Below are 53290 nucleotides of genomic sequence, written 5' to 3'. Positions count from 1 at the left end.
CACCAAACTTCACTTACGTCTCTATCCAGAATGCCGGTTGTGCCAAGCACTTAAACAATTATATGTATTTAAATGTCTGAAACCTAAAATAAACATGTGGTTAAAACACTGAACAGTTGTGATAGAGCCTATGACAAGCGCTGAGCGCGTCCGTCTTTGGCTCAGCGCCAGCCACAGCGCGAAAGCACAGGTTGAATATGGCAGTTATGTCACGTCACTGTACATTCGCTCCTTAGTGGTCAGCTGCTGACTGTTAAAAGCAGATGATTGGCTTTCCAGCGGGAGGGGCGGGACATGTGCATACAACCGCCATCTTTGCCGTTACGGGTTTTCCTTATATAGTTGTATCAGAGAACGGGCTCTGGTTGTATTGAGGATTGAGGAAGTGGCATGTCTCATATAAATTGTCTCTGGTTCAAGTCATCTCGTATTGAGAATGAGGACATGCGTCACGGTAGCTTGCTGTCACGTGACGAATTGAGCCCGCCCACCATTTTGGGAGGATACGCTATCGGTTGCTAGGGGCAACAGTGTAAGAGCTATACAGAGACGGATACAAATTGTAACGGATATACGGATAGAAATTACGAGAAAATTAAGAAGAAATGGATAAGAATGTGGCAAAAGAAAAGGGTCCTTACAGGGAGAAACTTACTACCAATGTCAAACAGAGGTATTTAGAGAAGCTGGCTGATATTAAAAACGTCGACTCATACGAGCTGCCTGCAGCTGAATGGAACAGAGACCTAGACTCTTTACCACCTTGCACTTATATGGAAATAGCTAATTACTTGGTTTTTGGCATCAGCTATAACGAAAAAACTGTAACAAATGGTTCCTACGGTTTCCACGACAATCGTGTGAGACACTGGAGCAGTTTTTTTACACAGCAGTGTTTTCCAGGCATTCTAAAATAGTGCGACAACTCTACTACCAATACAAACAATGAACGGTGCTGCCGCGGGTATCCTCCCAAAATGGCGGAAAGGGGAGGAGACGCGGTCTCTGGGGGCGGGGCGCTGTGTCGTGACGACATCTCCTCATTCTCAATAGATCGTATTTACGAGTTGAACGCACTTGAACGCCACCACAACGTCGTAAATACCAGTGGGGAGCTCGGGATTTTCTGTAAGCTCCGATCTTTACGAGTTGGGGGCGTGTCAGTGTTTAACATGGCGGAATACACAATACGTAAAGGTATTTAGCTGTGATATTGTCAGGCTTTTCTATTTACAGCGCAGTTAGATATTCGCCAACACAGAATATGATTGTATTATAATATAACAATGCAACATGTAACGATGAGCTGGCAGTGGCTTCATAAATTAATAAAAAACATAAAAATACAAAGTACACCTGATGCACATTTCTTTGTTATTCATTTTCTAGAACAAGAGTTTAAAAACCTTACTGTATTTTTGTGTAATTAATTAAGAGAAAGTACTCCGCCATCTTGCTCCGATGAAAGTGACTTGAACGCACATGCCGTTATAAGCACGACTTCCCACCTCGTACGTACGAACTTCCCAGGAGGACTTGAACGTTAGTTTAGCAAAATCATCTGCTGAGGTCAGATATAGATATATACATACATGCGTCTAACTACGGTTGCAGATGCAGACGCACATTCTTGAGTGTTCACGGACCCGCTTTGACCGTTCCAATATGGCGGATGAATTATGTAGCCTATCGATAGATAAGGCAACTATGTAGCACAACACGCCTATGATTCCAACGATATCTTTTCTCTGTGCCGGTATAGTTATATTTGTGGTGTGAGGACTCTGCTATTCTATTATATTTAAAACGATTTTTAGAACTATGTCATTATTGTTTATAATTATCGTCCTTGATGTGAAAAGGCCTTATGCTTGTCCTAGTTAGGCCTACATGACTGATGGTTGAAGGTCAAGAGGAAATGAGCATGAAACAAGTGATATTAGATATTTTGAGCGAATTAAGATGTTTCATATGGACTGTAAAAGTGATAACTTTAGGCGCTGGAGCTCTATTCTACTCCATCCAAACTCTCAGACTCAAGTTCAGGGAACTCAGTGCACTCACCTAACTGCCATGCTTCCCCAAAAACTATGAGTCTTCAAATACTCTCCCTCAAAAGAACTGTAATCAGAAAGGCTGAAAGCTTCTTTTGTGCTTCATCTCTTTGTCGACTGGGAAGAGAGAGAGAACGGGAGGGTGATGGGGATCGGAGAGGGGGGTTACTGGAAGTGTTTGGTCCAAATTACACATTCAAGGCGAGCACTGTTTATGATTACTCTCACAAAGGCCAGACAAAAGCAGAGACATTCCAAGAGCCCAGTGAAGAGGACAAACTCATTCTGAGAAAGACAGAGACCTACATCATAACATCATTCATATGCACTCCTCTGAACTCAGGCATAAAGAGACCGTATCTGTGAAGAAACATGTAAAACCTTCATATGCCTCTGTATCATTGAGCAGTCACATAAAAATGCCATTATAAAATGGATAGGATAGTTGCTCTCCTGGATTCTGCTGGTCAATACAACATTACAGATCTGCTCAAATACTTAACACTGCAACCGCTATGAAAGCTGTAGTTTGGGAACATTAAGATTTTTTTAAAGAAATTTATATTTTTATTCAGCAAGGATGCATTAAATCAATGTAACATTTATAATGCAACAAAAAAGTATAGTTAAAAAAAAAATGCTGTTCTTATGGACTATCTATTAATCAAAAAATCCTGAAGAAAATGTTTCAGGTTTCCAAAATAATATTAAGCGCCACAACTGTTTTCAACATTGAAAACAATAAGAAATGTTTCTTAAGCATCAAATTAGCATATTAGAATGATTTCTGAGTGACTGGAGTAATGGCTGCTGAAATTGCCACCACAATTGTATGTTTAAATATATTAAAAATAGAATAGTTACTAATAAAAAAAGCAAGTCCATTGTCACCCTATTTTATATTTTCTGCAATATGAGATCCAATAAAATAAAATAAAATGTCCAAAATAATTTGTCGCCTGTTGTAATTTTTGTATGCATGGCGCATAAAACCTTTAATTGGGTTAAATCACTGAATATGTAAATCACACAGGGTGACGTCACCCAACGGGACGGGAACGGTTCACAAATTGAATGGAGGAAGTTCTGTTTGTCAGGCCTGTGGGAGAGGTGAGTGTGTGAAACAACTCTCACCCCTCAGGAAGTCCCATCACGAGTGTCATCTGAATAGCTCAAAGACCTGCCGAGAGTCAAGTGTTTATTCTTCCCCTTCTAACTGATTTAACGTGTTCGTTCTCAGCCATTGAAATCGTCTCTCAGGATGAAATGTGAAACACGATGTGAGTTTTGATCTCTTATAGTTGAAACAGAACTAAGGTTCACCTCATGTGTCTTCTCAAGGAAAGCTTGGAAAGCAGACAGCATCTGCTTTTGAAGATGAACATATTTCTTTTTGGTTTCATGTGAGAAACAAGCTAGGACCCCTCCTGCCATTCCATCATGTACCACAACTGGGCCCCCCTTTAAATTGTCTTGAGCATCTCCTATTTGAAGTTTGCAAGCTCCTCCCCCTTTGAGATCCTGAGTATCAGGAGCTTCTTACTGGTGGAAGGTTATTAAATTCCCAGCACAGACTGGCTCACTCAGGGCATCTCTCAGCACAAGAGCTCACTGGAAGCAGGTAAGCAGCTCTTGTTCTCTCAGCTACTTGTAGCTAGCTATGGAGGATTTTTTATGGCCTGAGGAGCATTTGCCTGGAAAATAATTAGACAATAAGTTATCTGTGGCTAAAATATTTAATGCAAATTGACATATATATATATATATATATATATCCTGTTCCATTTAAATGCACAGTGATATTCATGTGGTTCACTGTGAATTGATGAACCTCAGCTGCAAGCTACAAGATCAAATAACTATGATGGAGGAAATTTACTTTGAACTTGAAATGTAATATTGCAAATACATTGCATTTGTATTTAATAGTGTATATTTAATGCATTAGAAAAATATAGGCACGTTATGTTTATTTATTTCTTTTGTTTTATTTTATTGCATTGATAAAAAGCTTTCATTTACAAGAAATTGAATTGCATATCATATATTTAAATATATCCTTTCCCATTTTAACTTTAGGATTTGGGATTTAGAGCAGTGGGTGTGCTAGAGTTTGTCTCATTCTCTCTTCTATTAGTGTAGGGTCTCTTTTGGGTCACCGGTTCAGCCCAGCTAGCTTGATCTCAGTGTGTTGAGTGACACCGCCAGCATGACCAAAACCACTGGGGAGAAGCCGCGGTCGCGCAGTCGCGTGCAGCAGTTCCGTGAGAGAATGCAACTGCGTTCCCTAAAGGCGAGGAAGAAAGTCGAAGACATCAGTAAAGATGACGTGAAGTCCTTTCTGAGAAGAAATGCTTTTGTGCTGTTCACCGTTGGAGCTGTGGTCTTTGGTCAGTGCACCTGGTTAACTGTACATGCATTCATTTATAGTGTAAAAGTTTGTTCTAACCATCTAAAGAAGCCATCTAAACTGAAGTTAGTTTCTTGCTCAAGGGACACACTCCCATCGGTTACCACTCCAGATCTTTAACCACCATATCACACCACCAGTTTGCAGTGAAGTTTAGATGCCTTTTGACAATGGATGACTTTTGATACATGACAGAAAAGGGGTTTTGACAGATCTGTGCATCTGAATTGTTGTTTTATGCTTTATTCAGGTATCGCGCTGGGATTTGCCCTGAGGCCATATAAGATGTCATACAGGGAAGTGAAGTATTTCTCCTTTCCTGGTGAACTATTGATGCGTATGCTGCAGATGCTAGTGCTTCCCCTTCTAATCTCAAGTTTGGTTACAGGTATGATGTATTATTCTTTTGAATAATTTTTATTTTATTTTATTTTTTTACCAGATGCAACAGTTCGACCTCAGGTTTTGAATCAAATGTTACAGCGATGATATAAATTAAAAATGCTTCATACAAAAACAGGACATTTAAGTTTAAGTTCGAACTCTTAGGCCTGGTTTCACAGACAGGGCTTAGACTTAGTTTGATTAGACTTTCAATTAGGGTATTTAAGTAGCTTTTATAAATGTGCATCTTGAGACCAAACAATGGCACTGACATATTTTAGGATAAGTCAGTGCATGTTGCTTTTAGTTAAAACTCAGCTCAAACATGCATTTTAGTCTGGGACTAGCTTAAGCCTTGTCTGTGAAACGTATGAAATGAAAAGTATACAAGTGAAAATGGGGTGGTAGGAAGATCCTCAGTATCTTCTCATTGGGTCTGAGCTGATGGGACCTACCCATAAAAACGTTGTCCCAGGCCTTGTGAATTTTACTGAAAAGGGCAAATCAGTGAAGTAAGGACATAGTAAAGCAAGGACATTGATAGAATGAGAACGATGTGAATTTGGAATTGTGGGAGTGGCTGGACTTTTGAAGTATTCCTATAGGATGTGAAAGAGAAAAGGGATTAAAAGAGGCATGGAAAGGAAGGAAAATTACTGGCCAATTAATGCCAACACAGAGAAAAAACAGCTCAGTAATTGAAGGGCCATGGAATTCAAGTCACTGTATATGTTAGAGAAAAAACTTAAAGGCCTGGTTTCACAAAAAGGGCTTAGGTTAAGCCAGGATTAGGCCTTAGTTCAATTAGGATATTTAAGTAGCTTTTATAAACATGCCTGGTGTGCATCTTGAGACAAAACAATGGCATTGACATATTTTAAGATATGCCTGTTGCTTTCAGTTAAAACAGCTCAAACATGTATTTTAGTCTGAGACTAAACTTAAACATTGTCTGTGAAACCGGGGGAAGTTCATAGAACAACAATAAAGAAAACATGACATTATGCTGGACTCTATTTTCTGGTTTGTAGACAGTGACCTCTTTGTGCTTCTATTAAAAGTGGCAGTGAGAATGAGGCAGAGGTTGTAATGACAAGTTCAGCCCCATCCACCCCTGCTGCTTCACATACACATACACAATGTCTACCCTTTAAAATATTTTGAGCTTGGCATAACTAGAAATATTTGTTTCATATATATATATATTTAGAAAAAAAAAAACAATACTAAGAAATATCTAGATTTTTAGTTGTTTTGGCCTATTTTAATGCTAAGACTAAGACTGATTCCTATGCAAACTCTAATTGGTTAATAATAATTTGAATAATAATTATTTAAATTAAGTTATTACATTATTATGAATATTATTATTATTATTTGTATTTTTATTAAATTATTTGTTAGGCATTTTAGTTGGTTATTGTGCCACACCTGAGTGTAAGAGGGTGCCGTTTTATTTATTCACTTCTTTTTAGCTGCACAATATGAGTCATATCTTTTGTTTGATACAAGTGCATTGGGAGACTGTTTGCTGTTGCCCTGGAGACATAGAGAGGGTGGCATGACCGCTGAAACACAGGCCAGTGGAGGAATTTCCCAGGCCTGTCCAGGACAGAGAGAGATGAGCGAATGCCATTTAAGAGAGAGAGAAGCATGGTCGAGAGACACAGAGTGTGAACAGATGAAATTGTGAACTGAGAGGCTAAACTTAAAAGGCTGTGGAGTTTAAAAGATTCTGGAGTTTGGGCCCCCAGGAGGACGAGAGGACTAAACAATGGCTGCTTTCTCTTTCTGGTCTGTGGATCAGGACAGCAGAAAGGACTCATTCAAAATTTTAACCTTAAATTTTTTTGGCAAGTCAAAGTCATCTTGCCTAAGCAAATTGACTTCTGCTGAGATTTCTATTAATCCCAAGACTTTTAAAAGTCAAACGATATAGTCCTTTTCAGCTAAATTAAGGTTATAACATGAATTTTTCATTTTTCATGTCTGTACAAATTCTGTTTGGGTTTTTGTATCAAAATCTTAGAACATTTTTTTTTTTCAGCAGGGATGGTACATGGAACCATTTATTTATTGAAAAGTGATTCTGATTCATTCTCATAGAAGAAAATGCTAAAATCGTATTCATTCTGTCTAGGCATGGCAGCGCTGGACAGTCGTGCCTCTGGAAAGATGGGCATGCGTGCAGTGATATACTATATGACCACCACTTTCATCGCAGTGTTTATTGGCATCATTATGGTTCTGATTATCCACCCTGGCAAAGGCTCAAAAGATGAATTCGCCAAACAGCAGAAGATCGAGAAGATCAGCCCAGCTGATGCCTTCCTGGACCTCATCAGGTAACGGGACAGGTGTAGCCCATCATTTACTCCAAAATACTGATATTAACCAATTACTTTATTCAACACATATGCTGAATTACTTTTGCAGAAACATGTTTCCACCTAATCTGGTTCAAGCCTGCACTCAACAGGTATGAATGTTTGCCCTTCATCCTATCACTCAAAATTTCTCAGTTCTGTTTTATCATAAACAATAATCATAAACAATGATAATATATTAGCTGTTTGCATGCATTATGAAATTAGCAATGGTACATTTTCTTGCCTAAAATGATCTTTATCATTGAATTGAATTTAACTTAAAATGTAATTTAAGTGAATACTAAAGAGGTAAATCATTAATGTACAACAACTTTTAAACAAATAATGAATGATACAATAACATCTAAATAAAAGCATAAAATATAACTGCAATATAAATTAATATAAATATTTGGCTCCATATCGATTACACTTGTCAATGTTGTTTCTAGGGGAATTTTATATTTATAAAGGAATTTTATATAAATAATATTTATAAATAATTATATAAATTATATAGATAGAAATAATAAATGTTCATGTAACTAAATTTAGAAATCTAGGGGAATTTTTTTTTAAATAAATGAATAATTACTTAAAATATAAATATTTTTGATGGGTGAAATTAAATTTTTTTATTGTGTGGTGCACCTTGCCAGAAAATGAGAAAATATCAAATTGCTGACAGAACCAAAAAATAAATAATTTTTATTCGGTTATTATAATTTGTTTCTTAATTATTAACCACTTTATTGCCAATTAGGTATTTCCAGAAATGAAAATATTGATTAAAGACTCATATAGACAGATAGACTCTAAGTTCTAATATGTTTCCCTGTCATCATCAAATGAGGCTTGATGACATCTCAAAGGACAGAAACTTGTAATTTATCACTCTTGGAGCGAAAAGTTTGAGGCCTTGAATTTATAATTGTACCAATACAGCTTACAAGTGTGACAATGTTTCATTTTTCCTACTGCTGGCCCAGGCTAGTTAAATTAGCATGTAAGGAATAGACTTTTTCCATTTAGGATTTTGAGAGTCTGGCTTGATTTCGACCCACAGCTGTGCTTGGCCCGGCTGAGAGCTTTGGCAGAGCTGTGATGGTGCCACAGTCGGATGTAATGGGACAGAAATGGTCAGACAATAACACTGAAGAGCCTGACAGTGGCTCACAGTCTGTCCGGACACACTCCACAGGGACACCCTGTAGTCAACCAGATCTAAAAAAAATATAATAATAATAATTAAATTAAATTAAAATAATATGAACAGGATCTTGTCATGTAAAATTTAAATCAGATTCATTCTTGCTGATTTTTTCTTCCTTCTCTTTTTCCTCCTGTAGTTCAAGACCCAATATGGCAAGAGGATCATTAAGGTGAAGATGATCGTGAACGATTCAATATTCAACCTAACTAACGCCACCCAGGAGATTTCCCAGGAGGAAGTGATCCCTCTCCCAGGCTCCACCAACGGGGTTAATGCCCTCGGGCTGGTGGTGTTTTCAATGTGCTTCGGCTTGATCATTGGGAGTATGAAGGAACAGGGACAGGCTCTCAGAGACTTCTTCGACTCCCTCAACGAGGCCATCATGCGACTTGTTGCTATTATTATGTGGTGAGTGATCCAAGACACACAAACTTTTGAGAGAGAAAAAAACATGCTTAAAAAGTAAACTCATTTAAAAACTGTTAATGTAGCCTAGGATGGGTTTTCCAATATTTGCTCCTAATTTGAAACATATTAATTTACAATAAACCTCAACAGGGAGCATAACATTTTATCAAGTGTTTCTTAACCAGTAGCATTATATTTAACTTATAATCCTGCCATGCACATTTTTTATCACATTTTTATCTCTTAAATCCAAAATTAAAAATATTATATTATATTATTCAAAAGTTTGGGATCAGTCATTTTATTATAAAAAAATTAACACTTTTATTCAGTAAAAACGCATTAAATTGATCAAAAGTGATTGTAAAGACTTTTATAATGTTAAAAAAGATTTTTATTTTAAATAAATGCTGTTCTGTTGAACTTTATATTCATCAAAGAAAATAAATATATTACTGTTTCCACAAAAATATTAAGCAGCACAACAATGTTTTCAACATTAATGAGAAATATTTATTGAGCAGCAAATTAGCATAAAGAATGATTTCTGAAGGATCATGTGACATGATGTAATGATGCTGAATATTCAGATTTGGGGTCAATGGAATAAATGACATTTTACTGTTTTTACTGTATAATTGATCAAATGGGTGAACATAAGCCATATTAACCATTATAATTTCAAATAGGTAATAAATATTTATTCAAATTTATTGTTATTTATTTGTTTATTGGAGTAGTAATGTATTGGAAAGAGTAGCTTAGTAGGAGGCTTAACAAAAATCTACCTCAAGATTAACTTTGTGGCTTGTAATGTAAGTAATTTACAATAAGACATTGATCATAATTCATAACAGAAATGCCTCATAATAACCTTCACCTTACTGTAGAATTAGATTAATTTCCTCTTTGTCTGGACAGAAATGTGCCCTGTGCTCTCATTTTTCGTGACCCTGTTTCATGACCTCCTTTTCATCTGCATGTTTAACTCATTGACATTTTAGGAAACCTTATTAACAAGTGATGCTTCTGGATGCAGATCAATCCCTGATCCTTAATCTGTTTTCTTTCCACCGTTATAATTTGGTAGTTTACTTTTGTGACTGAGAATGAATGGAGGTAAATGAGTGCACCGTGTCTTTAAACTCCTGTTCCCAGGTATGCACCTGTTGGTATCCTCTTTCTGATTGCTGGAAAAATCGTGGAGATGGATGACATCACTCAGATGGGCGGTCAACTCGGCATGTATACGATAACAGTGATAATCGGCCTCATGATACACGGCATGATCATTCTACCGACTTTGTACTTCGTCATCACCCGGAAAAACCCCTTCATCTTCATCACGGGTTTGCTGCAGGCCCTCATCACGGCTCTCGGCACCTCTTCCAGGTAGGACCGACAAAGTCAAGCTGCCGAAATCATGAATATTGTGCTATCGTTTCACTTTTACATTTTCCATCCCCCAGCTCTGCCACTCTCCCGGTTACCTTCAGATGCCTGGAGGAGAACAATAAAGTCGACAAACGCGTGACTCGATTCGTGCTGCCCGTTGGAGCCACGATCAACATGGATGGAACAGCACTGTATGAAGCCCTGGCAGCCATCTTTATCGCCCAGGTTAACAACATGGAAATGAACTTTGGGCAGATCATTACCATTAGGTGGGATTTTAAAATATAAGTAATTAATTAAGAAAACAGAATGATATATACTGTACATCACAATTTTCTACATATAATTGATATTTTTTTTAATGATGCAGCATCACAGCCACTGCTGCAAGTATCGGGGCGGCCGGAATCCCCCAGGCTGGGCTGGTCACAATGGTGATTGTGCTGACCTCTGTCGGACTCCCAACCGATGACATCACCCTCATCATTGCAGTTGATTGGTTCCTGTGAGTGACCTCTTATAGAATCGTGATTTGATATGGTTTAAAAAGGGAATAACAATGCAAAAAATATATTAATTTGAAGTATTTTGCAAAACAAGGCAAAATCTTCTGCTAAAATGACTGTGTTTGGCACATATTTGGGACTCCCGTCTTTTTTTTTTTTCATTATCAACCCAGGTGACACACTTTGATATGTTCCCATTAGACTTGCTCCATTTTTTCAATGCATTTCATGTAATTCAATAGGTTTTAACATAGAAACGTAATTAGGTTGGCCAAATTAATCATTCCAGATAGATCCCCTTTCCCACAAGTTACACAGCTAAAAGTGCTATTTAAACTAGGATAAAAACTGAGCTGAAAGTAGAAAACTTTTTGACAACCAGTCAAGTATCGCTGATATTTTACTGTCTCAGGGTGAAATATACAGGTAAATAAATGGATTGTTCATCCATTCACTTTCTGTTGCACTTACAGGGATCGACTGCGCACAACGACTAACGTCCTGGGAGATTCTATAGGAGCTGGAATTATAGAGTTCCTGTCCAAAGATGAGCTCCAGGGCGGTGATGTGGAGTTGGGGAGCTCTGTGCTGGAAGAGAATGAAGTGAAGAAACCTTATCAGAAGATCCCTCAGGAGAACGACTATGAGAATGAGAAACCACCAGACAGCGAGACTAAGATGTAGAGCCTGCATATTCAACGCCCAACCAAGGATTTTGTGTGTGTTTGTGTCTGTATATGTACAGTGGCCCCAGAAAATATATTAACACTTAAGATACACTAAAAAGTGTAAGAATTTAATTGCATTTTATAAGGAAAAATCAAACTAAATGCATTTATTTTAAAGAAATATTGTATAAGCATGCTATTCAAGCAAAACAAAAAGTATTTGGACACTTTCTGATTGTGGAAATTTTGGAAATGAACTACACTTGACTTTATAACATACATATACACATACGTGTTTGTATATATTTATATATATATGCAAATTCATACATTTGTGAAGTGTTGCTTACGTGTCAAAAGTGTCCAAATATTTGTTAGGGCCTGTGTACATATATATATATATATATTTGTTTTGTTTTTAAATCTTTTGTTTTTAGCCTTCTTTTTCCTTTTACTGTTGTTGTGCTTTGGTTTGGTTCTCCAGGTCATACCGATTGTTATTTTGATTTGGCAGGAGAGTTTTACCTTTACAAAAATATATAATAACCATTCCTCTTTTGAATTGCTTTTTCATTATTTTAATAATTAGCTGAAATGTGAATCTATGTAGGATATGGTGGGCATTGGTGTGTTGGTGACCAACGTTTGACACACGAGCTACAAGAGTGTTAAAACGAACAGGGTCATGGATGTACACAAGACTGATTTTAAGCAGAAATGAATGTCAGTGCTTCATCTGATGAACAGACAGAAGTTCATCACACTTTGCTTATGCCAAGTTCTGCACTAGGTGTTCAACATGAGCAGGAGACCAAGATTAAAAGCTTTTGGGCTCCGTTTGTAATGTGATCATCTATAAGTGGAGTATAAAATATGTATTACTGTAAATATCAAGAGAAAATTATGTTTAGCTTTGAAAGCTGCTTTACACATCTTTATGTATGAGAAGACTCATCGATATTCCTCAGTGTTTCAGCAGCTATTTGACTATTCTCTGCAGCTCGCACAACTAATCCTAACTGAACAAACAAATACTTATGCGTTTATGAGATTTTTTTTTTATTATTGTTTTTTATTTTCCTATAGTTCATCCACTGACCCTTTTATTGCCACATTAATGATACATAGAAATAATAAGTGCTACTGAATATTAATAGTAGGAAAAAAAGGACTGAATGTTTACAGTCTTGTGATTGCAGTGACACTGAAGTCATTTTGAAAATGTAAATCTTTTGAAAACATGCTATAGACACAGGTTGGACTCACATGTACTCGGCTGGAAACTGTGATCTTATATTTGCCTTTTTTAAATTCTTAGTTTTTTCATGTTGCTGTATATTTCCTGTCTCTAAAGCAAAATGGGTGATTAGAACTATAGAGAAAGAGCATACGCATGTTGTGTGTTAAATATAGTTTTGAATAAAATGGAGAGTGGTGATGCATTGTGTTGGAATTTTGATTAATGATAGATGAGTAGCTGTGGTTTGTTATATTTTTCACACAGCCCAACTTTTTCAACAAACTCTTTTGATATTGGAGAATTAATCTTAATTAAACATGGCCAAAAAATGTTGATTAATAGTTTCTGCAAATAAAGGAAAGATTAAAACGATCAATAGACAAGAAACACAAACTTCTAACCTAGTGGATAATTCTAAATGGACTCACGCTGCCATCTAGTGGGCAATAATTTTCTTCAGGCAAAAAAAAAAAAAATCATTAGTATTCTAGTAGTTGTTAACTGTATTTTAATGCATTATGCGCCGCATTGTTATTAAAAAGCTCTAATGAAGGTGCATTTCTGCTATAGTTAAGGAAAGGGTGTGCTTGTCTCTGTTATGATGTCTTAACAGAACATCTATGTGCCTTCATTGAAGTCAAACTACACTTCACACTTCAATGAAGGCACAAAGTTAAGACGTTATGACACAGAGGCAAGCAAACTTTTTCCTTAAAGGGATAGTTCACCAAAAAAAGGAAAATTCTGTCATAATTTACTCACCCTCCTCAAGTTGTTCCAAACCTGTGTAAGTTTTTGTTGAACACAAAAGAACATATTTTGAAGAGTACAGTTGACAGTAGCCATTGACTGCCCTAGTGGAATTTTCCCTTTTTCCATACTGCGGAAGTCGATGGCTATCGTCAACTATTTTGTTTCCAACATTCTTCAAAAAAATCTTCTTTTGTTTTCAACTTAAGAAAGAAAACCATACAGGTTTTGAACAAATTGAGGGTGAGTAAGTAATGACAGAGTTTTCATTTTTGGGTGAAATATCCCTGCTTTAACTATAGCACAAATGTTCCTTCATTAGAGCTTTTTAATCACAGACAGTGCGGTGCATAATGCATTTAGCCAATTTAAATTTTAGTCAGTTGGACATAGTCACACATGACCATTTTTTACTGTTCAAATTAGGCTAAAAAAAATGTTAACCGTTATTTATTTGCAGGTTTCATAGTGACAATTAGCCCCATATATAGTGTGACAATATGTCTTGTCATTGGGGCATGTTGTCACAGAAGGCCAACGGGTGGTCAATGAACTGCATCTTTTTGTCCCTGGTGGAAATGTTTAAAAGCCTTTTTGTAGCCAAGACATTAAGGTATGTGCCTATACTGAAGCTAACTGAGAAATATTCAGGGTGATGTAAAAACTATTATGCCTGAAATATTAGTTTGGTACCGTGAGGTGGCGATATTGAACTCATATCCAGATGTCTGTAGCCTGTTGGTTCAGTCAAATCTTTGTGTAATATCTACATTCACACACATTTTCATTCATAAAAATTAACGTTTAATTAGCTTTATCAGTTGAAAAAGTTAAAAAGTTAAAGGCAAGACACCACTGGTGAATATTTTTAACTGATACTATACTTCCACAGTTAATTAGCCTAATTGCAGGAAATGAATTCATTAAATTTTATATTACACGTTTTCTGAAATGTTATGTTAAACGGGCTAATGGGGCGTTATTTAATAAAAAAAACAGTAATTTGCATATTTACAGACCATAAATCTGATTAAAGCCAGGTTCAAAATTAATTTAGGTGACATACTAGAGTTCAAGGTTTTACATAGGGGATTTTAGATAATGCTTTAAACAATAATAATAAAACAACATGTTATTGGGAGTAAAATGTTATAGAAATCAGGATAATGTCATGAACAAACCCCTCTAAAAACCTTTAAAATAAAACTGGAAAGTCTGGTGCATGAAAGTGCAATTGAAGTTTAAATTTCTGGATCACTGCATGAGAAAAACATAATTTTGAGAAAAAATAAGTATTGTAATTGAAATGTAGGCTACAGACACAAAGAGATCAAGTGTGATAGGCTACTGTAATAAACACCTAAATGTGTATTTTGGATGTTTCTTTTCCACTAGTCTGAAAGAATGTTTATGGAAGCAAACATGTTATGGAAGCAAAATAGCCCAAAATTGTGCATGAAAAAACAATGGTTTGCCTGTAGTCTTAATTACCTTAATTAAAAAGGTGTATTTTGCTTATAAAGCTCCACGTTAATTGTATACACGGGATACAAATGTATACACGTTTAATGAACACACACCTCAGATATTTGAATTACAGTGAGAAGAAGAGAGGAGGGAGATGAAAGCAGAGTGGAGGATGATAGAGGAGAGGATGGGAAGCAGCGGATGGGAGAAGGAGGGAAGGGGAGGAGAGCAGGCAGCGGAAGTCGGCGGGTCGCTGCTGGTTGGTTCGGCGCCGGTGGAGGGAGTCATTCCTGCAGCAGTGCTTCCGGTCGGCATTTTGTTCTGCGAGAGAGAGAGTGACTCTGTGTGGATTCTTTTATGAGCACCCAGGAGCCTTTAGGAACCGAATCCTTTCTGCCATCGTCCGGAGTAAAGTGCGAGCTTCCGCGGGCGCCTACGAGAGGAATGACCGCCGCCCGTCCGTCTTCATGTTCGCAGTGAGAGGAAGCGGTGCGACCCGGATTATTGTTGTGAGAGGGACACAGCGAGCCCGAACCCCTCCACCTTCAGCTTTCAACAACAGAGCCTCAGGTAAACGCGCCGGACCCGTTTCGCTTGTTCCGAGTGGGGGAGCACAGTAGCCAAGCGTCGGGGTGAGACGTGCTTCGGACTTTTCGAAAGGTTATCAGTGTTGTGCAGCCCTCGCTCAGTGTTAGCATACGCGTTAGCTCGGTGCGGGCCCGCAGGCGAATCCGCGGTTCGGATGGTTCGCGAGCGAAAGGCCAAAACGGGCCGTTTAAACGGACCCAACCGGTCCAGGGGGCTCGTCTGGAGATGCAAGTGTGGAGCTGAACCCGAAGCCCGGAGATAAGAGTCGTACAGGCCTGCAGCTCCGCAGACCAGAGTAAACAATACTGTCCTCTCAGAGTAAACCTCATTCACCTTCTATCAGAGTAAACAATACTGTGCTTTTAGAGTAAAACCGCTTTCAGCGTCTGTCAGAGGAGGCAAAACCATACCAGAACCATCCTTAATAACTTGAATTCAGAATAAACAATACTCTCATATTAGAGCAAACTTGCTAGCCATCAGAGTAAACAATAGTCATACTACAGCAACCCTCATTAACTGTCTGACAGAAAAAATGCAACACGCTCAACTTATTTACCTTCTAGCGAAGTAAACAATAACATAAACATCTAGATTAGATAGCAAACCTGATTAGCTAACGTTATCCATCCGAATAAACTAAACACACTTCTTAGAGCTGCACTTATTGGACATCAGAATAGTTTCATTAATGGGTATCAAAACCTCGGATTATAGCAAACCTTTGAGCATCTGTCAAAGTAAAGAGCAAACAATACAGTTCTGTAATACTGGCCTTTAATTAATCAGAGACAATTTATAATCAGAAAAGAACCGTTATCAAAATATTCATAACTAGCTGGTCGCATGAAGGGAATATAAATGAATTATTGAATTGTAAAGGCCTTTACCTGCAGCTCAATATTCTTTTCATTTACAAAGGCGAAGAATTTCTATGCTCGTTTACTGTTAATTAACTCTGACATGAAGAGAATGTAAAGGATATTCAAATTAAGGTGTATTCAAATTAAATATTGTGCACATTTATAATGCTCAATCTTTGAATATAGATATAGCTAGTAATATTCATATATATATATATATATATAGTAATATTGCTTTATAAATAACAGAATGAAATAACCTCTTTTATAAACAAAAAAACTGTCAGTAACTCATATCTTAAAAGGTATTTTAATAGAAAAAATATATATATATATTTTTAAATATTTAAATATTTTGTGTTTTAAACAGAACTTTGGAGATTTGTTCATTTAAAAACATTATGGGTTTGAAAAATAAGATTATTTATTTTGACAGCTAGGAATGAATGAATGAATGAAGGAAGGAAATGCTGCTTGGGTTTAGTTAGCTTTAGCGGTTCGTGTCGCATATATGTGCACAAATTGAAAACTAAAAGTAAATTCAAAGTTTTGTGTCTGTTGACAAGATTCTGGATTCACTGCAGTAGATTCTGAGGAAGGAATACAGTTGAAATCGCTCACATTTATGACAAGACTGTCAGATTTGGTTGTTTAAATTGCTGTGGTGTTTTATTGGAGCAGCTAGTGCTGGAGAAACATTGAGCTGTGGCTGTAATCTATGAATGAGCTTTCACATAGCAGACCAATATTAATGTATTAGCCTAACCTTTAATAAGAATAAAATAAAAAACAGGTGATAGAGATTGTCCTGAGCTGAACTTTAGTGTTTTTTAATAACTTACCAGTTCACCATCATTTGATGCTTTTGCTGTTCAGTTCACTTTATTTCATTTGTACTTGGATCAGTGTTTGTGTAATAACAAGTATAGGCACTCAAGAAAATATTTTTTTGTTTTATTGAATCTTCTCCTGTACTGTACATAACTTCACAGTCGCACTTTTCCCGAGTTTTGTTGCACTGTTGTCTAGTCTATAAGGCACCATGATATGTCATGTGTATTTATATATTTATTTATATAGCCAGTGCTGGGTAGTAGCCTAACTGATTATATGTAAATCTGAATTATGTAATCAGATTCCAAAAAATAACTATTTTTTAAAATACTCATAATCAGAATGCAGATACTTTTTTATTGATTACATGGTTAAAGGTGCTGTATGTAGTTTTTAGCGGCCTCTAGCGGTGATGTTTCAGATTGCAACCAATAAGTTTACAAGCGCGTGCTCTTGCGCGTGCTCGAATTTATGAGCGAGCACTGTGGGTACCGGCCAGACTGAGACGCAACCGGACGTAACACACAAAGCATCCCACAACATGCTGGAAACTCAGGTAAACTCCCACTGCAACGTTACAATAATAGGCTACTTTAATCAGCTTGACGTTGAACTAATGCTCCATGCTCGTACCATGATAAGTATGGAACCCTAGCAACCGTGCCGAATTCTGTCACTGCAAGCACCACTTCACATTTTCTTCAGGAAATGTACATTCTAGGTTTGTAGATAAGGTTTCTCCATTATTCAAATGCCCTGCCGATGTTGATCCGTGTTTTTTACCCGAAGTTCATCCGATTCACGTCTGGCCTTACGAGCTTCAGCAGAAAAAACTTTTCTTTTTTGTTTTTTATCAATATGTGGAGTTTGTGTTGGAGTCTGTGTTTTGCTGGGCGCAGGTCGTTTCTTAGTGTTATCAGACATGTCATAAGTTGCATAAGTCATAAGTCCATGTCATAAGTTGCAGTGTCGTCGCTGTTGAGTGCAAAGTCAGTAGGCTAGACGAGGCGAGAGGCTCGGGAGCTTTCCGAGGTAATAGCAAAACCTGCAAAGTGGATCATTTTAATGTGAGATTACAACCCCTTCACACACAGGCAATAAAAAAAGGATTCGTTTTGGTAGAAAAGCTACATACAGCACCTTTAACTAATATTCACAAAATGGCAGTAAATTATTCAAAATTAATTGATTCTCCCTAATTCTTCATTTTTATTTTTTCAATTTTCCTTTCTCAAAAGTTGTATGAAATTACTCACACGGACTCACTAATCAGGCGACTATAATTAAATGGAAAAGAAGAGGCTGCACAGCATAAACAAATAACATATTTCATCTTTTTTTTTTAAATAATGTTTTTATTTTCAAATTATTTTTTTCTTATAAACGGAAAACTTTTTATGTGCTTTGGCCGTTCATTCTCACGACAACGTAGTTTTCAGGGCCTGAAAACTCAAACTTTTGAAAATGTTTCAAAGTGCAAGTTTTTGAAAACGATACCGTTATACTCTCTGTGTAAACTACAAAAACACAAATTTGTGAAAACTGTGACGGCATGCTCATGCGTATTACGCGTTCAATCTATAGGAGCGTACTTGTGTTTCTTTACAAAGTGACATCGCCAACTACTGGCTTGGCATGATTAATACAGCGTTTTTAATCGTTTTTGCAGATCAGTGTGAACGAGGACTGTTTTGACTACGTTGTTGCCTGTACATGAAAAACAACAAGAAAAAACTTTTCTGTTTTTAGTCCATCATTGTCGTGTAAGCGTACCCTTAGAGGATTACTCTGTAAGTTTTTTGTCCTGCTATTTATATAAAAATTGTACCTGATGTTATCGAATGCTGAAGGTTCATCATAATAAATAACCTAAAAGTGCAGATTCTTCAAATTTATCTCTAAATGCAAATAATAATCATCCATTCTCTTCAGATTACAAAAATGTGTGCATATTATGATAATAATAATAATTATTATTATTACATAATATATAATATGCAATAATAAAAGCATTGTGCATTGTAAATATTTTATTATTATTAATAAGTATTATTATCAATAGTAATAATTATATTTATTTTATATTTATATTTAGAATATACTATTTTTATTATTGTAATTAAAAAGCAGAAATAAGACATGAAAAATTATCCTGATCCCTAAATATCAGTTATTGAACATTTAAACATAAAAATAATCAATATTGTATTTAAAAAAAAAAAGAAAAAAAGAAAAGGTCAATCTCTGTTCTTGTTTACATAGGCCATTATCATCAGAAAAAAATAGTTTTTGCAATTACTCGCAAGTAATTTCTTCCTTCTTTGGTTGTATTTTATGAATGTTTTCTCCATTCTACTGCTTCCAGTTGCTCTTATAGCAGTAAACGCAGGGCATCCACAGGCAGCTGCATGCCTTTTATGTTTTGGAATTGATGTTGGAGTCTCACTGAGACTCTGGTGGTTTACAGTAGAGGAAGCGATTGGCTCTTGAGCAGCTGAATGCAGCTGAAGCCAAACTCCAGCTTCTTCCAAATTTGTTGCAGCCGTCTGGGGAAGACCTTCCTGTTTCAACAGGACAGTGTCTCCTGCAGCCTGTCCCAGTGCCTGATGGGAAACCCTCCTAGAGTAGTGGAGGCAGTTCTAGCAGCATAGGGGGAGGGGCAACTACAAAATAAAGCCCATTTGATGAGCAGATGCGCATGTAGTTTTGGCCATGCCTGGTACCTCTTTAGTTCTGAGCATAATGCATATGGTAAGTTCAAAATTACGTTTTTTGTTTTTATGTATATGGCTATGGTAACATTGTGTTCACAAAAGTAATGTATACCTGACAATGATCAGAGTTTTACTGAACACAAGACCTGATACTGTTTTTGGTGGATAGTTATGTAGGTGATAAGTAGGTGATACTTTTAGAAATTGCACATCTTAATTTCCAGATGTCAATGCTAGCAAACATCAAAACATTGAGTTATTTTGAGCTAGTAGTCATGCTATGAGAAAAACGAGGGGTTTGCAAAGTTATTGCTATTAAACTATTATGAATGCAAGTAGTGGCAGTGAAAATGATATACGCTATCGCATCGACTAGAGTCTTGGTGTTGGCAAAGCTGAGATTACTCAAGTTGTTAGTGTCACATGATCTGTCAGAAATCATTCTAATAAGCTGATTTGGTGTTCAAGAAACATTTCTTATCAGTGTTGAAAAAATGTTTTGCTTAATGTTTCTGTGGAAACCACGCTACATTTGTTCAGGATTCTTTGATGAATAGAATAGATGGTTCAAAAAGAACAGCATTTATTTGAAATAGAAATGTTTTGTAAATTATTATAAAGGTCTTCACTGTCACTTTTGATCAATTCAGTTAATCCTTGCTGAACTAATGTATTGATTTCTAATAAAAATCTTACTGAACCCGTACTTTTGAACGGTAATGTAGAAAATTAGATTAAAAAGGTAATTTTTCAAGGATTTAAACAATAAATACATTTATGAACAATTAACTAAACCTGTTTGTGGAGCCTTGCTGTCCTCATCTTAAGCATTTTAGTATCATAAGATTTAAATAAAATATTTTAACGTGTTTTAATTACTATCACTGTATTATTGTTTCCATATCTCAGAAAGGGAAGCGCTGTTATTATTACAATGTTCGTGGATGCTGAAAATGATGATGATGATGATGTCATCTTTTTCCTCTTGCAGCAAAAGATGTAAAGGTGGATCAGTGAGCAGCGACACTGAGCGACCTGTGCATCCACGTGAGCTCCCTGCCCTTCTTCAGCATGAATGGGGATATGCCTCATGTTCCTATCACCACTCTCGCTGGGATCGCAAGCCTCACCGACCGTAAGTCATGCAAACTTTTTGTTAACTGAACTTGTATGACAAATCCGAAGCTTGAAAAATCAAAATTTGAAAATTACTTCAAAAGTCAGTTGAAAAAGTATATACTAATGAATGTCCTCTTTTGTTTGGGTTTTTGAAGATTTGGATTAAATGTCTGTTCGTACCTTTCAAATCAATTGGACTTGATTTGTAAAGGCAATACATTTCTTTGTGCCTGAATCGAAATGGAGAGTCCCGAAGAATGATTTAAATATTTCATGTCTCCTGTTGTGATAAGGAATAACTCATCTTTTTGTGTTTATTTCTTAGTGTTAAATCAGCTGCCTCTCCCCTCCCCTTTACCTGCCACCACCACTAAGAGCCTGCTTTATAATGGGAGGATCGCCGAGGAGGTCAGCTGTCTGCTTTCCCGGCGGGACGACACTCTCGTGTCCCAGCTGGCTCACAGCCTCAACCAGGTGTCCACTGAGCACATGTGGGTACCTCACCAAATGAGTTTATCTTGCATGATATGTTAAATATCTGTGTGTCTCATTCCGTCTTTGTAATTCTGCATGCAGAGAGCTGAAGGACAACTTGGGCAGTGATGACCCGGAAGGAGATGTGCCTCTACTGCTACAGACGGTGCTGTCCAGGAACCCCAATATCTTCAGGGAGAAAAGTACGCCCACCCGATATGGGGTTCAGGGCGGTAAGGAGAAACTGCAGAAATAAAGCTGTTTAGTCTGGGCATGCTTTTACTCTGTGGCCTCTGTTTGAGCTCCCTGGATTAGAAATCCCATTTTCCTAGTTTCCAGACTGTAGTTAGTGTTATTTAGTGGTAACATCAATTATAATTTGACAAATTAAATCAAATGCCTTTGAAACTGCCATTATGTAATCTTTTTACATTTTGGCTCTATGTATGCACTACCGTTTAAAAGTTTAGGGTCGGTAAGATTTTTACTCTCATGCTTAACTAAGGCTGCATTTATTTAAAGCCGCAGTCCGTAACTTTTGGCGCTCTAGCGGTTAATAAACCGAACTGCATGCTCTTTGCGGAAGAACTTTGTAGCCAGAGCTACTTCTCTCTGTTTATGTCTATGACGATTCACGCAGTTACTGGGCTACTCCGCAGTGGTACGACCTGAACCTGTCTAATATAGTCTGAATATAAACACTTATTAAAGGTGTATCGTAGTAATTCCGGATAAGACAAAAGCACAGTTTGGAAAATGGATTCATGATGTACTCGCTTATTATATAAATTGTCAATTTTGAACAGGAAAAAAGTTACGGACAACAGCTTTAATAAAAAAAGCAATAAAAACAGTAATAATGTATTATTATTATCAATGTTGAACAATTCTGCTGCCTTATATTTTTGTGAAAAACATGATAATTTTTTTTTTAGGATTCTTTGAATACTAAAGTTTACAAAAATCTTACTGACCCAAAACTTCTGAACTGTACTGTATATTGTTTATTTAGTTTACATTTGGATCACAAAATGTAATTTTATTTTATTGCTGACCAAGATAAAACAAATTTTACTTGTTAGAGTTCTAGTCAGACAGCTTGCCACATGAAGTCAACATTTTAAACCATGGTTTGTTGACTCTTTATTTTATGTTTCGAAGGTTTAATGCAACAGCCAATGATACCACCGTACAAGATGCCTCCAAATTCCATGCATGGAAGTCCGGCGCCAAACTACCAGCAAACCACTATCACTCCAAGCCCTCCCAGGTACTGTTCCAGTTTCCTTTTTATTTGGGTTAAATAGGTAAATGGCCAACAGCATACCATTTTAACTGCAATCATTGTGAATAAAGAAATTAAAATATGCAGAAAAAGAAACTGGTTCCATTTCCACCCAAAATACTGACCAGTTCCACTCTCACTCGACAGCCGATATGTTCAACCTCAGGCGGGTTCTGGTACCAGGTACATTCCCCAGCAGAACAGCCCAGTGCCCAGCCCATATGCACCACAGAGCCCTGCAGGCTACATGCAGTACAGCCACCCACCCAGCTACCCTCAGCACCAACAGATCCAGCAAGGTAAGTCCACGCTCTCCTCTCTGATGAGAACCTCAAGAGGATTGTCACCATTTTCAGTGTCTGTAGTCTTAAAACACCTCAAGGCTTAAGGAAAAGTGGTTTTAATAAGATTTGCTAGTAGTGAATCTTCTTTTATCCTATCCCTTTCTGAATGATATGACTGGAAACCATCCCTGGCTGTTAAAATCGACGAAAAATGAATGCATGTTCCTGGTCTTATTGTTAACGATTAATCAGTGGAGATTTTTTCACATAAAAATCAGTGAATGAGTTTTTTTTTTTTTTTGTGTGTGTTGCAGTGTCCGTATCCAGTCCAATAGTTCCTAGTGGCATGAGAAACATCCATGACAACAAGGTCTCTGGTCAAGTGTCGGGCAACTCCAACCACAATGCGAGGCATTGCTCTAACGACGAGTACATCAGCATCGTCCAGAGACTCGGAAATGAAGTGAGTGCTTGCCAACAAAAGGTTTTATAACCCTAAAAATATTTCAGTCTCCAAATTAATTTTTCTTAATTCAATTGGGCCCGGATTGGCACATTTTTCATGTTGACAACTCATGTTGTCTGTGTTTTCACAGGAGAGTGACCCCGCTTTGAGAAATGCCTCCTTTTCTGTACGCTCCGTCTGCTCTCCTGCTGGAAGTGAAGGGACTCCGAAAGGTGGATTGCACCTCCATTTTTGTACATATACCATTTTTTAACTCTTAAGCTTCTCCTTCCTCCCCATTGGTCTCTTTTCACATTGTACTTTGGGTACATTTGCGTCATCGTGTTTACTAGCGGCAGCTGTGTTCTACAGTAAGTAGGTAACAACTCCGGGTGAGATAATGCAATAATTTATTCATGCTATTTTCATTTTGAATGTACACACGTTATACGTACACTTGTGCTTGTCTGTTGTGGATGTATAGCATAAGTATGCTTGCTGTTCCCAAAGACAATATATTCAGAGACAAGAAGCTGTGAGAAATGATACCATTGACTTAAGTAGTGATGTAAGGAATACTGTGTCTGGTCAAAGCCTCTACTCGTTTTAGTTGAGAACAGCTGTTTATGAGCACTATTTGTTTATAGCACACATTTAAGCTAATCTTTAAAAAAAACTAAGGTGTTGTAAAATCAAGCGTAGCGTTAGTTCTGGCAGGTCACGTTAGTCAAGCTTGCATCAGCTGACTCTCAGCTGATCCATGTCTACCTATAGGAATACGAAGCCTATCACAGCATCCATATATAAGCTCCTTCAGTATTATCAGAAGCTATTGCGTTTCTCAGAAGCTAATTACCCTCATCCATCCCCAGCTTCTCCTCTCGTCCAGTCAGGATTTGGTATTCTGATTTCCCTTTGAATCAGACTAAATTCTCGAATGATGTTGTACATTAAAATATTGTCATTAATGATATCTGCAATAAATTCATGTTGGTTCTGTTTACCCTAAGGGGGGTTATTGCTGCTCTATCTGCTCTTATCCATGCTAGGCTGCATGGATTCGCAGGGAGTTCTTGCCCAGAACAGAACCAAACCGCTAATTGTCAATCGTATTTGACGATAGTGGTCCTGACAGAACTAAAGTCTTCGGGCATATAGTGTCCCAGACACCAGGGTGAGATTACCCTCAAAAATGAAAAATTTGTCTTAATTTACTTACCCCCATGTTGTTCCAAACCTGTAGGACTTTTGTTCATCTTCTGAACACAAATGAAGATATTTGAGAAATATGAGTGATTTCTGCCTCTCCATTGACAGTTTCGCAACAACCACTTTGACAATTAAAAAAGCTCATAAAGAAATCTTAAATCTAATCCATATAAATTGAGTGTTCCAAATTTTATGAAGAGACAGGATTGCTTTATATGATGAACAGATTGAATTTATGCTTTTATTCCCATATAAACATTGATCAGCAAACTTAAACAGATGCTCAACCGTACATGCTTGACGGGTGAGAATGAACCTCATTGGTTCTCACACGTTAAGCAAGCATGCTTGAGCTTCCGTTTACCATAACTGATGTGTGTGTTGATGACTGTTTATATGTGAATAAAAGCTCAAATTAAGTATGTTATGTATGTAGTGATCGTGGCTCTTGGACTAAACCGCTCAATTCATATGGACTAGTTTTACGATCTCTTTATGAACTTTTTGTTGCGTCAAAGTGGTAGTTGCGTAGCTGTCAATGGAGGGACAGAAATCTCTCAGGATTTATTAAAAATATCTTTCATTTGTGATCCGAAGATAAACAAAGTCTTACGAGTTTGGAACGACATGAGGGTGAGTAAATGATGACAGAATTTTCATTTTTGGGTGAACTAACCCTTTAACAATTCATGAAAGATGAATCACTGTTTGGCCAACTGAGATTTTGGTATGTAGATAGTGTTAGGAGGATCATGATTTTTGGGTACTATTACAGCACACACTATTACAGTGTATATTCATCACGTATGCATCAGTGTATACAGACATCACGGTTTTCTAAATGAACTAAATTAATAACTTTTTTACAACAAAAATTAAACATCAAGGACTTCTGTATTTATTTTAACTTGTTGTTGTTGTTGTTGTTTTTTTTTGTTTGTTGTTGTTTGTTTGTTTTTTATTGGTTATTTTTATGTAAATGAAAAGTTCAATAAAAACACAGTTCAAAAAAAAAAAAAATTAAACATCACTGAACTTACTTAAGCTGGAGTGTGATGCTATTTTCTTCTGGAAACAAACTTTGTTGCATTATTTTCCTGTTATCTCTCTAAAGCGCTAGTGTAAAAAGCGCTATATAAATCAATGTGACTTGACTATATTAGCTCCGTATTTTGTTTGCTTTTGGGATCTGGTAGAGTGTTTGGACCAGGAAACTGAGATGTGTGATGTCAGAATTAACAATTGGATAAGTGAGTGTGATAGGGCGTGCAAAGATGCAGAAGTTGCTCCAACCCTAAAAAAAAAACAAAAAAAAACTCTGACAAAATGTTTTACACCAAAACATTTACACTGAAGTTTTTCTTCTTTGTTGTTTCAATTTCAGTTGGATCTCGGCCACCCTTGATTCTTCAGTCTCCTCCACCCTACACCTCTCCAAGAGATGCTGCTCCTGACCTCCTGTTGGACTCGCCTGAACGGAAAAAGAAGCAGAAAAAGTTAATGAAAGAGGAGGGGGGGAAAGGTGCCATGTATGACATTGTCAGCTCGCCCACTAAAGACTCCACAAAGCTAACGATAAAGTTGTCTCGAGTGAAGTCATCTGAGACGGAGCAATCAGCTGAGCCGTTGTCGGCGCTAGAGCATGGCTCAGACGCTGAGAACGAGCTATCGTGCAATAGCTTACCATACCATCGGAACCCCCAGGAGCGGCTCTCTGCTGGCCAGTGTCTTTCGGGGGAGCAGTCGGCCTACCAGCAGGTTCCTGTATTACAGAACACTGGGGCACTTGCAGCCAAGCAACCTGGGGTCGTTAGTGGAACCCCCTACGACGAGGCAGAACTGGACGCTCTTGCTGAGATCGAAAGGATTGAGAGGGAATCCGCTATAGAACGAGAACGCTGCTCTAAGGAAGTTCAAGATAAAGGTTGTGTTTATTTTCTTTTTATCACTTGACGTGCATGCTTTTGATCAATTAATCTAAATGCATGAATCTGTATGGAAGCTTTTATTAGTGGTGCTTGTAAAGATGTAACTATCAACGCTCAGAATCATAACTGTTAACAGCAAGTAACACCTTAGGCCGTGTGTCCACAAAAGCATTTTTTCCTGAGGCTGAGGATTTTTTTCAATTTCTCTCAATGATCGTTTTTTGAAGAATGTTAAACTTCGGGTAAAACGCAGCGCTCATCGCTGTCACTTTTTACTAGGGCTGCACGATATTGAAGAAAAATTGTATATACTTTATCTTGTTTAATAATGCGATATACAATATGATATTGCTTTAAGTGTGTAAAATTAATTTAAATATATTTAAAAATGAAAATGATATAACCAATAAATTCACATTCTTTCTGGGAAAGGAAAGTATCACTTCAACTTCTGAAAGTGAACAGCAGTGTTTTAACATTACATAAATTTATGGCACAAATCTGACAATGTCATTTGAACATCAATGTAAAAAAAAAACAAAAAACGATTTAAATACCAACAACTCTTTGCTCAACTTTGTAATATATAGTTATATAAACCTGAAAACTTTACATCAAGACCATCCAGGTAAACCTAGGGGTGGATGATTAGTTATTTTTGGCATTTTAATTTATATTTGTTATTAAAAATAAGAACAGAGACAAACTACAAACAATTGGACAAATACAATAAAACAAAGATACAAATGAAATAAACTTTGCTTTAAGTTTGTCAGGTAGGACTACATTAGTTCTATTTAACAGTAGTATTCAAGTGAGAAACAATACAGAAACTAAATAATCAAATGTAAAAAATAAACTACATAGTCTTCACATTAATTAAATACACATTGATTCATATTAAAGCTACAAAGTTATTCAGTCAAGAGCAGTGAGTTATTTTTTCCTTTTGTTTTTTATATGTTATAGGTATACTGTATTAGGCTGCTGTCACTTTAAGACCTATTGCATGGATCCTGTTGACACATCCGATTTCTTTCCCAACGTTTATGTTCTCTTAAGACATTACTGACTGTGTTGGTGAATACTCGGTGTCAGACAGCGCGAGTACATCAATGAGCTATTTTCTGCAGCTTATTGAGCTTAATAACTCTTTTTAACATCAAGTAGAAGTAGCCTATTAAAATCATTCAGATATCGCAAGCCATTCGCTTATGTAGCCTACATTTACAATATTTCGATAATTTCAATATATCGTGCAGCCCTACTTTTACTCAGCTGTCCAATCACAGTGGATGAGCGGCAAAACAAATACCACACCGATCAACCGCCAAATCCTGCTTGTACAACGGCACAACAAGCAGCACAACAACGGAAACAAAATCATTTAAAACAAGAGCCAGAGCAAATAATTTACATTGTATTGACATTTTTATATTAAGAAACAAACAGACTGCAAAATCAGATACTCATAACACTTCCGCGGATATTCCGTATGATAGCAACCAAAGCGTCACAACTGAAAAGAACCAATGCTGCGCTGCCTCAGTGCTCAAGCGCTCACAGCTAGGTGTTTTCAGTAGAGTTGCTGGCGTTTTCAGCTCGCCCATTCAGCAACCATTCAGAACACATTAAGGACCACATAGCAGCATCTTGGAAACCACCCAGAACATCCTAGCGACCGAATAGTAACATATCATCAACAAATCAGAACATTAGGGACCATGTTCACAAACAGATTTCCCCCATTTTCCAAAGCGAAATTCAGGCCCTGCACATAGTAAAATGCTAATAACCATTCAAAATAGCTTAACAACCGCACAGCAGTGCCCTTGCAATTACAGAAAACCTTAGCATAGAGTTAGCAAGTTTTGCGCTGGCAAACACCACTCAAATTTCTTGATGAAAGTGTCAATAACTAGTACTGAACACTGCTTCTTATCTGTTTGATTGTAACTCTACAGATAAACCTCTGAAGAAGAGAAAGCAGGATTCAGGAGCTGCTGGCACCGCGGGAGCTTCTGGAACACCTGGCGTGGGTGGTGGATGCAATGCTGGGAACAAATTGGTACCTCAAGAGGCTTGTGCTGCTAGCAATGGAGCCAGTCGGCCAGCCTTGATGGTCAGTATTGACCTGCAACAGGCAGGCAGGGTGGAAGGGCCAGTGGACTCCTGTCCTGTCCCTGCAACTGAGGCCCAGCGCTGGCTAGAAGAAGGCTCTGAATCCACCGGGGTCTTGAGGCTCAAATTGAAAACAGATGGAGAGGTGCAGAAGACACTAGACGGTCGGCCAGAGGTCATCAAGCAACGAGTAGAAACCACTCCACAGAAAGACGCTTCAGATGGACGACCAGAGACTCCTAAACACAAGCATGAAAACCGCCGGGAGATCTCAAACAAAGTGAGTTCGGAAAAGAGATCGGATCTCTCCAAGCACAGACATGATGGTAAACCTGACAAAGTGAGGCCTGAGGGAAAAGGTCACGAAACTTCTCGAAAACAAGAAGGACGATTGGAGTCAACTCGAGAGGGCAAAGAGGAAAGGCACAGAGATCGAGACAGTGAAAGCTCTAAAGTCCGTCGACCAGACACATCTAAGTCCAACCGGGTAGAGCACAACCGAGACAGGGATCAGGAGAAGGATCTGGACAAGGAGCAGGAAAAAGTTGGGGACAAGGAGCGGGAGAAAGATCGAGACAAGGAGGTGGAAAAGGATCAGGACAAGGTGCTGGAGAAAGATCGGGATAAGGAGCGAGAGAAAGTGCGGAACAAGGTGCGGGAGAAAGATCGGAACAAGGAGCTGGAGAAAGATCGGAACAAGGAGCTGGAGAAAGATCGGAACAAGGAGCTGGAGAAAGATCGGAACAAGGAGCTGGAGAAAGATCGGAACAAGGAGCTGGAGAAAGATCGGACCAAGGAGCTGGAGAAAGATCGGACCAAGGATCTGGAAAAAGATCGAGACAAGGATCTGGAGAAAGATCGGGACAAGGAGCGAGAAAAAGATCGGGACAAGGAGCGAGAAAAAGATCGGGACAAGGAGCGAGAAAAAGTTCGGGACAAGGTGCGTGAGAAAGATCGGGACAAAGTGCGGGTGAAAGATCGGGACAAGGTGCGGGTAAAAGATCGGGACAAGGTGCGGGAGAAAGATCGGGACAAGGTGCGGGAGAAAGATCGGGACAAGGTGCGGGAGAAAGATCGGGACAAGGTGCGGGAGAAAGATCGGGACAAGGTGCGGGAGAAAGATCGGGACAAGGAACGGGAGAAAGATCAGGACAAGGAACTGGAGAAAGATCGGGACAAGGAACAGGAGAAAGATCGGGAAAGGGTTCGGGACAGGGATCAAGACCAAGAAAAGAAACGCCCCACAGAAGCAACAGAGCACCGGGACAAACGTTCCCCTGAGCAGCGCTCGCGCCCTGACAGCCCTCGAGTGAAGCAAGAACCCCGTATGGGAGCAGAATCCAGAACAAAACCTGAGCGGTCAGTCCACAAAACTTCCAACAACAAAGATGAGAAACGGAACGGCGACAACAAGAACCGACTCGATGGACACAAACCTCCATCCTCAGACAGTAAAACCGCAGAATTTCCCAACTACCTACTGGGGGGCAAATCGGGAGCATTAAAGAATTTTGTCATTCCCAAGTTAAAACGGGACAAAGATGGTAATGTCATGCAGGAAGTGCGAAGAGAGCTGTTTTCCGAGCCATGTGTGAAATTAGAAAAATTGGACCTAGTGGAGGACCTCAATAAGGGTGTTAAACCTGTTGTGGTTCTGAAGAAACTTTCCATTGATGAAGTCCAGAAGTTGATCAGTAATTCGCGCAGCTCTAAATCAAGCAAGAGCAAGTCGTCTTATGGCAAATCATTCGGAGGTAAGTCCCTGTTTTCTTGCTTTTTCGTGACCGGAGAGTGTTTAGTTTATTGTACACAGATTCGACAGACTGTCTGAATATGCATTTGAAGTTTGAGTAGCCCTCTCTGTAGGGGGATTCGATGATTTAATGTTGATGGAACTTCGTCATGTCCTGCCAGAAATGGATTCCCGTATGCCACTGTGTGAGAGGGTGAAAATGAATAAACGCAGACGCAGCGCCACTAATGAGAAGCCCAAGTATGCCGAAGTCAGCTCAGATGATGACAGCAGCTCTGTAGAACGTACGTAATTATGCTGAATCTAATGTAGTTTTCAGACTTAGTCCACTTAGATATCAGGGTTTCATCATTATTGTTAGTACAACTGGAAGCTGTTTGCACTTGTTAAGAATCTTGATGAATAATCAAAGCTGTGTCTGCATCAAAATCCTTACTGTTAAAGTGACAGTTTGTCTGGCTGTCAGTAATCGTTCTTCTGAATTATAATGTCTCCTCTGCTTAATTATTTGAGTTGAGAACTTCATAGATATTAGAGATTTATGTATTTCCATTGAAAATTTCTTCCTTCCTGGCTTTTAGTGGCCCCAAAACGGTCAAAAAAGGACCGAGACAGAACGTGGGAATGTGAAGAAAAGGACCGGAGGGGTTCTGGAGAGCACCGGCGGAGTGGCGGTCATCACGACAGTCGGAGAGGTTCAGGCAGTCGTTACAGAGAATGCAGTCCTGTGGACTCAGAAGAAGATTCGCCCCCTCCCAGCCTGAGTGATCGTAAGTGACTAGATAGAAGCGTTAGCATTTATTATGTTGGTAATGTTGGCAGTTTTGTTGCAAAAAATGGGTCAAAGTGTGGAAATCAAATAAATGATCTCTGACATCCTTCAAATCCAGTCGCCAGAAAGTTGAAGAAGGAAAAGCAGAAAAAAAGGAAATCCTACGAACCCAAACTGACTCAGGACGGTACGTTTGCAGTTCGTAATCAGCTATGAGCGATCTGAGATGCTAAGATTTTTAGTAATCCACCTTGTGCTTCTCAGAAATGATGGACTCCTCCACATTTAAGAGATTTTCCACCAGTGTTGACAACATCCTTGAAAACCTTGAAGATGTGGACTTGACATCATTAGGTAAATGTGCAAATATGGAGAAATTATTACATTTGACATGGAGAGTTTGACAGCAATTGATCTAATGAACTTTTCTGCGGCGGCAGATGATGACGAGATTCCTCAGGAACTGCTGCTAGGAAAACACCAGCTCACAGAGTTAAGCAGTGAATCAGCCAAAATAAAGGCAATGGGCATCATGCATAAGGTGGGTACTGGATTACCTCTGTTAACAGGAGAGTCTGAGACATAAATACCAAAGCATGTTTATGTGTACCTCATCTTTTAATGCTTACTGCTTTTATCCTCAGATACCATCTGATAAGATGGTGAAAGTCCAGAGTATTTTGGAAAAAAACATTCAGGATGGTGCAAAGCTCTCCACCCTCATGAATCATGTAAGTATCATTGTAGTTTCTATTGGCAAAATGGCTTTGCCGTCAAATCTCGCTGACAGCCTCCCTGTCCTTGTGATTTCAGGGCAACGACAGGGACGACGAGGAGCGTTTGTGGCGTGACCTCATCATGGAACGTGTCACCAAATCTGCTGATGCTTGTCTAACGGCTCTTAACATCATGACCTCAGCACGAATGCCGAAGGCCGTTTACATTGAGGATGTTATTGAGAGGGTCGTGCAGTACACCAAGTTCCATCTACAGAACACACTCTACCCACAGTATGACCCCGTCTACAGGGTGAACCCTCATGGCGGTCAGTGCAGCACCTTGATACATTGTCCTAACGTTCAATATCCTTTCTATTCCGTGCTTGAGGCAGGGCCACAAAGTATTGTACAACCAGATGTCTTGTCAGTTGTTTTGTTTATATTTTTTTATCCGTCAAACTGTGTAGTCCCACCTACCGTAAAATTAATTGGCAAAAATCCCTTTCCATTTAATATTTTCTCATTGGCTGCAATTTTATTGTATTGCTTTCATTGTGGACTTAAAAATTGCTTGATGCTGGAAACTTAACTGATTAAGTCAGACAAGATGTTTAGTGTATTTACCATCTGGGATGTGATTTATACTAATTTACGTATTTTCCAGGCCTGAACTATGACCTGCGTAAAATGCGTAAATCGGAAGAAAATGCATTCTTCAAATGCTTTTAAAATAAATGTATTTTAGAGTGGCATGTATACCATAGCTTTTGACAACACTACTCAAGCTAGTAGCACTATTTACCGGCTATGCACAGAACACCCTTTCTCCGTGTCTACACCAGACATAAGCGGACAACATGACAAAAAGAAAATAGAACCCATTATAATCAGTGATGCTCTCAAAACTGGATGCAGATTAATAGTATCATTGTAATAATAATATATAAAGATTTAAGATTGAATTATATCAAAATTCCCGTTTTGTCAAGTATCGTCGTGAGCATAGCCTTAAATGAATTTAAAGTGACAGTAGCCTAATAAGCATGCTGCTGTCAGTGTCATTAATGTTAATAAAAAAAAGAACAGACAAAGAGAAAATCAAGGATTAATCTATATTCAATCTATAATTTATGCTGTGAAGTGATTATTTAATTTCTGTTAGACCTACCTGAAAATCTTAAATCGCTGTTTACAAGGTTACATGGGTCAAAAACAATGAAAACAATAACTTTTTTTGTGAATTTTAGCAGGGCAGGTAAAAATCTAAACTGGCCTGACTGGGCCAGTAGAAAAAAAAACTTAGTGTTGAGCCCTGATATATCACTTGATTATAAGGCACTCGATTGACAGCACTAATTTATATTAAAATAAATATTTATATTGGAATAATCATAATAATAAAATACAATAAAAATATATAAATAATAATAAATTAACAATTATTATTATTATCATTGTTCTTTTTTTGTCCATAGCTCCTCAGCTGATCACATGCCTGTCATCACCACAATTTTCTAAATTCTTGTATATCCATTCTTGCTCTATTTTAGGTGGAGCACTAAGCTCAAAAGCCAAGCGAGCAAAGTGCTCAACGCACAAGCAGAGAGTTACTATCATGCTCTACAACAAAGTTTGTGATGTTATCAGTAACCTGTCTGAACTCCTGGAGATTCAGTTGTTGACTGACACGACCATCCTTCAGGTGAGAGTCTGATTCCTGACTGCTGCTTCTTCTGGATAACATCCTCATGTTCTGTCCCAAATGCTGCCCTCAACCCTGCAGTTACAAAAAGAAAAGTTTTTTTCAGAGGTGGAGCAAGTTAGATTAGTTAGTTAGTTAGTTAGTTAGTTAGTTAGTTAGTTAGTTACATTTTCACAAGATATTTCGAAGACAAACATTTCATGCACCAATGAATTGAACAGAGAAAGATGTATTTAGAATATAATTGTAGTAATTTTTAATTTCACGCTAACTCAAAAATCAGCTTTTCCATTAGCAAAATGATGAAATCTGTACTTGTATTTCTCTCCATACAGATCTCGTCTCTGGGTATCACTCCATTCTTTGTTGAGAATGTGAGTGAACTGCAGCTTTGTGCCATTAAACTAGTGACAGCTGTAAGTACCAGTGCAGTTCAGATTTCTTTATGCTATGCTTTCCTGTGCTTACTGCGTCTAACACTGTAATGTTGTACGATTCCCAGGTGTTCTCTAGATACGAGAAGCACAGGCAGCTGATCCTGGAGGAGATCTTTACCTCACTCGCCAGACTGCCAACCAGCAAGAGAAACTTAAGAAATTTCAGGTATCTGCTGCTGTCCAGTCAGCCGGTTTTCAAGGGTATGTTTTGAGCGTGTGGATTGACTTTATTGTGTGTTCAGACTGAATAGCAGTGATGTGGATGGAGAGCCCATGTACATTCAGATGGTGACGGCGTTGGTTCTGCAGCTCATTCAGTGTGTGGTCCATCTGCCTTCTGATAAGGACTCGGATGATGATAATGACAGAAAGGTAAGAGTATAGTTTATGTGTTGTGGCTCTGTAGTGACATTTTGCTCTTGACTTAAGAACATGGCACTTTCTTTATCATGGAAATAAAGAAATAAAGGCCATATCATGGAAAAGTGGATTTTCCCTCACCATTCATATGACTAAATGTTTGGGTTCAGTAAACATTTTTTTTTTTAAAGAAGTCTCATACGTTACCCAAGGCTGCAGTAAAAACAATCATGTGAAATAATATTACAATTTGTGAAATATTATAAATAAAGCATCATTACTCCAGTCTTCAGTGTCTTATGATCCTTCAGAATTCATTCTAATATGGTGATTTGCTGCTCAAGAAACATTTATTCTTATCAGTGTTGAAAACATTTGTGCTGCTTAATATTTTTTTTTGTCAAAGACATGATACTTGTTTTCATGATACATGAAACTTGATTCTTTAAATAGAAAGTTCCAAAAAACTTTATTTAGAACATTTTGTATCAAAAAGTCTTTATCATTTTTGATCAATAATGCTGAATAAAAGCATTAATTTCTTTTTAAACAATCTGACCCCAAATATTGTAGACAGTCATAACAGTTGTCGTATCTAATATTGACTGAGGTATTAAAGTTACAATAGCAAGAAAAGCCTGTTTAAGGGATTTTTTTGAGCACATTTTAGTTTCTGGTTTGTAATCTTGGCTAATAGCTACATGCTGAAATAACTGTCACAATGCAATATATGATTGTGAGTCTCTTTGGTAATAAAAGTTCTTTCCAAGAATGTTTCATATTTGATATTTATACCTTTTAGGCATATTTTATACATATATATATATTTTTTTTTTCTTCAGGTTGATCAGGATGTACTGATCACAAACTCATATGAGACTGCAATGAGGACAGCACAAAACTTCCTCTCCGTTTTCCTCAAAAAGTAAGAAAATCCACCGACATTATTCCAGCAACACACCTCAACCCATTTATATTGGGGGAAAAATTAACCCTAAGTCATTTATATTTAAACAATGTCCTTCTGGAATCAGTAAAGTATGTCTTTTTGTCTACCTACCGTGGCTTTAAGCTGAGTATTTACAGTCTCCCAGGAAACACCTGGTTTACTCTTATCTGATGCTTTTTAAGAATGCTTAACCTTGCCATCCTAGGACAAACAGCACCTGCATCTCTAAATTATCATTGTTGTAGTTTTACGACGCAATTTTTTGTACTCCGTGATTAAATTAATTAATTTGTATCTATTTTTCAATTTTTATTTAATTTTCTTCATAGATTCTGTATGACATTTATTTATTTTTAAAAATGTTATTGTGTATTTTTCAGGGACAATACTGAATAACATTACTGCACAGTTTCAAGCAGCAGATGCTCTGATAATAGCTACATAATAGAATTTTTCATAAAAAAAAAAAAAGAAAAGAAAAGTTGAGATTGTTTCATTTGTCTTTTATTTAAGGTGTGGTAGTAAGCAAGGTGAGGACGACTACAGGCCACTCTTTGAGAACTTTGTTCAGGATCTACTGTCCACGGTGAATAAACCTGATTGGCCGGCTGCAGAGCTGCTGCTAAGCCTTCTGGGAAGACTGCTGGTGAGTTTCAGATTGATATTTCAGAGGTAGAATGTGACAGGCTTTGCAATTGATTGCAATTTGTCCATCACTTGAAAACTCAAATGAAGTCCTGTTTTCTCTTGGTAGGTTCACCAGTTCAGTAATAAGCAGACGGAAATGGCTCTGAGAGTGGCCTCTTTGGATTATCTGGGCACAGTGGCCGCACGTCTTCGCAAAGATGCTGTCACCAGCAAAATGGACCAGCGTTCCATCAACCGCATCCTCGGAGAGGTAAAAGGCAGAGTCCGCCCATCTGTGCATCACATGGATGAATCCCTCCTGGTCTGAATGAAACTGATGTTGTTTTGTGTTTTACAGAGCTCAGGCAGTGATGAGATTCAGCAGTTGCAGAAGGCTTTGCTGAATTACCTGAACGAGAATGTAGAGACTGACCCGTCACTATTGGTGAGAAAATTCAGACAATATTGCAAGCAATAAAAAAAAAACTAAAGCCCTATCTAGACTAGTTTTCTAAATGATGTTTGAGTTGCAGTTCTTATCACCCAACTTCTGTGATTTTCATGTAACAATTCAGACGGGACTAACATCTCTGTGTCTATTACAGAGGTGGGAGTGTGTGTTTTCTTCATGTAGGCGTTACAGAAAGTCATGTGCTGTGCTTGTGCTTGTCTTTTAATGAATTATTTATTGATATAATTTTAACTTATTATAAAAACACTAAGTAAACTTCACATGAGTTTATAGAAGTGGCTGTTTATAATAAACCCACATAAGTGAGGAGAGAAATCTAGACAATTAACTACCTGACACTGATATTAAAATGGGCAGTTCTAGCAGTTTCCTCGTTTTGACTCTATTTATTAATTTATTATTTAATCTTTTTGTCGGATACCGTCCATATTGAATTGAAATGAAAGCATGCGGAAGATTGGTGCCCAAACGGTAGCTCAGGTCAAAAAACATATGAGGAGAAGCGTTAGGATAATACGACATCAGCAGTCACAGACATTTGCATGGGATGGGATTAGATTTCTCAGAGGACAATTGAGTTAGCTAAAAAACAGGTAATTTGCTCTGGAATTTTTACTGAGGTTGTGTGAGAAAAACACAAGACTTGGCACATTTAGACAGGATCAAAATCACAAAGCCTGCCTGTGAAACTTGAATTTCTGACATTCTCTGGGAAAACTATTGCCTCTGGTGGTTTTAATGTTGTTATGTCTTCATCTCCAACAGTTTGCACGGAAGTTCTACATCGCGCAGTGGTACAGGGATACCAGCACTGAAACAGAGAAAGCCATGAAATCACAGAGCCAGAGGGACGACGATTCGTCCGATGGGCCGCACCACGCCAGAGATGTCGAGACCACTGGCGAGATCTTGCAGAAAGCCGAAGCACGCAAGAAGTTCCTCCGGTCTGTTATTAAGACCACGGCATCGAAATTCAGCTCACTGAGGTACAAACGGCAGCGATTTTTACTATGACAACAACTTTGTTTAAGAGGACCTATTATGCTTTTTTACATTTTCAACTTTCTTTAGTGTATGACGTTGCTGTTGAGCATGAAAAAGGTCTGCAAAGTTACAAAGTCACTCCAAAGGGAGATCTCCCTGAAACGCCTCGATTGCAGTCTTGAGTTTTCTTCCGGGAACATACACGACGTCGCAATATTCCTCATTTAAATAATTCCAAGGCATGCACTGAATAAAATAGGTTGAGTTGCATTAGTAGTGTTGAAACTTGAGGTTATGGTAAGGGGCGTGACATTTCCGAAACGCGCTTGAAGCAGTTGACCAATCACAACACACTGGTCCAACCAATCAACCAATCAGAGCACATTTGCTGTTTGGAAGGAGTGGCTTCATAGAGACTGGAACTAAATAGGGGTGTGTATCCAGTACAATGACTTAACTCGCTGCTTAACAACTATAGTACGATGCATCGTTGAAGAAATCAACTAGCTAATCACGACTGATTCCCAAAACCGTATTGTTGCAAATTGGTCGTTCAACCACGTTGGTTAATGATGTCACGCATGTGGTGGAGTAGCCTAATAACTACTTTGAATGAATCTATTTGAGATTGAATTAATTTTAGATGTTTTGCTCTAAATTACGGACTTGGCACCCAAGGACACTTTCTCATTTTTCTCAGTTATTTTGCTTTATTTCCAGATTCAATCAAAGGCTCGTTCTTTCGTACTAGAGCATGTTCGCACATGCGCACTCTTTGAACATGACACTTTAAATCTCTTGACAAACTAAAAGACATAAATTACATTTGTATGTATTCTAAATAAAAGATATAGATTGTACTGAATGTCAGCTTTCTTATTTTGCTCAAGATAAGGATTTATTGAGTCCACGTCACGCAAACAAGAAACTATGCTTCTAACCACAGGTCAAGAGCTGTCGTTCCAACCACACAATTTGCGATGCTGTTTGCAAATGTTCGTTAGAAATATGGTTTCAGGAAACACAGACTCATTGAACTATGCTGATAATGACGGAACTTGCGACCATAGTTGGCCAACGATGCTTTTGGGAAACGCACCCCAGAGCGTTACTGCCAGACTGGGAAGAGAGGTGCTGCAACAATGTAAAATATATGAAAAATTTGTTTGTTTTTTTAACATTTAAGCATGAAAACCTATTTTAAGTAAACCCCAAAAACAAAAAAGACTTTGTATAAGGGCATAATATGACCTCTTTAAATAGTGTGTTAAAAAACTTGTTTGGAAGTGTTTTGAAACCTGCTTTGCGTTTTTCTGCAGAGTCAACTCGGATACTGTGGACTATGAGGACTCGTGTCTTATTGTGCGATATCTGGCCTCCATGAGGCCGTTTGCACAGAGCTTTGATATTTATCTCACACAGGTTAGAGGTCACCACATCTCTCAGTATTTCCCATTGTATTTGCATCTCAATAACACGTCTCCCCATTTGTGTCTGTAGATCTTGAGAGTTCTTGGTGAAAGTGCCATAGCAGTGAGAACTAAAGCGATGAAGTGTCTTTCTGAAGTGGTTGCGGTGGATCCGAGCATTCTGGCGCGGGTGAGTGCAGGTTTTTTTTTTTTTTTACTCTTGGAAAAATCGAATGCTTTTTAATGTTCTCATGTGCATGTTTTTAATGCTCTCGTTTGCAGTCGGACATGCAGCGGGGAGTTCATGGCCGACTGATGGATAATTCCACCAGTGTGAGAGAGGCTGCGGTGGAGCTGCTGGGGCGCTTCGTACTGAGTCGACCCCAGCTAACCGAACAGTATTACGACATGCTGATCGAGCGCATCCTGGTTTGTGCTTTTTCTTTGCACATATATACTTCAGCATTGTAGCATTTTGCAGACAAATATTATTATTATTTTTTTTTTTTGTATAATGGTGGCAAAAATATTTATTTGACTTGACCCTAACAGATTTTCTTTAATAGCTAGTTTAGTGGCTCTAGTAGTCAGCAGTCTCATATGAAAAAAATATTTTAACTTAAATGTATTTATTTTTATTTTTTCCTTTATACAAGAACATTTTTTCTTTAGGAATTATTTCTACATTTTATTTTTATTTTTTTATTAATGGTTACTTACAATATTGTTAACATATTCTGTATGTATGACATCAATCTTAGAAACAGTATTCTTTAATTTTCCAAATGTTTTGTATTTCTTCCCCTTTTTAACAACAGCTATTTATAAATCAATATTTCACATCAATTTATTTATTTATTTATTTATTTGGCAATAGTCATGAAATAAACCACTTCAGGATGATACGAGACCCCTCCGCTTCACATCCATCACTCTGTCTGGGTTTATATAGCGATAATTACTGTTTTGTTTTTGTGAATTTAATACATAATGTTATTTCCAGTTAGCAATGTAGGCTGATTTGTGCTGGCTAATGTGTTTTCTTCAGGACACTGGCATCAGTGTGAGGAAGAGGGTTATTAAAATCCTGCGAGACATCTGTCTGGAGCAGCCCACCTTCAAGAAGATCACAGAGATGTGTGTAAAGATGATCAGGAGGGTCAATGACGAAGAAGGCATCAAGGTTTGTGATGTTTTCTCTTTTAAATGTTTTATTTTATTTAATATATACATATGAAAAACTTGTAGGAGCCTAAATGCACAAAAATACAAATATGTAACCCCTGCATTTTTGTTATTTTATATATTATTTTATTTTTAATTTAATTTATTTTTTATTTTATTTTTGTGCAGCCCTATTATAACCGGAAAAATATATATTAGGGCTGTCGATTTAACTTGCTAATTTAATTAATTAGTTACGGGGGAAAAATAACGTGTTAAAATTATTAACGCACCTGCCCCGCCAAGTCCCAGACCTACGTAGTTCATCTTCAAATCAAAAAGTTGATTGATGAAGAACATGAAGCAGGGCAACAACTCACTGCGTGATGTTGCCTATAGAATGCAGTTAGAATGCCCCTAAAATTCAAGATATCAGGGCAAAAATGCCCCTGTATGAGTTTTTGTCTCATCATGATAAAGTAATCTCATATGAGTAATGTCACACGAGTAACAAGCACAATATCACACAAGTGCTGTTTTTGTCCCAAAAAGCATGAGTGCAAATGTGATATTGAACAGTTCAAAAAATAAGATTTTTAATATTTAATATTGTTATATTTTAGACACAAAATTGTTTGCTTTTGCTCAAGTTTACCAACAAAAATATTACCTATAAAGCCAGAGTAGAACTGGTGTGCATCTTTGAGTAACACACAGCAGTGTTTGCTTCTGAATGAATCCGCATTTTGAACCAATGATTCAATGGCCCATTCATAGAAAGAGCCATTTACTTAAAGGGCACCTATTATGACCCTTTTTAGAAGATGTAATATTGGTCTTGGGTGTCCCCAGAATGCATTTGTGAAGTTTCAGCACAAAATACGCCACAGTTAATTTATTATAACCATTTGAAAATGTCATTTTTGGGGCCTGTTTTAAAAAGACCTGTTTTTGGTGTACCACTTTAAATGTAAATGAGCTGCATAATCCCCGCCCTGCTGGACCTAGATGATGAAGAGACTCCGGCACAGAATAAACACGAATGAGAATGGACTAAACGTATCGGAATGGTTATTTGATACATTTATGTACTTACAAAGTTTTAATCGCGTCCCTTTTGCCATTATGGATGTGCAACACACACACACACACACACGAACTGTGATAACGTTCGCGCAATTTTTTGAAACTACACACACACACACACACTACTGTGAAGTACAAACAATTTTTTTTAATTTATTTCTTAAGGGGAGGGAGATAGACGTTTATATAGCCTACTGTCTATGGAGATAGAGCAGACCTTAATTTATTTACATTTGTAAATGCTGCAAAAAAATGCCTACGTGACATAAAACTGTCTGAAGTTGTTTGTTGAGACATCCTATGACGAGTTGACGACGACAATAAATAGCTTTAGACGCATTTGTTGTTGAACTTGCTGACATCGATTGAAATGACTATTTGCTCAAAAATCATAAAATACACTTACTTTTTCTGGAGGTGACGTTGGATCGCGAACTGTAGGCAACGATCCACACTCTAGGATTAACTTTGACCCTCGTTCACTAAACAGTCAGTCAGAAAATGAATCTCGTATTTAGGAAGTTTAAGTGGTGCCTTTTCTTCATAAATAGAATCCATCCGCTGCGTTTTCAGTGGCTCTGATGTCAGTGAAGACTAGTATGTCCATTCTTACATCCCACAACACACTTCTTAGGAGACATTACCGGCTGTCGAACAATGGAGGATGCAGATCACCGAGGGCGGGGTCTATGCCAAAACCAGATGTCAATCAAATCACGTCGGTGGGGCTTAGCTCATTTCTACGTCACAATGAGGAAAATCTAGAACAGGGTGTTCTGAGACAGTGCTTATGATTTATTGAGATAGTAAAAAAACTACTGGGTGGATTTTTATCATTCTAGGGTGGTTTTGCTCACACACTGCCAACACACATTTATGTTCAAACACCATGTAAAAGTGAATTTTGCATAATAGGTGCCCTTCCTGAATGAATCCGCTATTTGAACGAATCAAATGAATGAATGACTCAATGACAGACTCATTTAGACGTTTAGCGCCTCCTACTGGCAGTTTTAATTCCGTTTCATATTTCCATAAAAAAAATTAAAAATAATTCACCCACAAATTAAAATTCTTTAATTTACTCAACCTCATGACCATTGAAGCCTAAAAGTTTGTGTAATAAATTGTGTAATAAATAAAATGTTGAATCAAATAAAATATCTTTTTTTCTAAATCTACTTTTTGTAATGTGTATTTGATTTTTTTCTTATTTAACACAATAATGACATTAAATAATCTTTTGGGGGTAATTACTGCCAAATTGGTTGTGTAATTAATTAATCGCCACATCATGTAATTAATTAGGGTTAAAAAATTTCAGACAGCCCTTTTATATTCTAGATATACTTTTATTTATTTATTTACTTTTTCTGTCTCTTGTTCAGAAACTGGTGAATGAGACGTTTCAGAAGCTCTGGTTCACTCCTACACCTAATCATGATAAAGAGGCCATGACTCGCAAGATTCTCAACATCACAGATGTGGTAAGGATCTGCAGAGCGGGCTTAAACCCATCTGATCCCAAGATGTGTGCATTTAATACGTTAAGTTTAAGGTCACATTATGTCTCACTGACATGAATCTTTGTCTCTCAGGTCGCTGCCTGCAGGGATTCTGGTTACGACTGGTTCGAACAGCTGCTTCAGAATGTAAGTTGCCCATCTATGCTTCAAGGACAATTTAGATTTCTTTAATATGTTTTGACTCTTTTTCTTAGTTGTTAGTTCATTTAGAGCTTCTCAGAGATCTGGAGGTGCGTTCACGCCATGTTGTGATTACCGTAACGATTCTGAACTGCAAAAAGACTTTACATGCTCGTGAAACTTTAAATTACAACATGTAATTTTGTGAGAGCTATGACTTGTACTATGTGGCCGCTGTACCACCTGACCACTGCAGATTTAAGGTGTGTTTGACTTGAAGCGGTGCTGTGCAGTTAATTCCGTTTCTACACTTTTTGAAGTATGACTTTCTGAGTTGAATTAAATGCAGCATTAAGCTGCAGACCAATGAGCAAATTTTAGGCGAAATTTCACAGGAAAAAGATGTCTATTGTCAATAGCGTAGCCACGTATAAAAGCACAGCGTATAAAACTGCTTTCTGTTGGTCAGTGCTGCAAATTTGTTCGACCAACTTAAACATGAACTAAATCTGCCGGGGAACTTTCTCCCTCTCACAAAACTCCCGTTGTGCGGATTCCTATTGAAATGACTGGATTTCGCCCACGAAATTTACTTTTACTTTTATTTGGATAAAAATTGTATCCTAACCCTTGTTGTGATCTATGTCTTCACAGTTGCTGAAGTCAGAGGAGGACGCCTCCTACAAACCGGCCAGGAAGGCTTGTGTTCAGCTGGTGGACAGTCTCGTGGACCATATTGTGAAATACGAGGAGTCACTCGCTGGTAAGACCTGTATTGAATTATGAAGCAAAAGTTTTACCTTAGTTGAACTTTTGGTGAGTTGTTTTTCTTGTTATGCAGACTGTGAGAATAAGGGGTTGACGTCCAATTGCCTAGTGGCTTGTATTACCACGCTGTTCCTGTTTAGCAAGATCCGACCCCAGCTGATGGTAAAACACGCCATGACTATGCAGCCGTACCTGACCACAAAGTGTAACGTGAGTGTGCTGTAGAGAAACTCTGGATTCATTGCAATAAGTGGTGTTGTGTTGCCATCTAGAGGCCAGAGAGTGAAGCTGCTTATTGTGTCCCTACAGACTCAGAGTGATTTTATGGTGATCTGTAATGTGGCTAAAATCTTGGAGCTTGTTGTTCCTCTGATGGATCATCCGAGTGAAAACTTTCTCACCACCATGGAAGAAGACCTGATGAAACTCATCATCAAATACGGCATGACGGTCAGTTTAAGTGAGAGTATCGGCAGCTCTGATGTCCAGCATTTTTGTACGGCAGCAGCTTCACGATGCCATCTCATTTGTTTTCCGCAGGTTGTCCAGCACTGTGTGAGTTGTCTCGGTGCGGTCGTCAATAAGGTCACCCATAACTTCAAGTTCGTGTGGTCTTGTTTCAACCGATACTATGGTGAGTACATTTCAAAACCTATCAGGATCCTTTTGCTCTTCTTTGATCCTGAGAGTGTTAATCACTCAAAAATTCTTCTTCTTCCATGTGAAGGAGCACTAAACAAGCTGAAGGTGCAGCATCAGGAAGACTCAAACAGCACCGTACTGGCCTCTAATAAACCTGCACTGCTGCGTTCACTCTTCACTGTGGGGGCCCTGTGCCGACACTTTGACTTTGACCAAGAGGAGTTCAAAGGCAGTAATAAGGTTAGATCCTCAGTCACAGGACATGATTTCTGGATTATAAAAGTCTTAAGAAATATTGAAGAAATATTTGTATGCATTAATAAAAGTCAAGTTTTAATAATTGAATTATTTATTTTTTTATTTGTTTTTTTAGATCAAGGAATGCTTGTTAAGTTAATCGTTAAATCTAAATTTTTCAGTTAATCTCACAAGATGTTTCAAGAGTTTTCTCAATTCCAAAATCTATTTAAAACAAAAAACAGGTCTTATGAGTTCCCAAAATCAAAACACATAAATTCTATTCATATAAATATTAATAAATGCAAACAAATAAATTATATCATTTTATTTTAAATATAGATTATAATTACAATGATTAATAATTTATTTTTTGTATTTAAGAAATATTTTATGCGTTAATAACAGTTGAACGCTATTTGTAATACATCGGTGAAACCAAGTAGTCAAATTTATGTATTCATTTATTTTAATGATTTCAGTCATATTTAATTAAAAAACATTTAAGTAATTTTATTATATTCAAGGATGTTTTATTAATCCATAACTCAGTTTATATGTATTATAGTTACAGTGTTATTTTTGTTTTGTTTTTGTTTTAATCAATTATTAGTTTATTTTTTTAAATTTCTCAAAAAATCTCTCATTGCTGTTAATGTGAATAATTTGATAAATGTACGTTTATATACATAATTTTTGCTTCTAATGCTGATTTAAATAATAACTATATTTTATTTTATAATTTAATAAAAACCATAACAAGTACTGTATTACATAAATGAGGATCTAATAAGAAACACAATTGACAGTTATGAGAATCATTTTTTTTTTAAATAATATAAAAAAAAACCTGAAACATCCAGACACATTATGGTAATGAGAATTTTGGATACAATGTGCTTAATGGTCCAATGACATCTTAATGGTCCTAAAGTGTGCTTTATTTTCTATTAAATGTAACCTGGATGTTTTCATGAGATTCACTCCTTTACCTTTCTGGTTAATGGTCTTCCTCTCTTTTAGGTGGTCATAAAGGACAAAGTGCTGGAACTGCTGCTGTATTTCACTAAGAACGATGATGAGGAAGTGCAGACCAAGGCCATCATTGGTCTAGGTAAATATTTGCTCTCCATGATCACTGAATTTCCTGTATTGACTGGATATATTGACTGCTCTCATGGTCAACATAATGGATCTTTTGGTTCTCCAGGGTTCCTGTTCATCCAGCACCCAGACCTAATGTTTGCTTCAGAAGTGAAAAACCTCTATAACCTCCTCCTGGCTGACAGGAAAACTTCTGTAAATCTGAAGATCCAGGTGCTAAAGAACCTGCAGACCTACTTGCAGGAGGAGGACTCGCGCATGCAGGAAGCCGACAGGGAGTGTGAGTGTCGTTTATAAAGGACATTCTTGTCTGTGTTTAATTCAGCTTGGTAGTAGCTATCCAATTAGCCTTTTCCATTCTCATTCTATTTCTTTGGATTGCAGGGAAGAAGATGTCTAAGCAGGAAGATCTGAAGGAGATGGGTGACATCTCTTCTGGCATGAGCAGTTCTATCATGCAGCTCTACCTCAAGCAGGTGCTGGAGAGCTTTTTCCACACGCAATCCAGCGTGCGGCACTTTGCCCTCAATGTAATCGCCCTGACGCTCAACCAAGGCCTCATTCATCCCGTACAGGTACGTATCCACTGCACAAACTCTCCCAAAACCAACCTGAAAGTGTCTTTAGTTTAATATCCTTGTTTCCTTTTCCTCCATCAGTGCGTTCCATACCTTATCGCTATGGGAACGGATTTGGAACCCACAATGAGGAATAAGTCCGATCAACAGCTGGTGGAAATTGATAAGAAATACACGGGATTCATTCACGTAAGTAGATTTAAGCAACTTACGTGCATTTGTCTTGTGTGATGATGCAAGTAAGGAATAATCCATAGCTAGCTGTGCATTAAACTATTTTAATGCATGACGTGGAGGCATAGAACTGCCCGAGGCAAAGCGGAGGTACATTCAAAAGTGGATCCTTTGAATGAATTAGACTCTCTCTCTCTTTAGAGACATGTCTCTCTAGAGAGAGAGAGAGAGAGAGAGAGAGAGAGACGTTCATTTGAATTACCTGTGTCTGTGCAGCATCTCTCTACTAGCAATGAATCTGTGAGTTTATAGCAATGTTACAGCCTCCTTGTAATATAATATAATGTTGCGATTCAGTAGCAAAGCTAATTTATTGATAAAAGTCGCAGGGCAGCGTTGACCACGTTTCTGTGTGAGATCTCTGATCTCTGTGTTCAAGTGATGTATGTTTTTGCGCTTCAATGAAAACAGCGCATTAATTTAGAACCATGATTAAACTGACTTGGAACTACCTGTGCATTACACTTTTTTTTTTTTTTTGCACACCATCCAGCCAATCAGAATAGAGTATTCAGACAGACCATGGTATTATAGCTGATAATGCATTAGGTGTATGCAGGGTTACTTATTATAGTTAACTGAAACCATAAAAAAGTGCTGTTAATTTAAATAAAATAAAATATAAAAAAACTTATTTCAGCTGTTTTCCAAAGCAATGTTCCTCTTTTTAATTTATTTAGTACTAAAATAACTAAAACTAAAAAATTATGAAAACTAGATAGACATTTAACTCTCTGGTGCTCCTCATTTAGGGGTCACAATCATTTTCCTCCCAATCAAAAGTGGCCAACAAAAAATTCCAGTAAAATCAATGTAATGTATTTTTGTTCAATAATATTCTTAATTAAATTTGTATTTTGAGGGAATTTGATGGTGTCTAGTATTTATGCAATAATTATGATACAATTAATTATCCATATATAATATATAATTATAATAATAATCCATACAAATCTTTTCCAATATATTTTTTTTTTACAGTCAATTATTTTTGATTACTTCAATGCTGTTTTTTTTCCTGCATTGTGGCTGATTTGTAGATTGTGCCTCCAAAAATCTCTATTTTTGTTTTCTTTCTTTTTTCCCCTTTTCATTTCTATGGCGGTCATTTTTTTCACTGCGAGGAAGTACAAGTCAGACTATTTTTTGTGTTCACATAACAAGTGCCACAAAAGTCCCCAAGTGTCATATCGTTTTGTAGTAAAAATAAAAATATAAAATTACAAAGAGCACAAATAAACCTAAAAAAAAATACAAAACCACACAACACAATTATAAAAACTATATCTAAGGTTAAAATGAAAATGGAAAATTTAATAAAATAAAAAATTAATTCAAAATATTAATAAAAACTTTAATGGAATCCTATCAGTTCATATATATATATTTACTCCATTTATTGTATTTTATATATAATCATTTAAATGGTGGCTGTCATTAAAACTTGGATGGATTTATTCATACATGCATTAAATATTGAAAAACAGTAAAAACAGTTTATATTTTACTGTTTTTCAATATTTAATATATATATATTTCATCAGTTAATTTTTCTGGACATTAAATGGCTTTTCTGAGGAAAATGTGACGAGACATTGTTTACAAGATGTTTTATTGATGTCTTTCCACGGTTGAAACACTGATCAAGCGATTGCATGAGACATGATACAGATTTCGTTAGTTGTACAGTACTGCATCTTTCAACATAACTTCTGATGTTCATTCACGTTTATTTTATGCTGTAACTAGTAGGAAAGCAGAAGAGTTGATCAGTTCACGTGCCACTTGGTGGTACAGCTATCCGTCATGTCACTTTAAACGGTGCACTTATTGTTAAAATTTCATAATAAAATGGACTGTGTTTAAAATCTGAGACTTTGTTTCATATCTAAAGTAACAAAGCTTATTGTGATTTATTGGATGGGAGGCGCACTATGAATGATGAATGTTCTGTTCATTCATCATCTGAAAACAGCATAGACTAAAAGATCGATTCTTGGGATTTCATAAGACCGATTAAAATCGAGAAATTAATATTTTTTTACCCAGCCCTATTAAACTAACTATGTGCTATCTAAACAGATGAAGGCTGTTGCGGGTATGAAGATGTCCTATCAGGTGCAGCAAGCCATCGTGGGTTCAAAAGACACGGTAATCAGGGGTTTCCGACTGGATGAGACCAGCACGGCTCTTTGCTCTCACCTCTACACTATGGTGCGCGGAAACAGGCAACACCGAAGGGCTTTCCTCATCTCGCTACTCAACCTGTTTGACGACAATGCAGTAAGTGACCTTTTTTAATGTTTTGCATCATATGTTACTCTTGTGTGTTTTTATTTGTAATATCATTGGTAACTAGAGTTTACGCTTCCCTATAGCATTAGCCTTTTTGAGTGGTTTGTGTTTTGGAGGCCTTTAATCATGCTATTTTGTTTTCTTCTCATGCAGAAGTCGGACGTGAACATGCTGTTATTTATCGCAGACAATCTCGCCTGCTTCCCATATCAGAGTCAGGAAGAGCCGCTGTTCATTATGCACCATGTAGACATCACACTGTCTGTGTCCGGCAGCAACCTGCTGCAGTCTTTCAAAGAGGTGCGTTGTAGATTTATGTTGGTCAAATTTGAGTCTAAACTCTTTTTTTAATATATATATATATATATATATATATATATATATATATATATATATATATATATATATATATATATATATATATATATATATATATACACTTTTTTTGTTTTTATGGTTTATATTTTAGAAATAATTTTCTAGCATAGTTTTACAAAAACATTTTTTCTAAACATACTATCGTAGTGTTTATTCATTTTTAATTGTCTTTTAAATTTAAATTTTAGTGATTTTGTTTTGTGCTTTTGTCGTGTGTGTATATATATATATATATATATATATATATATATATATATATATATATTTAGATTTAGATTTATTTTAATTCAGTGTTAGCTTTAATTGTTTTAGGACATTTTAGTTTTTCATCTATTATTTATATTTCATTTTTATTTGAGCTTTATTTCAATTAACAAAAATTATTTTTAACAGTTTTAGATTTTGTTAACAATAACAACAGGTATTTTAAAGTGTATTTAGATTTTGCTAACAGGGTTGCTGCATCTTTCACTCTGACTTTTTTTGTGAGCTGAGCTGAGCTGACATTAATTTTTCTAACAAACCTGCCTTGTATTGCAGTCTTTGCTGAAAGAGCCAAGACCACGGGAAAAGAAGGAAAAGAAGAAAAAGAGAGGGAAAAAATATGGCTCTGAAGAAGAGGATGAGAGTAGCAGGGAAAGCAGCAGTGATAGCAGTGATGACGATGTCATTCGTCGACCCAAGAAACCCAAGCGAGCTGCTGCAGTGAACTCAGACTCTGATTCAGACCTCGACTTAGAGGATGTGGACAAGGTGATGCTGCGTCTTCCTGACAATCCCAATCCCTTATTGGACTTTGCCAATGCCTCTCAGGGCATCCTGCTGCTCCTGATGCTCAAGCAGCACCTTAAGAACCTCTACGGCTTCTCTGACAGGTGAGCTTTAACTGCTAGTCCAAATGCTTTCTGCTCTGGAAATAACTAATATGTTAATGGTCACTGGCTTCATAACGAATGCCTTTTTTCCTCTTCCTGCAGTAAAATTCTGAAGTACTCGCCTACAGAATCTGCAAAAGTTTATGACAAGGCTGTAAACAGGAAAGCCAATGTGCATTTCAACCCACGGCAGACATTGGACTACCTGACGAACAGCCTGTCCAATGAAGATCTAACTTACGATGTCAAGAGGAGAGTCGTCAGACAATATTTAGATGTAAACATTCTGATTTTCCTCTTTTGATTTGTATTTTGCCTCGTAATTAGGTGCAGCTAAATGATTATGTCTGAATATATTTAAAATGTTTTGGTATTTTTAAAAAATGTATTTTATTATTGCTAATATTTTTTCAGCCTTTTTGATCATCTGTATTTATTTATTTGCTCTAAAGTGGCTCAAAAATGCAATGGATAGTTTTTTTTCTTTTTCAGTCAAATAATCAAGACTTGTTTTCATTAAAAGACTAGAAAGAATTCTTTAATAATTTAATATGCATAATATGAAAATATGGCTCATTTTGTAGTTTTAAAAATGAGTATAAAGATTTTCCAACATTCAAAGCAAGTGTTGATATTAACTACAACTATTGAAAATCATTTTCGCTATAAAGCTGAAATAAAATAAAATATATTAGATGAAATGTTAGATGAAAAACTTATCTAAATGAGTATTAGAAAATGAAAAAGTTTAAGTTGAAGTACTAGTATTACTAAAACTAAAAAATGGCAAGCACAAATGACTAACACTTAAAATTCAACTGAAAATCTAAAAATAAAAAGCTTTCAAATTCAAAATGTAAATAAATGCTATAATACTATATAAATAATACTAAAATAACACTGTTTACAACATTTAAATAAACAGTATGAAAAAGACTGTTTTATTAAACTGACTCACAGCAATGAATCTAACTTACCATCTCTAACTTGTTTACTCTCCAGTTTAAAGTACTGATGGAACACTTGGACCCAGATGAGGAGGAGGAGGAGGGGGGTGAGGCTTCAGCCCACGCAAGAAATAAAGCCATCACTTCTCTACTAGGAGGCTCCAGCCCCAAGAATAATGCTGCTGACTCGTACGATGACGACAGTGATGCGGACGAAAAGGCTCCTGGGGTAAGAAAGCTTTTTATTTGACTGTTGATGTCTTGCATCTCGGTGTTACCGTCACTTTAAAACTCCATTTGTTTGTTCAATTCTAGTCGTCACGGAAATCCAGGAGAGGCGGAGATTCCGCAGAGGCATCAGGTCACATGAACTCAACGGTAAACGCCAAGGACGTCATCGCTATCTGCTGCCCCAAGTATAAGGACCGGCCGCAGATAGCACGTGTTATTCAGAAGACAAGCACAGGCTACAGCATTCGCTGGATGGCCGGATCGTACTCTGGTACCTGGGCGGAGGCCAAGAAACGTGACGGACGTAAACTGGTGCCTTGGGTGGACACTATAAAGGAGTCTGACATTATTTACAAGAAAATTGCCTTGACGAGCGCGCACAAACTGACCAACAAAGTAGTGCAGACTTTACGTTCACTGTACGCAGCCAAGGAAGGAACTTCCAGCTAATTAAATCTGTAATAACTCCCAAACTGTTGCACCCTACAGACTCTCAGCAGCCAAACTTCATCAGGATTCAACGTTTTGTAAACTTAAGTTGGAGAGAAAAGTACTACAGACTCACAGGTTTTAAGATCCAGTACGGAACTGGTCGAATTAAGGACCGACGGTTTTAAAAGGGTGGTCTGTTTTGGAAAATGTAATTTGAATCCTGTACATCTTTAAGTTAAACGGAAAAGAAAGAAATGGAGCTCCTTCGCTGTTCTGCAGCAACTTGGTTGTTTGAATTTTTTTTCCCCCTCCACTGTATCATAGTTTAACACAAAACAGAAACAAAAAATGTTTATATCTCTGACAAAAAAAAATCTGTTTAAAGAAATAAACCTAAAGTGAATGTTGGAAATTAGTCTGTTGATGTTCTTAATAAAGTGACCTTGGAGTTTAACCTAGCACCGGATGGATTTCTTTAGCTTAGCTCCGTTTCCAGGGAAATAAACTTTTAAACATCTCCTCTGCTTTATGTTTTACTTCTTTTGTGCTGTAAAATGGAGTTTCCTGGACATAATTTATTGAGTTTAAAGCAGAGCATGCAGTATCTGTTGCCGACGGGAAGGGAGTTTTTTTTGTAAATGTAGATTTTGATGTATTGGGTCAGAGTTTGGGTCTCTACACCCCACAGCGGGACAAGGGAACCCCAGCATGTGTGGAGGAGCAAATACTGCAATAAATTTTTTACTTCTTTGTTATTTGTCTTGTTTGCATTTGACTTTGATTTTTACATCTTCGGAATTATTTTTAAAAGATAAGGTAACCTTATAGTTGTTTTTTGAATTGATTAAAAAACAACGTTTGTAAAGGTGCTGTTGGCTGGTCTGTGCATTTTATGACTTAATGTTTGGATTTATCATAGATATCTGCATACGTATACACTACTTAGTGTTGGTAAGTTTAAAAAAAAAATGTTTTTGAAAGTCTCTCATGCTCACAAGGGCTGCATTTATTTGATCAAAAATACAGTAAAAACTAATATTGTGAAAAATTACTATTTAAAACAACTCTTTTCTATTTTAATATATTTTAAAATGTAATTTATTCATGTGATGGCAAAGCTGAATTTTCAGCATTGTTACTCCAGTCTTCAGTGTCACATGATCCTTCAGAAATCATTCTAATATGCTGCTTTCATGCTCAAAAAACATCAATGACAAAAACAGTTGTGGTTTTATAACATTATAAATGTCTTTACTGTCACGTTTGATCAATTCAATGCATAATTGTTGAATAAAATGATTAATTTCTTATTTTTAAGTGTCCTGACCCAAAACTTTGAATGGTGTTGTAGTTATTGATCATTTAATTAGAAACTGAGTTTACCCAATGGTAATATTTTACTGGAAATAGCAGGTCATAACATTCTAAAATTTGGTCAATATGTTCAAGCTGTGCTGTGGTTAACCAGGTCACATGGCCTACTGGCTCCTCTGTCTTGTAGTTTGTTCAACCATCTAAACCAGCTGGAGTTGGAACAGCTTGAAATTTTGGAAAACCTGCACCATCATTGCCTGCCTTGAGTAAGTGGGAAATGATGACTAAATAGGGGGAAAAAATATGGGTATTTTGTATAGCTAATGTAAAACTGACACAGTAACTAAGTTAAAACTATCAAACAACTATAAAAATACTTCTTTGGATGATCATATACATGTTCCAGCCTAGCCAAACTGGTGTTCAGATGGGTATTTCAGGCTAAAA

General features: G+C 37.2%; 2 protein-coding genes across 5 annotated transcripts; both read left to right on the top strand.

The window, feature by feature from the left end:
* Positions 1 to 4263: 4263 nt before the first annotated feature.
* slc1a3b (solute carrier family 1 member 3b) lies at positions 4264 to 11423 on the top strand (the record flags this gene model as incomplete). Its single annotated transcript, XM_081354799.1, has 9 exons — positions 4264 to 4444; positions 4715 to 4852; positions 6989 to 7193; positions 7285 to 7327; positions 8567 to 8838; positions 9997 to 10230; positions 10308 to 10502; positions 10604 to 10738; positions 11213 to 11423. The coding sequence occupies 9 exons, from the start codon at positions 4264 to 4266 to the stop codon at positions 11421 to 11423; spliced, it is 1614 nt and encodes a 537-aa protein (XP_081210925.1).
* Positions 11424 to 15111: 3688 nt separating this feature from the next.
* nipblb (NIPBL cohesin loading factor b) lies at positions 15112 to 51983 on the top strand. 4 transcript variants are annotated; one of them, XM_081354795.1, is made up of 47 exons: positions 15112 to 15434; positions 20855 to 20998; positions 21308 to 21473; positions 21559 to 21659; positions 22618 to 22726; positions 22889 to 23040; positions 23340 to 23488; positions 23622 to 23703; positions 26064 to 26603; positions 28572 to 30482; positions 30643 to 30765; positions 31063 to 31251; positions 31372 to 31440; positions 31518 to 31607; positions 31694 to 31794; positions 31898 to 31984; positions 32067 to 32298; positions 33523 to 33674; positions 34010 to 34090; positions 34177 to 34277; positions 34354 to 34483; positions 35314 to 35396; positions 35934 to 36066; positions 36175 to 36318; positions 36406 to 36492; positions 37285 to 37505; positions 38823 to 38925; positions 39004 to 39102; positions 39195 to 39341; positions 39961 to 40095; positions 42551 to 42649; positions 42761 to 42814; positions 43463 to 43571; positions 43650 to 43786; positions 43886 to 44026; positions 44117 to 44210; positions 44304 to 44458; positions 45479 to 45569; positions 45666 to 45839; positions 45944 to 46134; positions 46219 to 46326; positions 48454 to 48654; positions 48820 to 48966; positions 49585 to 49919; positions 50022 to 50196; positions 50922 to 51095; positions 51182 to 51983. In XM_081354795.1, exons 2-47 carry the CDS (start codon positions 20935 to 20937, stop codon positions 51545 to 51547), a joined length of 8532 nt encoding a protein of 2843 aa, XP_081210921.1. In that variant the 5' UTR covers positions 15112 to 15434; positions 20855 to 20934; the 3' UTR covers positions 51548 to 51983. The 4 variants fall into 4 exon arrangements, with proteins under 4 accessions (XP_081210921.1, XP_081210919.1, XP_081210920.1 ...); XM_081354793.1 differs by having other exon boundaries at positions 30595 to 30765; XM_081354794.1 differs by having other exon boundaries at positions 15117 to 15434; positions 21559 to 21689.
* Positions 51984 to 53290: the final 1307 nt, after the last annotated feature.

Source organism: Scardinius erythrophthalmus, assembly GCF_964197995.2.
Source record: "Scardinius erythrophthalmus genome assembly, chromosome: 23".
Lineage (NCBI taxonomy): Eukaryota > Metazoa > Chordata > Actinopteri > Cypriniformes > Leuciscidae > Scardinius > Scardinius erythrophthalmus.
This window is presented reverse-complemented; position numbering and strand designations above follow the sequence as displayed.

Coding starts and splice junctions, on each gene's coding strand:
- nipblb (XM_081354792.1), top strand. CDS start 20,935: ATGAATGGGGATATGCCTCATGTTCCTATCACCACTCTCGCTGGGATC. Junction 22,727..22,888: donor ATCACTCCAAGCCCTCCCAG/GTACTGTTCCAG, acceptor CTCACTCGACAG/CCGATATGTTCAACCTCAGG. Junction 46,135..46,218: donor GCCTCATTCATCCCGTACAG/GTACGTATCCAC, acceptor TTCCTCCATCAG/TGCGTTCCATACCTTATCGC.